The sequence below is a fragment of the Coenobita brevimanus genome, chromosome 40, assembly GCF_032717465.1.
Source record: "Coenobita brevimanus isolate Jiangsu-jjx chromosome 40, ASM3271746v2, whole genome shotgun sequence".
NCBI classification, from domain to species: domain Eukaryota; kingdom Metazoa; phylum Arthropoda; class Malacostraca; order Decapoda; family Coenobitidae; genus Coenobita; species Coenobita brevimanus.
Window position 1 is genome coordinate 67,033,289 of NC_136993.1, and position 72,089 is coordinate 67,105,377.

The window sequence follows — 72,089 nt, forward strand, 5'->3', positions numbered from 1 at the left end:
AATCGCGAATGTCAACCTTCGTATTCTGATCTAGAGATTTATATGTCAGTGTTAATAGTATTCCCCTTTTTGAAATTATGCAGTGGAGATTTGAGAGTTGTCTGAGATATGATTGATGACAGTCATTAGTGAAGCGCGAAATTCATGTTATTGAGTCATGTTTACAGTCACGTAGGCATATATAACCGACATGGGTAATAAAACTGTTCGAAGTCCTGATTTATTTGGCTTCGTTTTTATTAAAGGTCCTGCACGCTTAGCACAAAAATTTTAAACATCGTAATTCATTTATCTACGTATGTTAGGTGCAAACGTATATCTCGTATTCTTTGGAGATCTAGTAGAATCAAAATATTATAAAATAATCGGTTAAAGTTTTTGCTGATTCCTGAACACTGTGCTGATGCTTATAAAAGGCGGGGAGAGCCGGGCCAAGCAATGAGATGCCGCTTCTCTCTCCATCATTACAGATCATCCGTTCAAGCCACTGCAAAATGCATCATACTAAGTCACACCTCTCCCTCCTTTTTTCCCTAGTTCATGTAGCCTAAGCAACGAATATATCGGCGGTCCATTTTGATTACAGTCCATTTGATCACTGTTCATATAATTACTGTAACTTTACTGCACATGATTCTTGAGTTATACGAGTTTAATCTTAAGAGGATATCTTGGTGGTAAATAGTAATTCTTTGAATCTTCCCGAGAGTCCAACTGTGACCACAGGATAAATATATCTATGTGTATCAATATTCTTTCAATATTAATTTAGCTCGTAAAGTTTCATATTTCTAGTGTTGTCGACCCTCTTTATTATGTCGTTTGGGTTCATTCACAGTTTGAAGAGTACTCTATCTCAGTTCTTAATGGTTAGTAAATCATAGGTTAAGTTATTTCGAGTTCGAGTTTTGCTATCCTTTAAGGAGTGGTTCAGACGAGACTGAATGGCCCGCAAGGTGTGCCAATATCTAACTAGTCACGCCCTCTCAAATAAGATCATGCTACCATATTTCCCATAAACCCTCAAATAAGATCACGCTACCCCATTCTCCATAATCGCCAAAATTCTCAGCATTACACTGGTATCATTTATTGATGACTAAGAAATTCTGAGCATTACACTGGTGACTAATTCTTAGCATTACATTGGTGGTGGTCTAAAATATTTCTGGTATTACAGTAGTAGTTATATTATTATTATTATCATTATTAGAGGATGGAGGGTGAAAGACTGACGAAGAGAGTGTATGTGAGTGAGGTGGAGGGGGGAAGAGGGAGGGGGAGGCCGAGGATGAGATGGAGGGATGGGGTGGAGAGGTATATGAGAGAGGGGGGTGTGAGTTGGGAGCAGGGCATTGAAATGGCGGGGGACAGGGCGACTTGGAGGCGATTTGTTTGTGGCCACCCCAAACGGGATTGAGGCGTCTGGCAATAGATAGAGATAGATAGATTATTATTAGTAGTAGTAGTGGTGGTGGTGGTGGTGGTGGTGGTAGTAGTAGTAGTAGTAGTAATAGTAGTGTAGTTGTAGTAGTAGTAGTTGTTGTTGTGTTGTTGTTGTTGTTGCTGTAGCATTAGTAGTAGTAGTAGTAGTAGTAATTTTAACCCCTGACTCACCTAATTGTGAACCCGGTGGACTGCAGGCCAAAGGTACTGTTTTTCATAATCCACCATCCTCCATTCATTGTATAGGGAGGGGACTGAGGAACGCCTACGTGACTAGAAAGCTCCACTGCCCAATTATATATAAAAGAAAGAGCTATAACGAAATACCGAAGCCACTTATGATATAACTTGGAATCACTTCTGGCATCATTTACCTTATATTGCCAGAAGTTTCAATGGTTCTGCTGTTAAAGATTATTCATTTTAGAAATAAAAAATTACGTAGATGCCAGTGATTTATAAGTCCTGAAATCCACAAGGAATAAATAAAAGGGGTAGACCAAGACTGAAATGGAGGGGTGGAGTGGAGGGGTACATGAGAGACGATGGTGTGAATTGGAAGGAGAGCGGCCAAATGGCAGAGGACAGGGTGACATGAGTGAATTTTGTGGCCACGCTTGGGATTAAGGCCTCTGGCTGTTGAGAGACACAGAGAGACTGACAGAAAGAACGAGAGAGAATTTAATGAACACTTTCTTTTATTCCTGTCATCATGGGAGATATGAATACACCAAAGTACTTTCGACATACCTGTATGTTGCATGATCTTTTCTCCCTTGTGGTGATCAACATGACCATTTAACACTTCATGGTTATGGACACTCTTAAATGATATACTGCCATTATATTAAGACTGTTTTATTCAGGCTATGTGAAATTCAAGTAAACCAAGGGTCATGCCATTGTTTACAGGCTGTGGACTACTGTACTAAAAGTTTTCCTACCCTGGCAAAAAGGTTTCTTGGTAGTCGGAACCTGTTAATCCTGTCAGTCCGTGGAAGTTTTGATCGTTACGTTCTTGCCATTTTGTGACGAAATTATTCAGCTTAGGAGAGAGTTTTCAGGCAGGAGAGGTTAGGTATTGCATTGATGTTCCCCTTCAGTACGAGAGGCCTTACTGAAGCTGAGTGAAATCGTCTGGCAGCGGCAAAAATAAACTGCCAAGGACGTCACCCAGATTCAATGGCCCGAATCTCGTCGCTTGAGGAAGCTCATGAAGACCTCTTCCTAAGCGACTGATTTTGCTTATGTTTCCTTGTTACCCTCGCCTGTGCTATATAAATGAGTCTAACATCGGCATACTGTGCACAAAAAACGTACACAAGGATATTAAACACCGGTATGAAGAAATAAATAGCTAAGGAAGAGGTGTTAGAGAGCTTCTTTAATGGATAAGAATACGAGCCAAAGTGTTCAGTTGCCTTGAAGTCTTCAGTGGAGGGTCCAGCGAGAGCACTGGTGAGAGACACGATCAGAGAATGTTTCTAGGGCGAAAACAAGCAGGCTGAGTGTGTGGCCCCCAACCAACACCACGAACATGCCCTGCAGGATGATAGCTTTTAGTATGGCTGTGGTATATTATAACTGCCTGAAAAAATTTAACTACAGTATCTTAACAAGTCCTGTGCCATTACCGTCACTTCTGCTGCTACTACTACTACTGCTACTACTACTACTACTGCTACTACTACTACTACTACTACTAGTGTTGGTACCTGTTATCACCATCATCGTCATTATATTATTATATTTATTATTATTATTATTATTATTATTATTATTAATATTATTATTATTATTATTATTATTATTATTATTATTATCGTCACAGTCATTATTATTATAATCGTTTATCAATACTGTGATGGCGAAAGAGTACCCAAGAGGTGGCAAGTGAGAATGACGTGCTGACGGTGATCCTAGAAGGGGGCTGCACACACGACGTTGAGTTGGGTATGGCACCAGTGTACCAGAAGTCATACAAGCCAGCCTCATTCATGCTCATTATTCTGCAAAACCACCAATGAAAATAGAAGTATAATCTTTTTACACTAGCTTGGCCTAAAATTATCACTTTTTTATCATGAATGCTGAGCTGTGAAGTATCAAAACCATTAACAATATAGATATAGTTTTTCTGACTAAACTGGATTAAAAGTGCGTCCCCCCTCCCATCCCGAATGTTGAGCTGTGAGAATACATTACCACCAGAATATGCTGCTTTTCATGAAGAAGTGTTATGCAAAGAATGTAGATCCTTAATAATTTCTTTCTACCACTGAGCTACGTGAAACATGCTGCAAAAAGACGAAAATCTGAACCAAGCAACTAAAAAGGAGCAAACAAACACACAGCATGGTTCCGATTTGCATGTTATGTCGTTAAATTCTTCCCTTCTAACGGGGGTCACCTTGAAATGGTGGCGGGGCTTGAAGAGTGGCTGGCAGTGTCACCTACTCTGTAAGCCTGCCTAACTCTGAAGGGTACAGCATCTGTTGGCCTCATGGACCAATCACCCCCCTTCATTACTGGCAGAGGTGGTCTGCTGTTGGTTTTGCTCATCCCTGCCCTTCTGCCACCTTGGGAAGGGGTTTTGTCTCCTGATGTGTTTGCCATTCGTGGTGTCCCGTAATGCTGGGAAACGGGAGTCCTGGTGGTTGAGTGAGGCTGATGTTATGCCCTGCAGCTGGTAGCACATCTTTGGTCCCCTATTCTGGCTAGACATGTGATCTTGTTGGGCCCAACCACGTCACTTGGCTGGTCACTTGTTGGCTAGGGTCAAGTGGGAAATTGGGGACCTGGTGGCTCCTACCATCCTGCAGAGTCCCCCAGTGGTTACCTGCATATACTCCCTCAGTACCTCTGGGGTCGTTAGCGGTGTTATTCCTGGCATGTGACCTTCCCTTGTTAGGCTCTCTGGTGGGTGGGGGGGGTGAGGGAATGAAGTTTTTTTTTTTTTTTTTTTTTTTTGCTGTACATGCCCATGTTAAAAAAAAATACTGTTGATGACTCTGCATCTGTCCCTGGCCCTTTGGACTCACGATCCCTCATTGCCACTCTAGAGCATTACCAGACTCCTGGGAACTGTCCTCCATTGTCCCAGCGTCCAATTGGGACTGGGAGCCGTTAACGTCAAATTCGTGTAGCTTTGGGGTCAGCCCACATGACATGGTGCCTGATTCATAAGTGAAATATCTAATGCTGAAATCCTCTGTGGGTGGGTCAATGGTAGATAGTGACATTCTTCAAGTGCACCGTTCAGTTGTTTGTGCTTATAACAGAGATCCTAAAATCTCTTCCCAGGGGATGGAAGCATCCTTGTTGAGGTGCCCTCCCCAAAAGAGAACTCACCTCTGTTTCTGGTACCAGAGTTTCATACATTCCTCATACTACCTTTAACCGATTTAAGGGTGTAATTTTTCGAGAGATCTCCACTGATGCTTTTAGTGTGATGACTGTTCAGTGCCTGCAGAAGGAAGTAGATGGTACTCTGGCCCTGACTCCAACTTTGTTGCTAACATTTGACAAGTTAACGTAGCCTACTTCTGTAAAACTCGCTTGACTATCACTCATGTGAAGTCATACGTGCTGACCACAGAGTGATAATTTCCAGAGTCGAGGGTATGGAGATATTTGCCACTTTTGCTGCCATGAACAAGCTGATCTTCTCTGTGTCTGTATCTCCTGTGGCAGCTCAAACCATGCTGGTGACTCTCCAGAACCCCTTAAATATTCTTACTGCTATGTCTTTTTGAAACTGTCTTGCTATTTCTTGAAGAAGATTTTCTCCATTTGTATGCATCAGAAAGCTCTTTTTCCTGAAGCAAAGAGGAGTGCCCAGACTTGATCTTCCAGCCTGGGGTTACCTATGCTTCTGTCATCTCTGGAGTGTCTATGATCCAACCTGGGTCTCGGAAGCTGCCTTGACCCATTCCATTTCTCACCTTTCCATTTGGTGACTTGTCAGATGCTGTTCTCAAGGGTAGTATTGTTTGTGTCACTGGTGTCCACACACCCTCTTTTCTGACTGTTTCTGTCCCCACTTCAGTGTCTGAGGGGGTGCTCACTTCCCTAGTGGTGGCGGAAGTCTACGTTGACGTGTCTCCTTGTGTCTCCTTGTCCTGCCTTCTTCAACCTTCCCAAAGTTCCATCTGTACCTGGCAAACGTAACCATGGTTCTTCAGAGTCCTCTGTGCCTGAAGATCGTCCACCTAAAATCTTTGTTGTTGAATCTTGTGTCAACCTCAATGCTGTTCCCTTTCTCCTGGAGTCTCTGGAGCCTTGCCAGGCTGAGACTGAAGTTTGTGGTTCACCTGTGGCTCGGCCCCCACCTGGGGATGGTTATGCGAACTGTAGGTGATCTACTTCTGCCACAAAGGATATCATTTTCTCAGGGTTCTGGCCCTGTGGACTCTGCTTTTACCTCTGAGGCTTCTGATGATGGCACTGGCCGCCTTACTTCACCCAGGATGGCCGGCAAGCTACCTTCTATGCAATCTGTTCTTGCACCTCAAAGTGCTGTAAAATTTTCTTCCTCGCCCTCACATTCCCCTTCAGATGGTAAGCACAAGGGACAGGTTCTTGCCGCTCGATAGTCTCATTCTAAGGGCCTACCTAAGTGTCAGTCCAAATCTGTTCGCTGATCAGGAGCTGTGCAGTCCCACATCTTATCCTGAATATCCTGATCCTTCCTCCACCATGGGTTCTGTCATTCAGTGGGATTGTCAGAGTTTACTTGCCAGTTTGAGTAAATGCATCATCTTGTTGGACAATTTTCTCCTCTGTGTATGAGCATCCAGGAGACCATGGTTGGTTATACTGTTCATTCCGGTCTTTCTGGTTACCATACCTCTCATTCTGATCCTGCTCCAGGCCCAGATTGTCATGGAGGTGCTACTACCTTCCTTTGCTATGATTTTCCATTCACTCATCTGGACCTTTCCATTCCCCTCCAGCTTTTGCTGCCCAGGTGTTTTTGCATCATCAATATATTGTTTGTAGTCTTATCTTCCCCCTAATGCTTCGAAAGGGTGGTTCTGGAACACCTTCTTCATAACTTTCCTTTCTTCCTTTCTTTTACTAGGCGACATGAATGGTCATCAACCAATGTGGGGTGACAGTGCGGTCAACCCTCGGGGTGTTGTGCTGGCTTCCTTAGTGGAGGATAAGGAGTTGGGTGTTTTAAGTTCCAATGAGATGACGCATTTCCATTGCCAGACTGTGACTTTTATTGCTATTGATTTGTCCCTGTGCTCGGCTGATACTGTTTTAGATTTTGACTGGGATATGTCGTAGGATCTGTGTGGCAGCAACCATTTCCTAATATTTTTAACTGCTGCTCAGAGTGGACCTTAGCCTTGTCTTCCTCCCTAGCACCTGGATAAGGTTGGCTGGCCACTTTTCATTTACTTCAGTTCCATTGCTGATTCAGTCAATGATTTTTGCTGTATTACTGAGGCGATGTCCTATTTCACTGATGTGTTGCACTCAGTGGCCCTGTTATCTATTCCAAGAACTAGGAGACAATTTCCTAAACGTCTGGTTCCTTGGTGGAACCCTGAGTGCAGTTCCGCAGTGAAAGCCAAACAAGTTGCTTTCTCTCGACTTCGTCACCACCTCTGGGATCCTCAGTATTTGGTGGTGTAAAGGATCCCAGAGCTTCATCCTGAAATGATTATGTTTCCTCTATCAACTTGAGGACTCCCCTCACTCAGATGTGGAACCGGGTTAAAAAAATGTCTGGAAAATTTACTATTCCATCCACTCCTGTTTTATTTGCAGCAGATGGAACTGTGGCTGATCCTTTTGCTGCTACAGTGGTGTGGTTGATCATTTTGCCAGTGTGTCACAGAAGGATACATATTCGCCCTCAGCATGCCATCGTCGGCGCCAGAATCGCATGGTCTCAGTTTTGCCTTTTGGTGGGGAGAGTCTAACAATATCTCCTTTTCTATTTCTAAACTCCAGGCGGGTCTGTCACAGTACCATGATTCCACTCCAAACTGTGATGGTATTCCTTATGCCTTTTTAAGTCACCTGTCTGATGAGTCCCTTTCGTTTTTGCTGTCATTGTTTAATAAAATCTGGTGTAATTTTGAGTTTCCGGCTTGTTGGGGGTGTTGCTGTAGTTATCCCTATCCCCAGACTAGGTAAGGATCACCTACAGGTGATGAGTTATTAACCCATTTCTCTGACTTCTTGTATGTCTAAGGTCTTGGAAATGATGGTCAGTGGTCGCCTGTATGGTTTGTGGAGAAAGAGAGAGGTAACTTCTTATCCCCTGACCAGTATGGTTTTTGGAAAGTGCAGTCTAACTCTGGCTCCATACGACCCATAGAATTTTCTGTTTGTGAGGCTTTCTCTACTAACCAACAACAGGTAACAGTCTTCTTCGATCTGGAGAAGTGAAACGACATTGCCTGGCATCATGGCATTTTACTTTTTCTGCATGAGGTTGGTCTTCGTGGATGGCTGCCTATTTTTATTCAGCAGTTTTTATCTAACCTCTTTTTAAGGATCCAACTGGGGGGAAGGGTGCTTTCTAATACCCATGTACTTGAAGATGGGGCACTGCATGGGAATATCTTTAGTATTACTTTACTTGATGTGGCCATCAACAGTGTAATCAATGTACTTCCAGCTGGTGTATATGACTCAGTATATGTAGATGACCTTACAATTTCTGTCACTGAATCCAGGATGTCTTTGATAGAGAGGAAGTTGCAGCTGGCACTTAATAGAATTTCCCTATGGGCTGAGTATCTTAGTTTCCATTTTTCTTATACAAAGAAAGTGGCTGTAAATTTCTGTCATCTTTGGGGGGTTCACCCAGACCCTGACCTGTATCACTGTGGTCGAAGAATCTACTGCATGGAAGAGACTCGGTTTCTGGGTCTTCTGCTTGATAGATGACTAACTTAGGTTCCTCATATTTATTATGTTAAAGCAGCCTGTATTAATATCTTCAGTCTTCTGAGGGTTTTGTCTCATACCTCTTTTGATACTGACAATCATACCCTCCTGCCCCTGCAGGAGGGTATGATTGTTCTTTCTAAACATGAGTATGGATGTCAGATCTACTCCTTTGCTATAGATGCCCATCTCCTGATAGTAGATTCGTTGCATCATGCTGGTGTGCGTCTTGCAAATGGGGACCTTAGGTCATCCTCAATTTCGAGTTCGTTGGTGGATGCTGATGTCCTCCCTTTGGAAATGTGTCACCTGTCATCGATGATGAGGTGTTGGTATCATCTTCACCCCGGCTTTCAGACTCAGTGCCTTGTGCCATGCCCTCCCAGGATTTCCGATCATCTGTTTATAACAGTCGTTCTAGTTTTCCGAAGTTCTTTGGTTACAGGTTCTGGTCTTTTATGTTAGCCTTCTCTGTTCGAAGACTGGCAATGTGACCACATCAGATCCCGAGGGTGGGTTTTAGGCTGCTCTCTCATGTGATATTCCGTAAGTCTGTTGTTGGTAAAAAGAGCTCACTTCACTGCTTCTACTCCATAGGGCTCTGACTCTGTCTATACTGACGGATTAAAGACTGATACTGAAGTAGGCTTTGGTGTCATCTTCCCTTCCTTCAGTCGGGTCAATGACCTTCCCGGTACTGTTTCAGCAAATATGGCGGAATTGACTGAGATTTCTTTTTTTTTGCTTTCCAAATCATTTTGACTCTCTCCCAAACTATTTTTGTGATTTTTAGTAGCTCCTGCAGTGCCATGTCTGCACTGGAGGCTTTTATCTCACCTCATCCAGTGCTTATACCGGTATCAGTTTTAGAGTCAATTTTTCTCCTTGGATCTCGTGTCTGTCATGTGGGCTTTTGTTGGGTTACTGTCCATATGGGGGTGTCCGGGAATGAGTGGGCTGATCTACTGGCTAAGGCAGCGTCAGCTTGTCCTCCTGCTTCTCTGGGATCCCATGCTTCTCTGCATTGGCTGCCTCCATACGATTTTTACCTTTTTTATTGCTAGACGGATATGGCATTGTTGGCAAGACTGCTGGGATGCGGTGGGGTCTAGCAAGATGCGTGTTATTTTATGGTGGGTGGGCTTCTTCACTTACTGAGGCTTGTCTCGCTGCTGAGACACTTCTTTATGCTGGTTGCGAGTTAGTCACACCCGGTTCTTTCTTGGATTTTTAATGGAGAGCTCTCCCCCAGCATTCTGCAAGGATTGCTTGGTCCTTCTGACTGTTCATCACTCGCTGGTGGAGTGACCCAGTCTTGGAGGTTTATGCCGTCGGCATCTTTCTGAGCACCAGGCGGTTGATATGTTGTACTTTCTTTCATTGGTGCTTGGGAAGATGTCCTGCTGTATGGGAGGGGGCGCCCTCGACTTTGTGGTGGCAGTTGGACTGTGTTTTATTTAGTGGTTCTTTTTGGTGTTTTAGTGATTTTAGTGTTTTCATTTCTTACTGTATATTTTTATGTGTTTTATTAGATTATTGCCTGCTCTAATTACCTGTTGGCGTCTTTTACCTTGATGTCCATCAGCATTTGACCCTGGCATTGCGACGCCATTTTTTTAAATATTATTACATGTAATAAATCAATCAGTCATTAAACTTTGAGTAACGCTGTATGGTGCTTTAAACATTTGACATGACTATTAGAATAGTAGGGACCTACCAACCAGTCTTTTCTCGTTTTTTTTTTTTTTTTTAAGTATCGGAATCGTCTTACACAAAACATCAGCTATTGTATAGTGAGATACTGTATCAGAACCAAATGAACTGTTATTAAACGAAGATGTGGTTGGTTTGTATTTATCAGTGGACGAATTCTCATGTGAGACTTGCAGATATTTTGTATGGTTTGAACGTACACTTTAGATAAAATCTGCCAAATCTTAAAGAAATTTTCTGCATAATTCTTATTTTACAACTTGCTGAATACTGTATAAATTCTACAAATTGTCAATGATCCCGAATACCAGTTCTTCAGTTTCATTCCAAATTGGTTCTGACGTTATGGATTTATAACCACCGTGACAGTTTCCGCATTAAGTACAAAATCGTTTACTTTGAAAATTAAAGTTGTTCAAAAATGCAAATCATATATAGGAAAGGGCAGTGATGGTTCAGACGGTGGGATGGTCCGGACATAGACGTTTTTGGAAATTATGTGGACGATATTTTTGCAAAATTTTGTGTAAACGTGCAAAACTAAATCACTATAGAGCTGACAGAAGTGGATGGCATTGACGGTCATACTTACCGATGGACACTAGATTTTTTTATGTTTTGCAAGTCATAGGGTCTATGTAATATTTCAGCTAATTATCGTAAGCTCTGCAGCCATGAACACGTGTGGATTCGCATCTATATTGTGTGGAACTATCGTCGGCACTAGAAGATACTGTCATACCTTAATGATGTCAAACGATAGATTTAAATGTGAGGAAATTATAAACTTCCGGGATGGTTCGGCCACAGGAGGAGGAAATGATTTGTCACTGGCCGAACCATCACGATGACGATGAATGTTTCTGTTGATGCATTAAGTTGAACGAGTACATTACACATATTTCTTTAAGATATTGTGGATATACGACTAGAGAGAGAGAGAGAGAGAGAGAGAGAGAGAGAATGCCTGTAACTGAGCTTGTTAATTTAACTGTGTGTGTGTGTGTGTGTGTGTGTGTGTGTGTGTGTGTGTGTGAACTCAATTGGATGTGAATTAATCGACCACAACAACAACAAGTTATTCCCCTCAATTACAACAACCGATTATACCTACCAATATAGACTGAACTGGGTGCGACTTAATTGACTATGTAAACAACAAACTATTCCTACCAAACTGAACTCCACTGGATGTGGCATATTAGTCCAAAGTTATATATATATATATATATATATATCCTCTGTGGTACAGTGGTAAAGTGTGCGTTTTCGTACATAAAAGAAGAAGGGTTAGCACCCCGCCAGGGTAATAAACTCTGGGAGCTTTCTTCCGGCCTTGTACTGCATTAGCGGACATAAGAGATGCTGTGGTTGAACCAGTGTCGTGTACTGTACAGTATGCTTGCACCCAGTCACCTTGCGTGGGCCGATTATACTTGGTTCGCAGACTACACACACATCCAAAGCCACTCCAACACAACAATCACACTTACAAGCACTTCTCACCCTACATACAATCTCTGTCAGACAGCCTAAGCCAGGTAGTGATACAAAGGCTGTATAGTCCCCACTTCGGTCGGGATAGGCCGGTCCTGCAGTGGATACTCAAACTGCTGTTGATATATAGCCTATATATATATATATATATATATATATATATATATATATGTGTGTGTGTGTGTGTGTGTGTGTGTGTGTGTGTGTGTTTATAATTCACGTATGACATCAGTACTACTGTATTAGTGGGTACGTACAGGAATTATTATAGTTAGATAAAGCATCTGCAAACATTGTATTTATTGGAAAAAGTTGCTCATTCGTTTGATTTTCAAACACTACTTCTCTGAGCGCCACTGCGTCAGCACCGAGTCAGTAACAGCTAGGCACTACACATGGTAGAAAATTATCGTGCATGAGGGGTATGATAATATCTGAGGTACCGATATAGCTTGTGTAGTAATTGGAAAATTCGTTAATTATCATCTGCATATACATCCGGTAACAATATCAACAATAAATTGTCATATGAACCCTATCTATGACATACTCATGTACGCATGTTTGACAACAAGGGAGGAAAATCATCAAACATTTCAAGAGTCCATTATCCGTGGCGTCAACTTGTTTCAGGCCAAATGTGCACCGATACTTTTTTTATCGTGTGTACACGCGTGTGGACTCTCTGCAACTGTCGTAATAAACTTGAGTTTAAGGTCTACAAGCGCCTTTCTTTCTCCAAGACTGCATCAAGGGTTGTTGGTGAACTACATGCCAACAAACTGGTGTCTTAGCTGTGGTATGCAAATTTTTACAAGCACTCGGCCAGCCGGTTCAACCGCCCACTATCGAACTAGACTGGCGCCAATCTCAGCTAACCGCCACCACAACCTGCCTCTCCTACTGTACCTCCACCTCCTAAACGACACACAAGTTATCTCAGTCCTTTGCCGCCTCACACGAATCCCTGCCAGGCTCACCAGCCAAAGCTGCGCCCCCTTCCAGCACCTGTGGCCCTTCCGGCTCCCGGGCTTCCACGCCACGAGACGTCCACCTTCGTGCTGTCCGACGTTAAGGTCGACTGTCTATCACCCCGTCCCAGCCGCCACTTCCCACCTCCCTCCAGCCCCCACACCACTTTGTCGCCCCCTCAAGCCTTCCTTCTGCTATTACCGCCGTCCCCTGGAGCCGAGAGTGGCATTACCATAGTTGTGTCCTCGTTTCCTGTTGCCTGTGGACATTTTTTGTGACGATCACGGCATCCACCACTTCTGTAAATAACACTGCATCGGCTGCCTACTTCCCCTAACTCCACCATCACATCCGCTGGGTCAGCTGCTCTCCGTAACATTATATACGATCCCCTGGGACTTGGGCAGCCTCAGCATATTGAATATCTGTGGTATTTACACTCCTCTGCAATTATTGACTCTAGGGCTGTTCTTTAATATGTTAGGTCACTTGCTGCTTGTTTTCTACTATATATGTATCATTAGATATGTGGTGAGAGTGGAACCTGGAACATTTAACCACTGTGTATTCTGTGCAAATGTTGTGTGTGGTAACTTGAGGACAGATGTTATACAGAGGAACACTGTTTGTCAGTCTCTGTACCGACAGTTTTGATTCTGCATTAATGAGCCATTTATGTTCACGATTTAATAGTAGTTATCCGTATATTACCATTCACTGTACAGTAACAGCGAGCAGTAAGCTGACAGCTTTTGTTCCTTAGTGATGATATTGCTACACTATGTGTTGAGATTTAATTGTTTTGTGGTTTGTTATGTCAATGTAGGTTACCCTGTATTTGCTTACTCTTTTCTTGTGCTTGCTCGGTAAGTAAATTTGCTACATACTGGCGATCCACATTGACTGAAAAGTACTTTGCTACATAATGCTCCCCCCCCCCTCTGCAACCCTTCTGTGCCTATCTTGCATGTCTTTTTGCAGTATTTAACAACTTTAGGTGTAGGATTCTGTATTTTGTCACCACATAAAAGCCAGGTATTAATTTTCACCCCTTGCCAGCAGGCCCATTCCAGTCATCGATTGTCCAAGGCTTGTGGAGTTCTGCTCCCTCTTTGGACAGACAACTTCTTGCTTCGTGCCAAGGCAGGTACCCCCCCTCCCTCACTACTTTAACTGCTTGTAATATTTTGTACATCCACTTGTTCCCCTTTGCCTTAAGTGCTCGTTCGCAGTATCCCTCTCTAGGTCTCGTATGGTGTCTTCATGACCCATACCCTTTTTGCTTACAAGCATTTTGCGGCCCTTCTATACAATCCCCTTATGACTTGCACCCTAGACAGTTTTCAACTCAAGAAGAGGCACACACCACGATATCCTCTGAATGTTCCTCTGTTGACTCTACCACCACTCCCCAACCCCCCACCTCTTCTCCTCATTTGTTCATGGTTGAATGGAATGACCCTGTTCTCCATGTATTTACTGGAACCGACCTAAATGTTTCCTCCTACCACAATGAAGTTCAGAGTGATATCGCACGGTGAAAAGTAACGTCAGACACAGACAAGATCACCATCTTATGCAGTCACGTGGATTTGGGAGACTGTAAAGCAGAAAACATCTACAATTAGACATTTCTGAGGAAGCAACATCGTTTGATGAGTATGTCAAACAGTTGCGCATAGAGTTCACAGAATACAGTAAAGCTAAGGGCATTATCCCCTTTCTACAAACTTGATGAGAGTCACAACCTCTGTCCCCACAAAGAAAAGTCCAAAGCATTCAAGCTAGCCTCCACATTCAAGTGTGATCTCAGGCAATTCCTTAAGGAGTCAGACCAGTATGATACTAACAAAAACGTCTCAGTGGAGAATGCAGTATCCTCGTTTGGTTGTTTCAAGCTCCTCACCCGGCTTCACCCAAGCACCCTCGCCAAAACAAGCTCTGTGGCATTCACCCCTGGCATGGATCTCACTGAGTTTGCATGCCACTTTGATGACTCCACTCAGGTCTCACAGCAAACTGATTCACCAGGCCCTTAGCCTACATAACCTGTTGCCCCAGTCTCAGTTGACACACCCACCAGCACACCACCCCGCAACCAGTACACTTAGTGCCGGTTCTCCTGCTTACTTTGCCAGTCACATACACTAGTGTATTACAACTGCTCACACCCAGGCCACACACCAAACCATTGCTTCCAGCGACAGTGGTCAGAATCACAACAATACTGTGACTATCATGGCTGGACTGTCCACACATCCAAAGATTGCCGCATTCTTGCATCTCAATGCTCACAGTAGATGCAGACATCCTCAAAACCACACCAGCCTCCCATGTGACTAGCGTCCCCTCAGCAACAACAGGAACTCTCCGTTTGCACCCTCATGAACTCTCAAAAATGGCTTCAGGCAATATCATTTCTACCTGTCACTCAAAACCTCCCCCTGTCCTTATTCATGGACACTGGTACCACCATCAGTATTCTTGCTTTCAAGGCCTTCAGCAAATTACACTGATAGCCACTGTGTCACAGTCCTTGAACCCAAGGATTTGAATTTTTGTGCAGTTGACAGCACCAGCTTCCTTATTCACAGAAACATGTGCTTAGAAATTTACTGCACAGATAGATATTCTCCAATTTTCACTCAAGTTTTCGTAGCTGACGTTCAGTTCCCCACAGACTTCCATATGTGGGACTGCCAGACATTATTCCTAATGACATCATGCTTTTCCCAGAAAAGAATGGCTTCAGCTTGTCCGGTTGATTCATGCCAGCAATGCCTGAACCCACTCCCTTTCTTATGAATCATTAACCTCACATAGCCAAGTGGTATGTCAATCAGCAAACTGCCCCAGTTCATTCAACTGCTGTGTCTATCTCGGATGAAGTTCTTCCAAGGCTGCTACAGTTTCTGTCATGCCACAATCTCCGCATAATGCCTCCATTGGTGCCAGTCAGTCGGTTCCCTCATCGAGCAGTCACCTCTACCTGTGCCCCTCTTGCATTGCAGCGTGTCAATAGTGCAGTGCATTTACATGCTAATGAGCCCCCGACTCACCCACAACCTAGACCATTGTGACGATCTCACAAACACAGACATTCCATTCACTAAGCATATCCCCAGGTTTGTGTCATTGCTCATGTATGTAGTTCAGCCATAGACACTGCAGACGACTCTCTATCTGACATTTTCCAACAACCACAAGTGCCCTTACCTACAGCCATGTTGGAATGCCCCTCCCAATTGCACTACACTTCCCCCACGTTCATTCGCAAAAGTGACCATATGCATTGTCAGCACCCAGGACACTGTGTGCCTTCCACAAACTAAGCATGTAAAGGATCTTTCATCTCTGCCTTGTGTTTTGTCAGCAAGAATGGCTACAGTTCTCTGCTTGTCCTTAATGGGATTAACTCCTCACTTAAACTCTCAGCTGACACTAACTTATATGAATTCCTTGTCCACCCCAACTATGTCAAAGTATTTTCATCAGGACGATCTACCACAAGCACCCGTGCATGCTATGTTTGTGCAACCATCCACCACCGAGGTCCTGTTCCCTCTCACTGAACCTATTGCTTTCCCAGAGGTCTAGAAGGATTTCACCATGCTTCTCCCTGAGTTCAGGAATGTCTTGGCTCTTCCTGGTGAGCTTTTAGGAAGGACCAACATCGTGGAGCACTCCATCCCACTCTGGGCAGACTCTTGCCCGTGTTACATCCCTGCCTACAGGATGCCCCACAGCAAGCGCAAAACAGTAGAGCATCTTATTGCTGACGTGCTTGACCAAGCCATTATTGCCCCTTCTACCTCTCCTTGGAACTTTCCTCTTTTCACTGTTCCCAAATCCGATGGCAAATTCCGCCCCGTCGTGAACTTCCTCAAACTCAACAAGCTCACTGTGTAGGACCACCACCCCATCCCAGTCCTAAAGGATCTCCTCCACGCAGTTGTAGAGAATACTGTAGTCTTCTCTACCTTCACCTCATGTCAGGCTACTTTCGATTGCCCTTGACGAAGCCTCTAAGCCCTTAACTTCCTTCAGCACGCCTACTGGACATTTCCATTTTCAATGTCTTCTGTTGGGTCTTGCTGCACGTAGTGCAGTCTTCACACACATAATGAACAAGGACTTCTTTTCTCTACTGGGACAACATCACAATTGCATCTAAGTCAGCTTCAGACCACTTGCAGACTCTCTGTGAAGTCTTTTCACGACTGGAGCCAGCAGGACTTAAAGTCAAGTTTTCAAAATGTTGCTTCCTTCAGAAAGTGATAAAATTCTGGGGCCACCTCTTAAACTCACAAGGTATTCTCACTTCTGATGACAAAGTTAAAGCTGTTGCTGACTTCCCACATCCCCAGTCACTTGAAAATGCAGTTTCTTAGGCGTATCAGGATTCTACAGAAGGTATATCAAGGGTTACACTTCCATTGTTGTTCCCCCTCTCTCAGTTGCTTAACCCCTAGCCACTGAGGGACACTTGTATCTGACATGAAAATGATTGATTGGGGAAGTCGGGGGACGGCTACAACCGCAAGTGTTTTCATGGCACAATTTGAAGTGGCTGTCACTTGATCTCTTCATCAAGGGTGGGGATAATCTCCCAGCACCTGAGGCAAGTATACCTCAGTCGTCCCTGTGATTCTGTCAGGCGTAGGACGATATTTTCTTAAGTCTCACAACTGATTCCATTCCCGCCTTACTGTACATGGACCCTTGCTTCATCTACCCCTGCCAACCCTCTTTCCAAGGATATCAGGAAAGGACTAAGTGATAGTGCCATAGGGTCTCTTGGATGCAACTGTGTCTTGTTTATCTAGTCATGGAGAAGTTATCATATTGAGAGCAAAGCGAAAGTCGGTGACCCATGCACACACATGAATACAGCCTGTCCCCGTGGCCAAAAATTACGTATATTCTTCATGCCCTTACTCACCAAAGCGACCACCTACCGACCTAGGGATGGTTTATTCACAAGAAGAAGAGTTGGTGAGTAATATGATTTTAATTTGTTACTCTGCCTTTATTTATGCAAGAAAGAATGAACTAATAGCCAGGAGTCTGCAAACTATTCCTTCCAAGAAAAAATCAAAAACAATACAACAGAGAGCCAAATTCAAGATCAGTTCATTTTGAGATGCCTGGACACACTGTGTTTGAAAGACCGGAGATCATAGGAAGTGGGAAATGCAGACAGAGGGAGAGAGTTCCAGAGTTAACCTGTTGAACAATTGAAGGAGTGGGAGTAATGGTTAACTCATGTATTAGAGAGCTTAACAGAAAGGAATGAGAGTTTGTTGCTAGACAGACGCTACACACCCACTGTACAAGTGGAGGGATGCAAGCAGACAGTTCAGAGGAGCAGTGACCATTGAAGTAGTGATAGAAAAGAGATAAAGATGCAACAGCGTGGCGAAAAGACACAGGTTGAAGGGAGCCAGTGAGAGTTAATGAGACGAAGAGTCTTTGACTCTACCATGTTGAGAAGAGCTGTATGTAGGGAGTCTCCCCACAAATAAGAGGTAGTCTACACATTGGCTAATTAAACCCGTCTATAAAGTCAACAACTGTGCAGGGGTAAAGAAGGTAAAGAGTCGGCTTAGCACACCTAATCCTTTAGAAGCAGTTTTCCAAGAGATGTAATATGCACTTTCTAAGATAAATCCTGAGAGTATGAACTGCAAGTATGTTTAAGGATTATGCAGGATTGAGCTGGATATTATTAAACATTAGTGGGTACTCATGTGGAAGACTTTGTTGGGTTGATAGGTGTAAGAACTAAATTTTTCATGCATTAAAAACAACAAGACTACTTTTACCACAGTCAGAAATATGAGCCAAATCAGACAATAGGTGTGCCATAGCCTCATCCCTTGTTTGCTGAAGTAACTGCTGAGATGGACTTTGCGGGAACCAGATGGAAAAGTGAAGGGTGGAATCATCAGCGTATGAGTGAATAGGGTTAGATGTACAGCTTAGAAGGCCATTAATGAATAAAAGGAAGAGAGCTGGTGATAGTACAGAGCCATGAGGAACACCACTGTTGGTAAACCTAGGAGAAGAAGGATGGCCATCTACAACAGCAGCTATAGAACGACCAAAAAGGAAGCTAGAGATGAAGGCACAGATAGAAGGATAAAAGCCATTAGAGGGCAGTTTAAAAATTAAAGATTTATGCTGGACTCGATCGAATGCCTTTGAGATGTTAAGTGCAATGACAAAGCTTTCGCCAAAGCTTCGAAAGGAGGATGACCAGGAGTCTGAAAGGTAGATGAAAAGATCGCCAGTGGAGTGTCACTGACAGAACCCATCCTGACGATCAGAAAGAAGATTGTGATAGGAAAGATGCTTTAATTTTTTTCTCTCTTCTTTTTTTAATGCAAGAAAGAAGGAACCAAAGGCCAGGAGCCCACAATACCGTTCCTTCCAAGGAAAAACAAAAACAATACAAAAGAGAGACAAATTCAAGATCCGTTCATTTTGAGATGCCCGGACACACTGCATTTGAAAGACTGGAGATCATAGGAAGTAGGAAATCAAGATAGAGGGACAAAGTTCCTGAGTTGACATGTTGCATAAATGAAGGACTGGGAGTAATGGGTAACTCTTGCACTAGAGAGTTGGACAGAAAAGGAATGAGAGTTTGTTGCTAGACGGGTGCTATGCACCCATTGGAAAGGTGGAGGGATGCAAGCATGCCAATGCAGATGAGCAGTAACCATTGAAGTAGTGGTAGAAAGGAGATAAAGATGCAACAGTGTGGCGAAGAAACAGAGGTTGAAGGGAGCCACTAGGAGCAGGAGAGTTAATGAGATGAAAAGCCTTTGACTCCACCTTATTGAGAACAGCTGTATGTGGGGAGCCTCCCCACACATGAGAGTTGTACTCTACACATTGGCAAGCAAAACCCATGTATAAAGTCAACAACTGTGCAGGGGTAAACAAGGTATGGAGATGGCTTAGCACACTTAATGTCTTGGAAGCAGATTATACAAGAGATGTAATGTAATCTTTCCAAGATAAGTCCAGAGTGAATGAAATCCCAAGCATGTTCAAGGATGATGCAGGATTGAGCTGGATATTATTAAACATTAATGGGTATTCTTGTGGAAGATTTTGTCTGGTTGATCTCCATTCTAGGAGAATTCATTGTTCACCACCACCTTTGGCTCTCCTCTCCTTTCACTGATCCACCTGGTGAACAAGCCTACATCTTTTCTATCCTTAATGACATAGAGCAGCTTGTAAAGCACGCTACCCATATCCTCGACTGACTTGCAGAGAGCTTCAACATACTTGATCTATTCCTTACAACTAATCTTTCTCCTTACGCTGTTAATCTTCCCTCTCTGTTGGGCTCCTCCGATCACAACCTTATTTCCTTGACCTGCCCTATTGCTCCAGTATGGCCTGTGGACCCTCGAAAGAAACATCAACTGTGGCACTTTCGAGCTGTGCTTTGCGAGGCTCCAAGCAGTACTTCTTTGATTTTTCTTGGAATTATTATTGCTTCCATGGCCGGGAGCCATCTGAGTGTGCCTTGCGCATTATGGAGGTTATTCTCTTAGGCATGGAAATATACATTCCTTTCTCATATCCTTTGACTAATGCAAGAAAGCCTTGGTTTAATCGCGCTTGTTCTAATGCTGTCCGCAATAAGGAGAGGACCTACAAAAGGTACCAAAGCCAACCCACCCCTGAATCACGTCTTGTTTATGTTTCTGCCCAGAATCGTACTGCTTCACTCTGCAAAAAATATTTTCATCCGTACTAAATTCTCTCAACTTTCCAAGTCAAATTCTTCCTGCTCTTTCTGGCACCTTGCCAAAAACCTTTCTAACAACTTTACCTCATCATCCCTCCCTCCTCTTTTCTACTCTGATGGCTCTGTAGCTATTTCTTCTACAGATAAAGCAGATATCTTTGCTCAGACTTTCTCCTCCAATTCCAACTTAGATGATTCCGGTGCTGTTCCACCATCACTTCCTCCCTGTGACTTCCTCGTGGGTGACATTGAAATTTCTTCAGCTGATGTATTTTCTGCCATCACAGGCCTCAGTACTAACAAGGCATATGGGCCTGATGGAGTCCCTCCTGTTGTCCTCAAGAACTGTACTTCTCTGCTTACACCCTGCCCAGGTAAACTCCTTCGCCTTTGCCTTTAAACTTGAACATTTCTTTCTTACTGGAAGTCTGCTGCCATTCAGCCAGCCCCAAAGATGGGTGACCATTCTCAGACCTCTAACCATCGTCCAGTTGCTTTAACATCCTGTGTCTGAGAAGTTTTCTAGTCAATTCTTAACTGAAAATTTTTAAAGCACCTTTCCTATCACAATCTTCTTTCTGATCATCAGTATGGGTTCCGTCAGGGACCCTCCACTGGCGATCTTCTCACCTACCTTTCTGACTCCTGGTCATCCTCCTTTCGGAACTTTGGTGAAAGCTTTGCCATTGCACTTGACATCTCAAAGGCTTTGATCGAGTCTGGCATGAATCTTTAATATCCAAACTGCCCTCTTACCGTTTCTATCCCTCTGTCTGTGCCTTCATCTATAGCTTCCTTTCTGGTCGTTATATAGCCGATGTTGTAGATGGCCATTGCTCTTTTCCTAGATCTATCAACAGTGGTGCTCCTCAGGGCTCTATCCTATCACCAACTCTCTTCCTTTTATTCATCAATGATCTTCTAAGCTGTACATCTAACCATATTCAGTCGTACACTGATGACTCCACCCTTCACCTTTTACATTCGGTTCCTGCAACATCCATCTCAGCAGTTACTTCAACAAACATGGGATGAGGCTATGGCACACCTAATGTCTGACTTGGCTCGTATCTCTGACTGGAGTAAAAATAATATTGTTTTTAATGCATAAAAAACTCAGTTTTTACACCTATCAACCCGACACAATCTTCCATAGGAGTACCCACTAATGTTTAATAAAATGCAGCTCAATCCTGTATCATCCTTGAAAATGCTTGGAGTTTCATTCACTCGGGACTTATCTAGGAAGGATCATATTGCATCTCTTGTAAAATCTGCTTCCAAGAGATTGGGTGTGCTAATCCGACTCTGTACCTTCTTTACCCCTGCACAGATGTTGACTTTATGCACAAGTTATGTTTGCCAATGTGTAGAGTACAACTCTTATGTATGAGGAAGCTCCCCACATACAGCTCTTTTCAATAGGGTGGAATCAAAGGCTTTTCGTCTCATTAACTCTCCTTCTTTTACTGGCTCCCTTCAAATTCTGTTTCTTCGCCACACTGTTGCATCTTTATCTCTCTCTATCGCGACTTCAATGGTCACTGCCTTTCTGAACGGCCTGCATGCACCCCTCCACCTCTATGATAGATGCATAGCACCCGTCTAGCAAAAAAACTCATCCCTTTTTGTGTTCAACACTCTTATGAAAGAGTTAACCGTTATTCCCAGTCTTTTTTTTATGCAGTAGGTCAACTCTGGAACTGTTTCCATCTGTCTGTATTTCCTACTTCCTATAATCTCCAGTTTTTCAAACGCAGTGTGCTCTATCATCTCGAAATGAACGGATCTTGAATTTGGCTCCCTTTTGAATTTTGTTTTTTCTTGGAAGGAACGATTTGCGGGCTCCTGGTCTTTGGTTCCTTCTTTCTGGCATTAACCCGACCCATCCCGACGTTTTCTGGGCAGTGGTACGCCCCAGTCCCGACATTTTTGGACCTTTTTTTTTTTTTTGCTCAAACATCCGCTATTGGTGAGAAACATCGAAAATTCATAGAGAAATCACTCACCTGAGGTTTAAAATACTCGATCCAGGTACGAGTACCTCCTTACCTGACGGGGTTTTCTAACAGGCTGGCACCAAAGAAAACGAGTTCTATGGGAGGGTAACTATTTTATCCACTCATAAACAGTATTTATTTATTTACTTGGTACGAATTTATATGTAGTACAAGAGTATATTGGTTTTCAAACAGTAATATAGGCATTATAAGCATTGTTTCACTCACTAACTCATCACCATTCATGACCTTTTTTTTCCCACATTACCTGATCATCATTTCTGACTGTTTCTTCCTCTAATGCTATGTAAACTTTGTCCTCCACATTGTCATCGATTAGGGAATCACTCTGGCCCTGAATGTCTTTTTTTACCTGCGAATCTTGAAAAATGCAGTCACAGTGAATGTTTTAATTTTAAGCCATTTTAAAATGGCACTGGCACTGACTGCAGATTTTTGTCAGAATGTTTTAACACGGCACTGGCACGTGGCGGGTTACAAACCAATGTCACCCCTCCCCCCAAGTCGTTACTTTTATCCAGCCCAGTCTCAACAGTCCACCTACGGCCATGTCTATTTTTTGCAATTCTCTTTTGGATGTTCTTTTCCTTTGTGACTTGTTCTGAGTCCTGCAAGCACACAATTTCCGTTGTTTCTCAGTTGTCCTGTGTTTCTTGCCAGGAGCCTTCCAAGCTGAGGTCAGTTCATCTGTAGCGACCGAGCATTTATAAGTCACATATGATGTCGATCAGTATTATTAGTGTGTAGGTATAGGGATTATTACAGTTAGGTAAAGCATCTGCAAGCACTGTATTAATTGAAAAGAGTTGCTCATTTGTTTAATTTTCAATCACTACTTCTCTGAGCGACACCATGCCAGTACTGAGTCATTCATGGCTGGGCACCCTAGGGCAAGGACGTACTGTACATGCATGTGAACTCCGTGCTGCTGTGGTAATAATCTTGAGTTTAAGGTGTATAAATACCTTTCTTTCTCCAACACTGCATCAAGGGTTGTTGGTGACCTTCATGCCAACATGTGTGTGAGAGGAAGAAATGAATGAATTTATGTGTGTGTGTGTGTGTGTGTGTGTGTGTGTGTGTGTGTGTGTGTGAGAAAAAAACAGGTATGGAGAGAATGTTTGTTTGTGTGTGTGTGTGTGTGTGTGTGTGTGTGTGTGTGTGTGTGTGTGTGTGTGTGTGTGTGTGAACTGGAAATTCATAACTTAAATTGCCAGCTTTTTCCGTTTTTAAGTAATATAATTTCAAACAAGAAACAGTGCCAAGGCACAACAAATCCATCCCCGGCAGTCATTTTAGTGCTGATGTATAAACACATGATATCTGATCAAGATGTCACGTATAAAATTTGAAGTAAATCGGGTGATAATTGACGAATTTACGCCCATTTGAAATTTTAGGTCTGACCCACCTGACATTGACCCCCCTAGCGCTAAGAGGGGAGTGACCCTCCTGATGTAGTGAGGCATGTTATAGGATACAGATTTGAAAGATGCACCTTTAGATTTTGGTTTCAAGTCGACATGACGCATTTGAAAGGAGTTAAGGCGAAAAAACGATTTTTTATCCTTTTTTTTTTTTTTGAAGGGGGGCCTACAGCCTGGGCCTTGGCCCAATTTGGCCCAAAATTTAATCAGGTGATCAAAAGGTCATCATCCCTGCTATTCTAGTCATAATCGGACCAGTAATTTACACATAAAGGTGCTAACAGGCAGGCGGACAGACAGACAGACAAACCATGTGAAAACAATACCCAAACAAGTGGGTATATCTGGCGTAGTCTATGCAGATTTTTTTTTTTTTTTTGTTAAATACAGTGAACTAGGTTTGCATTAGTTAGTTCTTGCATATAATTAATTTCCATCATATTTTTATATGATCTGGACAAGTATTATAATGTGGCGAATCATCCCACCTGTTTTGGCCGAACAGTCCTGACAGTGAGGGGTACTTCAGACGTTTTAGATAGCTCGCTTTTCTCACATCCTCATCAGAAACGTAAAAGAAGCTAAAGCCTTAAATATTACACATTTACTAGCCGGAGGGTGGGACAACGTTTTAACACTTAGAAATTGTAGTTGCTATTAATGCCTACTTTTTGGAAAATAAAAAAATCTTAAAAGTAGCAGAACAGTCACAGCTTTCCTCTCCACTTGGTTGTGATGAGGCATTGTAATCATGTAAGTTTTCATATTTCCTTTGTTCTGCTAATAAATCGATTGTGAGAAATCGGTCTGTAAAAGTATGTGATTCAATTTACATTATCACTTATATAAAATAATTTTTCAATATTGAAGGTTCTACTCACCTGTTAAGAGACAGTACGGTACAAAATTTTAAGGCTAATGTCGCCGTTTGTTTTGCTGGCTAATACAAAGGGAATAGGCAAATTAAAAGGAAATTCTTCACACTGATTACCTCCTGCTCAGTGATGGCACGATGGGGCTGTCTCTTTGTCCAATCATACAGATGGATCTGGGTAGAATCTCCTCCCGAGAAGAGTAGTAATCGCAGCTGCCTGGATCATAAAAAGTGAGGTGCTCGAGTGCACTGCTACAAGGGGGAAAACTTCCATAATAAATTTTTAACATAAGCATAGCACCCTACTTCTGTGGACTGATCGAGATGCTGGATATATATCAGAAAATACGTATTTTTTTTGTCGACATTACATATACTACGTGAAGTAACTGCGGGGACAGATAGACAAACGAGGAAGTAAAGCAGCGTTGTGGTGTTGATGTGGATGTGAATGAAACTGTCAAGAAAAATACTTTGAAATTATTTGGCTATGTGGAGAGGATAGAGAATGAGGGACTGACTACACTCCGTTTTTTTTTTTTTTTTTTTCTTTATTGAGGCGAAGATGCACTTCAGAACTTGGTGATGATTGGCTGAATGCAATATGTCCGAACAATATTTACTAACTCAAATTTCCCCCTCAGATATATGTTGTCAATTAATAATGCTAACGAGTAAAGAGATTATGAAATAATGTTGCATTCAGCCAGTCATCACCATCCTGTCAAGCGCATCTTCGCCTTGATTAAAAAAAAAAAAAACTGAGTATAGAAAAGTGTGTGAGTGAGGTGGAGGGGAAGAGAAAGAAGGGAAGACCAAGGATCAGATAAGAGATGGAGAGGAGAGAGGGCAGCCAAAAAATAAGAGGACAGGGCGACGTGGGTGCGATTTGTTTCCGATGACTTCTCACGAGATTAAGGCGTCTGGCAATAGATAGATGGATAGATAGATAGGTAGATACGCTGATAGATACTTACGCAATCATTTTTAATTGCACCTGCTCGTAGAAACTTGTATCGCTCAAAACGATTAATGTTCCTTGAACATTTTATGAACCCACCTGTTTTTGAAAATTCCTGGCCTTTAATAAAGTAGGTGACGATATCGATACTAAAAATCACCTTGCGACCACTCTTAACCTCATTGTTGAGTACGTGTTCAGAGGCGTATTGGTTTATTGTAAGGAACTCCACTCTGTTGTGTGCCTGACTCTCCTTCACCTCTTTAATTGCTCCAGATTCAGCTGCCTGTTGCGGAGGAGAGCAAAGTAGAGCATTAAAGGATAAGTAAACTGTTGATGTAGATCAGCCTATTTTCCTTAGGAGTCTGTACACTGAATGACAAGCCTAGTGGTTTCCTGTGTCCCAGGAAACCATTTACATCGTTAGGTAGTAGCTATGTAACCAGATGACGAGGTGAAGTGGAGCCTTGTATGATGCCTTTTTTTTAATTGGGTGAAGAGACAAATGCAGGCCCATTCACTGAATGGGACAGCCCTGGTGGGGCGCTTGCTTGCATGCAGTTGATGGGTTTGATCCACTATTATATATGTGTATTACCTCTGAAGTGACAGTCCCTTTACTGACATGGATTGCCTCAAATGTGACTGGTTCTTTTGTATAGCTGGATTGCCTTATAGATGATTGAATTCTATATACTTGAATTGCCTCAGATGTTATTGCATTCTTTTACATACTTGGATTGCCTGAGAGATGAATGAGTTTTTCTGAAAGATCATGATGACGTTCTGATCATCGAGCACATCCCTGAGGGTCTGATATGGCTCTGGGATGTATCTGACGGCCAGGAGGGACATGAGGTTACCAGCGTAGCTCTTCGTTAGCACCACCGTCACCAGCATCCATATGCCCACCACCACACGCTGCCACCACCACCACTCCTTATGCACTGCCACTGCTGTTGGTATTGTTACGGAACAGAGAAAGATAACGTACACTTAAAGTGAGAATACTAAAAATCACTACTGTCCCGTAAAGTTCCAGGTTCAAAACAAAGAGTTAGGTAAAATTACAAGTTAAAGTTTAATGCTTAAATTAACAACAAAACATTCAGGACTCATAAGGATAACGTAATGGCAAATAAACAGGTTAAATATATGGTTAACTGCAATAGCCTCTATTAACACGAAGTTAGCAAGAGTAAATTTATCTAAGTCAGCCCTGATAAAATGAGATACCAGATAATACTCAGTGAATGCCAGATAAATTATTACAGATACAAACTATTATCAAAAATGACTGACATAAAGATCCATACATGAATTACAAAAACTTCACTAAGCCTACAAATTAAACTTATGCTATACAGTACAAGAAAAAATGCAACAACAGTTATACTCAAATTACACACAGCTGCTAGATGGTTGGAGATTTCTTGAGCACTCACAATAATAATAATATCTGTACAGGGGAGGACAGAGATGTGAACAAAATGAGGAGCAGATCTAAGTGGCAATGATGCAGAGACTGAGCTCATTATATAGGGGCCAGCAGAGCCTGATACAACTTGTAATGAGGACGCGCAAATGAAGCCATGGGGACAAAGAGATGACAATCCCGCAAAGTATAACAGAGATGTCGACTTACTCTACTATAACGGTAGAAGGGGGGGACTGAGGCAGAACACGCTCGTGATCAAACATGCAGCAACTGTGCGTTAAAATTACACAAAGGATGATGAAATCATAGGCTATGTAACACCTCCCCACAAAGAAAAAAGAAATTTACAAAGGAAATTTCTTATTACTCTAAAACAATCTGTACATGGCATTACAGAACATGCAAAAGTCCCTCCTAATTTCACAAAACATGAGATCTCCCTAACACGTTCAGTCATAGGTACTTGCCAGTATCCCTTTAACAAATCAAACTTACTTATGTACCTAGCCTTTCCGATCTTGTCTATGCAATCTTCCACACGAGGGAGAGGGTAAGTGTCTGTTTTAGTTATCTGATTAACACGTCTGTAGTCGATGCAAAGCCTCTGTGACCCACCTGGCTTAGGGACTAGAGTGACAGGAGAACTCCACTCGCTCTGACAGGGCTCAATCATCTTGTGGTCCAACAGGTAGCCAAGCTCCTTCTGGATGAGAGGAACTTTCACTGGGTTCACACGGTAAGGAGGCAATTTAATTGGCTTTGCGTCTCCAACATCGACATCATGCATCAACACAGTGGTTCTTCCTGGAGTGGCACGGAACACTTGCGGGTACTCCTGCAGTAATGCCGAAAACTCCTGCCTTTCCTTGGGTGGTAGATGAGAAAGCTTAGTCTGGAGGTCATTCATGATATCAGGATTCTTCCCCAAACTATCACTCAGGCTCATACTGCATGGGAGAGCTTCACTTGCAGACTCGGGTGGAACAGCTACAGTGCAGACTGGATTATTTTCGTCCCGCCTGTGATATAACTTTAGCATGTTGATGTGACATAGTTGCTTGCTCTTTCTACGATCTGGTGTGGCGATGACATAGCTGACATCACTGAGTTTCTTCTCCACGAAATAAGGACCACTAAACTTGGCTTGAAGAGGTTGCCCATGAACTGGTAGCAGAATCAAAACCTGATCTCCTGGCTGAAAGTGGCGTAACCTGGACTTCTTATCATACCAAGTCTTCATCTTCTCCTGAGCAGCTCCTAAATTCTCTCTCGCCAGCTGTAAAGCAGTGGACAGCCGTTCTTTGAAATTCATCACATACTCCAGCAGGTTGACGTCATCTTCCTCCGACAGCCAGCATTCCTTGAGTAACTTAAGGGGTCCTCTTACTTCATGGCCAAACAGTAGTTCAAAAGGTGAGAAGCCCAGTGATTCATTTGGAGATTCTCTTGCGGCAAACACAACGAATGGAAGACCTTTATCCCAGTCTTTCTGATGTTCCAAACAGTATTTCTTGAGCATCGATTTGAGTGTTTGATGATATCTCTCCAACGCTCCTTGGGTCTGGGGATGGTAAGCTGAAGACGTGATCTGGGTGATGCCCAACTCTTTCAGAGACTGCTTGAAAACATTTGACATGAAATTACTTCCTCGGTCTGACTGTACCTCCTTGGGCAGACCAAACTTTGTGAAGAACCCTAGCATTTCCTTAACCACGTTCTTTGCTGAGATGTTTCTAAGTGGAATGGCTTCAGGATAACGAGTAGCCATATCAATCAGGGTCAACACATAAGAAAATCCTGAAGAAGTCTTAGGAAGAGGGCCCACAATATCCACCAACACACGGGTGAAAGGCGCCTCAAAAGGAGGAATGGGAACTAGAGGTGCAACCTTTTCGGTCTGATTACACTTCCCCACAACTTGACAGGTGTGACAAGACTTACAATACCAGGAAACATCCCTGAAGATACCTGGCCAGTAGAAGTGTTTCAAAATGCGTGCCACAGTCTTCCTTACTCCAAGGTGTCCTGCCAAACTGGAATCATGAGCCACTCTAATGATATCCTGCCTACAAACACGAGGGATGACAACTTGATGTACAACCTCCCATTCACAGTCGGCTGATGCTGTTGGGGGTCTCCACTTCCTCATAAGTACTCCTGACTTTACATAATAACAAGTAGAAGCACCGGCTGACTCTTCTTCACTGTAAGCAGAGTTAGCTAGACCCTTCAACTCAGGGTCAGCAACCTGCAACTCAACCAACTCTTGACGAGACAAACCATCAACACTACGGGGCACTGCCTCATCTGGTGAGTGGTCCAAATTAGCAAGAAAAGTGTCAGCTAGGATAACATCATCATCATCATTATCCTCTAAATCACCAGTAACTTTAGACTTAGCCCTAGTGACAGCACATGCAGGGAACACATCAGGGACATCACAATCCCGGGACACAGCCACTGGCTCACTAGACAACTGAGGAGCTGGACACACTTGACTTCCACCAATATCATTTCCAAGTAAGAAAGTTACACCTGACATTGGGAGTGTCTCAACCAACCCAACCATAACGGAACCATTAACAAAACCAGACTCTAAATTCACTCTGCACAGAGGAACAGAGAAGTAATTATTCCCTACACCTTGTAAGATTACAGTTTCATCAGAGGAATTAAAATTAGAGCCTAGAACACTGGTCAGCATAAGGGATTGGCAAGCACCTGTATCACGATATATTTTAACTGATTTCCTGTCATTACTGTCCAGAGGACTGACAAAACCATCAGACAGGAAATTAGCACATGAACTCTTGAGAGTGTCACCCACGTTACTGCTCAAAAGAGGAGCTCCATCATGAGAATTTAAGTTACCCCTCAAAGCAGGTTCAGTTAACTCAGTTAAAGAATTCTGGGAACTCTCAAGAGTGGACACTAGACCAATTGACTGAATATTTAAAGACCTCCTTTTTGTTCACATCACGCTGTCTCCTGAAACATCTCTCCGTAGTATGACCAAGCTTACTACAATAAGTACATTTACTTTTCTGAAATCTAGAGGTGAAGCTGGTATTTACTTCCTGAGAAACATCATCCTTATTCTCTTTCCTGTTACCTGTACTCTGAGTAGAGGCAACGTACTTACTCTCAGCTTTCCCTTTTTCTCTAGAATATCTCTTGTGAGTGAGAACATACTCATCAGCTAAAACTGCAGCATCAGACAAATTATCTATTCTTTTCTCATCAAGATATAGGCTTACATCTTTATAAATACACCTTTTGAAGTCCTCCAGCAAAATCATCTGCTTAAATTTGTCAAAATCAGAATCCACATTCTTAGAATTTAACCACTGCTCTAACAGATCTTCTTTGATTTTTGCATACTCAACATGGGATTGCTTATCTTGCTTGTAAGTTGTCCTAAATTTTACTCTATAGGCTTCAGGGACAAGCTCATAGGCCTTAAGAATCAAGCTCTTAACTACATCATAATTATCAGACTGATCCTGAGGCAAAGATGCATAAGTTACTTGAGCTTTACCGGTGAGAACAGTTTGAAGGAGTACTGGCCAATACTCCTTAGGCCAATTAAAACCTGTAGCTACCCTCTCAAACAACTGAAAATACTTTGTTAAATCAGATTCATTAAAAGGAGGGACAAGTTTAACATTTTTAGCCACATCAAAATCATCAGAGCTAGATGATCCAGTTCCACCTTGTTTCATGCGATACTCATGGTCTGCCTGAATCCTGGCAAGTTCAACTTGTGCCTGAGCCTGTATCTGTGCCTCTTCAATACGAGCCTGAGATTCCGCCTGCTTAGCATTTGCCTGAAATTCAGCTTCTTTAGCACGAGCCTCCTGCAGAGCTAGCTGTAACTTAGCTAATTCAATCTGCGTTTGCTCATTTGGAGGAGTTACATTAAACAAGCTTTTATTAATCATGCCAACAATTTGATCCTTAGAATGATGAGAGTGAACTGCAATTCCCAATTGTTGAGCAACAAGCTTAAGTTCATTCTTTGTTCTGTTTTCTATATCACACACTGTTTGCACATTTGACAAAAATCTTTGGCTTCATCAAGTGTAGAAATAGTAGCCATCATGAATATATCACAGTCACAAAATATCAAACAATATCCTTATGATAATATCCTGAATATCCTGATATGAGGTCGCCAAATTTATGTTACGGAACAGAGAAAGATAACGTACACTTAAAGTGAGAATACTAAAAATCACTACTGTCCCGTAAAGTTCCAGGTTCAAAACAAAGAGTTAGGTAAAATTACAAGTTAAAGTTTAATGCTTAAATTAACAACAAAACATTCAGGACTCATAAGGATAACGTAATGGCAAATAAACAGGTTAAATATATGGTTAACTGCAATAGCCTCTATTAACACGAAGTTAGCAAGAGTAAATTTATCTAAGTCAGCCCTGATAAAATGAGATACCAGATAATACTCAGTGAATGCCAGATAAATTATTACAGATACAAACTATTATCAAAAATGACTGACATAAAGATCCATACATGAATTACAAAAACTTCACTAAGCCTACAAATTAAACTTATGCTATACAGTACAAGAAAAATGCAACAACAGTTATACTCAAATTACACACAGCTGCTAGATGGTTGGAGATTTCTTGAGCACTCACAATAATAATAATATCTGTACAGGGGAGGACAGAGATGTGAACAAAATGAGGAGCAGATCTAAGTGGCAATGATGCAGAGACTGAGCTCATTATATAGGGGCCAGCAGAGCCTGATACAACTTGTAATGAGGACGCGCAAATGAAGCCATGGGGACAAAGAGATGACAATCCCGCAAAGTATAACAGAGATGTCGACTTACTCTACTATAACGGTAGAAGGGGGGGACTGAGGCAGAACACGCTCGTGATCAAACATGCAGCAACTGTGCGTTAAAATTACACAAAGGATGATGAAATCATAGGCTATGTAACAGTATTTATGACTTGTATACAGGATGGCTTGTAAGTTGCACCCTACCATACCCACCGTCAGGTAACTTGTCTTTTAAGCCCCACCCCTTACCTGAAGTCCTGGCCTCAAGTCTTAAGCCCCACCCCATTCCTGAAGTCCTGGCCTCAAGTCTTAAGCCTCACCCCTTCATAAAGTCCTGGACTTAAGCCACACCCTCTTCGGAAAGTTTTGGCTTCAAGTCTTAATTCCTACCCCTCTCCTAAAGTCCTTGTCTCGAGTCTATAGCCTCCCACTCTAAGGGCAGTGAGTGAGGGGGCGGGGCTTAACCCATTGGAGCCCGGTGTCTGGAATATTGGACAGAACTGGGATTTTTCAAGTCTTTATAAAGTAGGGAACCCCCGGGTAGGGACCTATGAGCTTCGCGACCATGAGCCGATAGGCGGAGGGCGGTACGCTTAGCACCCAGCCAGTGCCATGCCTCGCCCAGCACCCCTGGGATCCAATGGGTTAACAGACAAGTTGCGTGGCAGTGGGTACATGAATTCACGTGACAGTATCTTATGTGTTACATGGTATGGTTCAGTCGGCTAGTGTGAGCGGCGATCGTGGCATTGCAAGCGAGAAATTATTAAATGATACAAGGTAGATACTGATTACAAAGACTGTGCCGTCCCCACAACACACAAGAAACTGTTCAGTGGGGATGACGTAGAGCGCTATGGATGGGCCACCTTGTATTACCCCCACGAAGTCACTGGCATCCATAACATAACAACACTATTTTTACATTAACTTGCCCTAAAATTGCCGTCTCTCTACCTGAATACTGAATTCCAACGTAATAATAACACTAGAATATGGTGCTAGTCACGCAAAAAGTGCCATCAAGAGAATGTAGGACCGTAACATTGTCTTCTACCACTTGCGTTACGTGAAACAAGCTAAAAAAGGACGAAAATTAAGGTGCAATGAAAGTAAAAAGAGTATAGGAGTGGTTTGTATATTACCCTCATACAGTCTAACTTGCCAGAAAAATTGCCGTCTCAGCACCATGAATGCTGAGTTTCATAAATACAAGATGTTCATCCCAGAGCTGGTATTCACCTTCCTTATATATATATATATATATATATATATATATATATATATATAGAGAGAGAGAGAGAGAGAGAGAGAGAGAGAGAGATACCGTATGTGTGTGTGTGTGTGTGTGTGTGTGTGTGTGTGTGTGTGTGTGTGTGTGTGTGTAAAACGACTACATCACATGCTCCTGTCTGTAAAATGGGTTCACAACATGCCCCTGTATGTAGAGAGATTATACTACATGCTTCTATCTGTAAAAAGAATATCGAACCAGCCATCTATCATCCACTCCTACGCCGACCCATGAGGAGCGTAGGATCCCGGGGCAAGCCAAGTTGTTCCTGACATTTAAGATGAAAATGACCAACCTCAGTCATCCCTGAGTGGCATTACATGAGCAATAAACCCCAACCACCCCTTGGATATAAACCTAAACAGGCTCAATCCGATTGGAGTGCCTTAATTAAACACTAAACCACCAGGTGGCACAATTTGGTTATATGGTTACCACCCAGCGTAGTAAATGGTTTCCTGGTGTATAGGAAACCATTTGGCTGGTCACTCAGTGTAGAGTCACCGACAGGCAGGAGGAAGAGGAAAGAATGAAGGAAAGAAAGACAAGAGGGAGTGTAAAGTCACCCGTAGGCAGAAGGGCAAGGAAATAATGAAGGAAAGAAAGGCAGTAGAGGAAGTAAGGAAGAGAGGAAAGGGCAGACATCCAAAGCAGCACTACATCGAGTAGATGGTGAGCGTCCCCACCGACCACACACAAAAAAGAATATACTGCATGCTACTATCTATAAAGAGTATACCACATCTTTCTATCTGTAAAAAGAGCATACTACATTTTTGAAAGTGTGTACTATACCACATGTAACTATCTTTTGCGTGATTATACAACATGTTCCTACAACCAGTACACAGTACAAATGCTCTCTGCCGTCGTAGAAACATTATGTATTTAATCCTGATACTGGTGGACGACTTTATTCACCAATTTTTGGAACACTGTAAGACTGCTTACGCCCATTTTTCTAGATCTGTCTATTAGAGAGTACATAAATCTTAGTTTTCCCTCTTTTACCTATCCTGTAAAAACTGCCATGCTTTTATTTTCCAGTATGCATTTTTTATCCCTTTTCCTGTCGGTTTTTGCCGGATGGTGTGGTGGTGGTGGGGGGGGGAGCCTTCCTCTTTTCTATCCCTTCCTCATACACATTGTTTAAATCTCAGTAGATTTTTTTTTCTACAAATAATTTGGTTATGAGCAACATGCATCCTGTTATCTATATTTCCTATGTACTCCTGTGTACTGGAAGGGTTGGAACAATAATCGACTAGGTTTTCCTGACTCACGAAGGTGCTTGTCTTTTTAGCGGCGTGGTAACTTAGTCGTTGTAGGGGGACAAAATGACGAGAACACCTTTTTAGAGGAAAAGATAATGGTGGGCTGTAGGAGAGGAGGAACTTAGACCTGCAGTCCGCTTAGTTTACCTTCAGATGAACCTGCCACTGCAACAACTGTTACTGCTACAAGAGGCGACGCAGCGAAGGAGCATTAGATAACCTTGCTGGACACATTAAAAAAGTGACAAATTTTGCATGGTCAGAAACATCTTGCCTCACTTTGCTGCAGCAGCACTTGCGTCAGCACAAACATATCCGTGAAGAAATAATCGGCTTTGAGTTTGTGGTGGGATAGACAGGCAGCCAAAATCAGCATAGAGGCAGCCAGCAGCAGAAGCACCGTCAGTATAGCCACCCACACCATGGGCGCCAGGGGGAACAGGAAGCCCCAGGGATCCACCTCAGGCAGCCCCCGTCCAGCCAATGCTTTGTTTGAGTCCGTATACATGGGCCACGTGAAGTCCACAGCCCCGGCACGCAGAAGATTCATACCAAAAGGGCCAAGGCCGATGTCCACCTCCTGAGGAAGTACATATAATGCAAGAAGCACTGTGCAGTTTAACCCTCAAACGTAGCCAAACATCAGGTTATTCGTGGGTTAATTTAGAGTAACAAATGCTATAAGAGTGGTGTAGGGAAAGACAATTAGCTTTAGTTTTTATGCATACATTAAACTGAGGCTGTTTATGCATAGCCTTATGGCATGTCCCTCACGTTTTTTATTGACATTCAAAGTTAGGTGACTATTTATTTGTTTTACTGTACATATATAGATGAATATATTTTGTCGCTGATTTGCTATTACTCCTGTACGGCTGCCATGATTTCTTTGTGGAATCAGTTGCTTGAATTGTCTTTGGTTCTAGTTCTACACAATCCTCATTCATATGTCCAGTTCTCAACCCACATGTGTCCTTATTGGTGAATTATTCTGAGGGAGCTGGTGACTCACCTTGCGGTACACCTGTCCCATCATGCCGGTCCAGGAACCATCACTCAATTTGGCACCCCAGGTTCCGTCAGGAGGTCGAACAAATGTGTATCTGGTGAAAATGAGTCATAAATTATCTACTGAATAAATACACTGCTACAAGAAATCGTTTAGTTGCAGGGTTGCTATATGAAAATGTTTAGTTGGTGCTAGTGTAAGAAACGTTTAGTTGCAGGGCTGCCAGTCTCTAGTGTAGTGTATCATTTGTGTTGCAGTATAACCTTCACTCTCTGTCAGCATGTGAGTAATTGAGTCCTTGGTTATACAGCTATTAAAAAAAAAAATCCTTGAATTCCATAAGTTACCAATACGATTAAAGTCTATAATTTATTTCTCTTTTCACCTTAACTTGGCCAGGATTTTCATCCTTTAGAAGCTAACTTCACGATCCTCAGTGGCAAAAAAAAAAAAAAAAAAGAAAAAAAAAAAAAATGCTGCTCTTCATTTCCATAGCAATTCTTCGTGATTAGTATCATATCCTAGTGTTCATCCACTGTTATAGCTCAGCATTCAGTATGAAGAGGTGGCAAAATTAGAACAATATTAAAAAATGGCACTGTCGCTTTGGAGATCTCGCAGAGCCTCTTGCTTGTCTATCTGTTATGCATATTAAACCTCAATTTGGTCTTGCGTGTTACTCATGCAAACAAGTAACGATATAAATAGAATACAAGAGAATGTTAAGGAGCAATATGGAAAGTAAATCGCTAGGAGCCAGGAAGCCTCAATGCCACGTACAAAACGGCCCTAATTCATGTACGGCAAGTCTTCGTTATGAGTATTTTGTCATTTTTTTCTGTTTATTCCCACATTAGTTATACAAAAGCTCCTTAATTACTGAATTTAACCTAGTGTGAAACTGTCATATCTCCATCTTGAATACGTGTTGGAAAAATAGATTGACATTAAGACATTATGTTAGTCACAAACAAGTGCTGTGGAAAGGATCCAGAGCCGTAGTATTATATTTTTCCTTCAAATGCCTACGTGAAATCAGCTGCAAATGGGATTTGATTTTCCATTTACTGCATTTTTAGAGTACCTGTCGTATGAAGAAAGATAGGATACATACATGACACACTGAGAACTGCGTCTGTTTTATTCGTGTGTGTGTGTGTGTGTGTGTGTGTGTGTGTGTGTGTGTGTGTGTGTGTGTGTGTGTGTGTGTGTGTGTTTGTAATAATAAATACTAAGTAATTTTGTATATATTTATTTATCCCTGTGGCTGAAAATGCACATGTCCTTGATCTAGTATATTAACCTAAGGGGGGTCAGTCGGCTAACCCTGGATGCTCCTTTGGAGCGCCGACACACCACCAAGCCTCACCGAGGATGGAGTGAGGCGTAGGAACAAGCGTTAAACCTAATCTTTACCCTGTTGAGTTTCGAACCCTTGCGGGTCTGCCAACACAGCTCGCTTTGACCTACACTCGACAGGTGAGCTCACCTCACCAGCGCAGCTTGAGAAGGGCTCGAACTCGGGTCACTAGGACTGGGAGTCGAGTGCTTTATCAACTGCGCCACCATGTGTGTGTGTGTGTGGGTGGGTGGGTGGGAGGGTGGGTGGGTGTGGGTGTGGGTGTGCTTGTTCTGAAGGACACAGTACCCCTTTTCAACATACGAGAAATTCAGTCCCTGAGCGAGATAATCGAGGACAGTAACCATGTATCCCTCAAACCAATCTCGCTCTCCACCAGGCATCGATGGATCCTTGAGCTTCACTACATTGTGTAGGGGAAAACCTTCAGAAGCAACAGATAGGGTTGGCCCAGTAGTCAGTCTGAAATGAAAGCAAGAACACGTGCTTTTATGTCATTGTCGTCACTACCACATAATTTTCTTAAACTTGCATCAACAAATCTTTCAGTTCCAACGTATTGTTTAGGAGGAATCCATTCGAACCCACATATAGAGTTGGTCCAGTAGTCAGTCTGTTCAAATTAAAAACGCGTTCCATTATCAAACCCCTTTACTGAGATAATTAATATTGTTACCACCAGAAAATTATTCAGCAGCCATTTGGGGCCCTTCAGCTTCACTGCCTTTAAGAGATGTCCTCAGACACCGCGGATGAGATTGGTTCAACACAGAGGGTAGACTGGCAGAGAGCACGAGGCTGTGTCACAGTAATTAGTTTCGTATCATAAAGTATAGCCATTAGTAATCCTGACATACGTTTTGACCAACGTGTAACTTGATATTTTTTTGTCTCCTGGATGGACTTAATATAAAACGAGTAACATTTTACGCAGTGTTAGGACATCCATTTCTTCAACATCACTGTTTGATCTGAACGTACATACAACCAGTTAAGAATACAGTACCTTTGCCAACAAAGAAATCCGAGTACATGAAACCAGATCAAACCCCTCTAACCTGCATAAATATTACTGGTTGGCTGACCAAGAGCTCAGTAGCTTTTGACACAGTTTCAAAGACACTTTTTCATATCCTTGTTTCTGAACAACTGGAGTACAATTTTAACCCCCTTAGTCCCATTTAGTTTACTGCCTAGATTAATAAGATCACAATTACTTTCATAACGGCTTCTAAATGGTGTAAGAGATGTACTCGTACTGTTTGCCTTACTGTTAATTAATTTTGTAAGACCTTATTTACTTCTGACACACTTTTGCCAGGGTTCTGCAAGATTCTAACAGTTCAAAACTTCCTGAAAACTCGTTAACTAACATCATGTCATATCATTCTGAAACAGCCTATGGAATGCCTGACTGCATCTCAGCAGTTACAGTATACCGTGCCAGTGTAATACCTGTTGAATTTATCAGGGAAGAGCTGAATGTGAGATGAAACGACCAAACCTCGATGTGGGTCCCAGGAAGCGACTCGCACTGGCTTTGAATTAATGGCACTGTAAGGCAGTTCCACATACACATTGTACCTGACAAAACAGAAGGACAGATACAGTTGTGGTCTATTAATAATTTTAGTGTTATCAGAAGAAGAGTGTGGCAACCTAAACGCTCAGCCATGGGAAACCTTTTGATAATCCCGTGCCAGCACTGGGTCCTTCCTTCTGTATTTTCCTTGACGTAGCGGCGGGGATTGAAGCGTGGCTGACAGTGCCATCTACTCTGGAGGGCTGCCAACTTTTGTGCGGTTCGGTATCTGTTGGTCTTATAGGAACCCCCCACCACCACCACCACTGGAAGAGGAGGCCTGCTGGTGATGTTGTTCATCTTTGCCCATCTTCCATCTTGGGTTGGGTATTTGCCTTACCACGTGTTTCCCGTGTATGGCGTCCCATAATGCTGGGAAAAAGGAGTCTTGGGAGTTGAACAATGCTGCATGATGCACCAGCAGCTAGCAACAAACTTCTTTGGTCCCCTATTCTAGCCAGAAGGGCAGCCTAGTTGGGACTGACCGGGTCAATCAGCTGGTTACTTCTTGGCTTGGGTCAAGTGGGTACTGAAGGACCTGGTGGCTCCAATAGGCCTGGAGTCAACCTTGTCCAGGTCCCCTGATGTTTACCTGCGTATATTCTTACTACCTGTGGAGTTGCTAGTGATGTTATCCCTGGCATATGGGCCCCCTTTGTTGGGTTGCATGGTGGGTGGAGGAGTGGGAAAGCAAAGTTGTTTTTTGATGAACACGTGGCATGTTCAATCATAAAAGTTGTTGAAGATGCTGCATATACCCCCCAACATTCTTCTGATTCTTCTTCTCTTACTGCTACTCTGGAGAATTTCCAGGCCCCTGGGGACTATCCTCCTTTGCCCCAACCTCCAGATGGGACTGAGAGGCGTTCATGTTGGGTTGGTGCAGCTCTGGGGTTAGGCCCACACAAAGTGGTGCTTGAGTCACAAGCAAAATGTCTGCTGCTGAAATACTCTGAGGGTAGGTCAGTGTTACATATTGACATTTTTTATATGCACTGTGCCATTCTTTCTGCTTGTGACAGAGAACCTCAAATTACTTCTCAGGGGAATGGAAGCATCCTTGTTGAAGTGTCCTCCCCAAAAAAGAGCTCCAATTTACTAGCTATGACCTCTGCTTGAGGTAATGACATTGCTTACATTCAACATGCTACCTTTAACCGGTGTAAGGGTGTCATTTTTTCCCATGACCCCCGATACTCGGAGGCACGGCTGTTGGAGGAAGTGTGATCCTCTGGTGTGGTGAGTGTTGAGCACCTCCAGAAGAAAATAGATGGTATTCTGACCACAACTCTAATCATGTTCCTGAAATTTGACAAATTAACCTTGCCTACTTCTGTGACTGTGAAAGTTGCTTGTCTGTCACTTCCTGTGAGCCCATATGTGCCAAAACGATTAATCTACTGTCAAGGGTATGGACATGTCAGCTATTTTTGTCGCCATGCACAGGCTGGCCTTCCTGGTGTCTGTCTTATGTGGCTAACCAACCCATACCAGTGACTGCCTAGGACACCTTAAAGCTGGAACTTCTCAAATCTGTCCTCATTACTGCCTGGAGAAAGAGAATTTATTGATTCGTACAAATGAGAAGGTTTCGTTTCCTGAAGGAAAAAGGAGGGCCCAGATTCGTTTTTTTAAGCACGAGGTTGCTCATTATTTCGTCCTTTCTGGAGCAACTGTGTGCTGTTCTGTGTCTCGGAAGTTCCCTTAACCCACTCCAGTGCCCACTTTTCCATTTGTTGATTTACTGAATGCTGTCCCCGAGGCTAGTACTGCATGTGAGACTGGTGTTCCCCCATCATCTTCCCAGACTGTTTCTGTTCCCACATGGATGTCTGAGGGTTTGCTCACTTTAGTGGTGAAGGCGGAAGTCCATATTGACTTGTTTCTTTGTCCAGCATGCCTGAATTTCCTTCTGTACTTGGCAAGCATTACCATGGTTCTTCAGGGTACTCTGAGTCTGAAGACCGTCTGCCAAGAGTCTCTGTTGTGTAATCTTGTCAGGACCTCTCTATTGTTCCTCTTGCCATGGAGTGCCAGGCATCTAGCCAGGTGTAGGGTGAAGCTAGTGTTTCGCCAGTGGTCCAGTTTCCACTTGGGGATGGAGTTGTACGAATCGTTGGTGCACCAGTTCCACCACTCAGAATATCATCCTAACAGGATTCTGGTCCTGTGGACTCTACCCCTACTTATGAACCTTCTGGTGGTGGTGCTGGCCACCCTAATTCACCTAGGCCGGCCTATAAACTGCTTTCCAAGCAACCTGTTCTTCTTGCTCAGAAAAGGAGTGTTGTAAAATTTCATCTTCCTTGTACTCATTTTACTTTCAGATGTCCAGCACAATGTGCCAGCTCCAGGTATTGGGCTGTCCTTTTCCAGGAGCTTTCCTAAGCATCAGTCCCAACCTGCTTGCATGTCAGGGGTTGTGCAGTCCTGCATTTCTAAGAGGTTAAAGGAGTCAGCAATTCCTGGGCCAGTAAACGTTGCACTGTACTGGAACCCCACAGGTTTTAGAGCCAGTTAGAAGGACCTTCAACTGCTCCTGTATGAGTTTCACTGCTTTTGTGTCTGCCTTCAGGAAACTATGGCGGGAGACAGACTTCTTCCTGTTCTCGGAGAATATACAGCTTTCTACTCAGCACCTCTTGTGGACTGTGGTTCTCGAGGTGGCTGTGCTATTCTGTACTGTACAGATATTCCATTCACTTCGTTTTCTGTTCAATTCCCCCTGCAGGTTGTGGCATTTAGTTACACCTGGAAAGGACTTACATGTTTTGTAGCCTTTACTATACCTGTTTCACGTGCCAATCTTGATCACCTTATTCGTCAACTTCCTAGGCCTTTTGTTCTTCTGAGTGATCCAAAGGGCATCATGCTTTGTATGGTGATACTCTAACTCCCGTGGCGATCATGTGGCATCTTTGATTGAGGATCTAGACTGGTTCTTTTCACTACTGATGACCCAATGTATTTTCATGTACAAAATGGTCCGTTATCTGTTATCGATCTTAAATTGGTCTTCCCTGATTGTTCATTGGACTTTTTTGTCACACTTTGCCTGACTTGCATGGTAGTGATCATTACTCTGTTGTAATAAAGGCATGTAACACCATCACTGGTGTTTGGGTAGACTTCTTGGAATACAGTAGTTTTGACCATAGTGTTCCTGACTTTCAGAGTGTTGGTGATGCAGAACAATATTTTACATCTACTGTATATCATGCTGTTTGTTCCTCTATTTCTCGAACGTCTGGAAAGTTTTGCAGGAGACCGGTGCCTTCGGGGAATGAGAAGTGTGCTTCGGTCAGGAGATTCTAAAAAGCAGATGAAGGAGATGTAGGTAACAAAAGATGTTGTCTTTTTAAAAGTTCAGTTTAAGAAAGTTCGTGACTGTTATCGATGGGTTCTGAAAAACTCACGTCACACCTTGTGGAGACCTTAAGTCACGTCTCTCACCTCTTCCACGTCTTTACCTTGGGTCTGGAAGATGTGGAAAATAACAGGCAAATATTGTGCACTGCATGCTGCCCTCCAGCAGTGTAGTGGGTCTGCTCCTGGACCTGATGACATTCGTTGTGCTATGACCTGCCATTTGCCGTACGATTCTCCATTGTTTTTATTAGATCTTTATATTAGGATATAGGACGAAGGTATATTCTCCACTAACTGGAAGATCAGTACGTTCCTCCTATTTCCTTAGCCAGGTAAGAATCAATATAATGTCACTAATTATCGTCCAGTTTGTTTGAGGTCCTGTGTGTGCACACTCTTTCAGAAGATGGTTAGTGTGAGGCTCATTTGGCATCTACTGTAGAGAAAATTGGTTTCTGCTCTCCACCACAGAGTGTATTTCGTAGAATGGGATTTATTGTACATTAGATAACATCATCAGATTTGAGTCAGCAATCTTTGAGGCTTTTGCATCTCGGCAACATCTTGTGGCCGTGTTCCTTGATCTGGAAAAAGCATATGATACGACATGGTGCCTTGGCATTCTGAGTCAGCTTTACAATTTTGGGATGTGTGGCCGCCTGCCATTGTTCCTTAGCGAGTTCTTGTCAAATTCCAAGCTTCAAGCCCATGTGGGCTCCTCACTCTCTGTCCCTCGAGTTCATTAGGAGGCTGTTCTACAGGAGAGTGTGCACGTGTTCCTTTATTTGAAGTTGCCATCAGTGGCATAATAGGTTTCCTGCCTGAGGGAGTGTCTTCATCCTTTTATGAAGATGACCTATCAATATGGTTTGCTGGATCCTGGATTTGTGGAGTTGACTGGAGAATGTAGCTAGAACTGGACAGGGTCTCCAACTGGGCGAACTGGAGAGGTTTTCGTTTTTCTTCAAAGAAAACTAGCTATGCATCTTTGCATATGCATTATGGGGGATTCAGGTTTGTCTGCGGAGCCTGTCTGCCCTGTCTGGGTCCCAAGGGTCGCTCTATGGTTCCTTGCAGAGTGTAAGTGTGCAAAGGTACTGAAGGTACCAAGTCTTCTATCTCTTCCCCAGCTCTCAATAGCTATTTTTAGGAACATCCATCCATTCCCAGAGGCACCGTTCCTCTGCATACAAATGTTTTAAAGTCAGACACTGGTTTTGGGCTTGGGGTTGTTTTCCAAAATTATGTGAGGGGAGATTCCTCTATTTTTCCTGTGGAGCTGACTGCTGTCATTTTAGCTTTTCAACTGATTTTAATACCTGAGGGGTCTTCTTTACCGATTTTTAGTGATTCTCAATGGGCCCTTTTGGTTCTTGAGTCCTCCAGTTCAACTCATCCCCTGGTTCTTGCTGATCTTCAGTGGCTTATCCTGAAAGAGGCGTGGTAAGCTTGCCCAGTTTTGTTGGGTTCCCGGGCATGTTGGTGTGGAGGGCGATGGGAAGGCAGATACATTAGCTAAAGTCACATCTTCTCGACAGCCCCCTACCAACTACCCTCTTCCCATTTCCCATATGACACCTTCCTTGAAGTCTACCTTTCGTAAATGATGGAAGAGACAGTGGGATGCTGTTACTCATGATAAAGAAAATTTTTCAGAGGGCTGGTGTGCTGAGGGTTCTCCCCTCCATACCTCGGCAATTGGAAGTGGCTGTTGCCCGGCTTTGCACTGGGTACTCACGGTTCATGGATGCCTAACGTGCGGTGAAACTCAGCTGTATTGTGATGACCGCCTTGTTCACCTTACTGTCCGTCACTTCATTGTCGGGTGTCCAAGTCTGATGGACCTATGTCAGAGATTCCTCCATAGGAATAGGGGGGTTGGTGGAGCCTACTTTCTGTCCTCGATGCTTGGAGGAGCGTACGGCTATCTCACTAATGTTTTTAATCTCCTTCAGGAGGCAGGCCTTCTACTACTTTTATAGGTAATTGATATTTACTAATCTATTTTGTTGTCATTTTAAGAATTTTATTTCTAAATGGGGATATCAACTTTGTTTTAGTGTGCAAAATTTAAGTTTTTTTGGCATCTGTTACCCTCTTGTACGGCGGCATATGACTCTGGCAGCTGCACCTTCATTTTTTATAATACTTAATATTTACTGTAATCAATTAGTCCTTCCATATTTTTCATTTTCCCCATAAGAGATCGAGTATCCTTCTATCTCATAGATTTTTGGTACTTGCTTCATGCTGGTGCCTCATTAAATTGTTGATGTAACTACTTACATTGCCACCAGCACCAGCATCAGCAAATTTTAGTTAATGGCTGCACACATTGCATCTGCCACCATTAGAGCACGGATGTAGTGAACGAGAGAATGGAAAGGAGAGGAATAATGGTGGAGATTTTTTGCATGGTGCCATGGGAAAGCTTGAACTGGAAACCCACTGTAAATTGAGTTACTATAGTTGTTTTTGAAAATATAAAGGACAATTTAGAATAATGCCGGCCATTAACAAAGAAGTACATTCGAATAAGAGGTTGAGTTAGGGCCAGTACACTACAGTTTCCAGGTGGGACCTGCTGAATGTGGACAGAATTTATGTAAATGTGGTTAAAAGAAAATTTTTAGGCAATAATTAGGAAGTAAATAAATGGCATGAATGCTGCCATACCTTCGAGAATTACCTCTCTGATATGATTAACACACACAGAAAAGGCTGTTGACAATGTAAGCAAGAGTTATCACATGGGAGGTCAAAGCACTTGCGCTTCCTAATCTGCAGGACCATAATTGCCAAAAATGTTGCTTCCTGGGGGAATCAGAATCCTTCCCGCCGTGAGTGGACAAGTCACTGTGTAAAGACTGTTCAGAGATGCATAATGTAGGATGTTTCCTGACAGTTTAAGCACATATGTAAGATGTAAGTAATGGATGAGGTATGGTGCAACTTTCTCCAAGATGGACAGGGTTCAGTCTGTGTTCTATGGAAGCTGCTCTAGATCATAAATTACAGAATATATGCATGTTTGATTACTATTTGGATGAACATATGTAGAAAACAGCAAAATTACTAGTGTACTTTATGGTATCCTAGAGTGTCGACATTATAAATGGGTCATTATATAAGAGACATGTCAGATAACTCTGGATGATAGACAATAAACAAAATGTATTCAAAAACCAATTAGCCATGACCAGAGTCTAAAGAATTAAGAATATTCAACTTTGGAAATACGAAATAAGTAATTTTCATCTAACAGCCACCTTGGATTTGGAAATACGGGCGTTAAAATAGGAGGATACAAGAAACACGCTGCCATCAGTAGCCCAAGACAGATGAGTTTAAGTTAGGAAAAGATGTCACCTGAAGGAGAAGTGTTTTCCCATTAAAAGGATGTTTGAGGAAAGACAAGAAATATTCAGATGCGAAAAGTGAGGCAAACAAAAGTCCAGGACATTTCATAAGGTTAATACTGGGAAAAGAGCCAATGAATGGGAATAATGTCCCGCCCTGAGGATTCAAAGGTTTATTTTAAAAGAGCTTCAGTGATTCCGAAAGGTTCAAAAACTTTTTCCAAAAGTGAGAAAAATGATATATCTTAAGAAAATTATCTTAACATGTCGCGTTTGTACGTATGAGAGAAATAAAAGAATCTCATCAACCAAACTTTACTATTTATTCAAAAGTTCAAAATATTTTTAACTTCTTGAATAACAGTATCATCAGCTAACCAATGCTATTTATTAAAAATTAGAAAATATTTAAAATTATTGAATTAAAACAAAAACATTCAGAGATTACAGAGTACCTTACCGTATTGTTTCGGCGTGAGAGAATAAGACAAGCATAGAGTTTGTCATGGATAGTGTTGTGTGGAGGTGATGGAAGTGGTAGAGTGTGAGGCGCGTGAGGACGAGAAGCCTTGTTGACCACACCAGGAGGCGACCCTTGAAGGACAACTGGGTGAAGGAGGTGAAGAAAGCTGGGTTGTCACTCACCACCACCACTGTCACAGATCCCAAATTCTGCTGCAGCTGATGACATCAATGGGTTAAAGGCATACTAACTTCGGTTAATGTAGTAAAGTTTAGGATACTCTGGCTAGATTAAGTTAAATCATTGGCCGAAAAGTTTGTCAGAAGGCTACTAACAGAAAACTTTAACTTGTATGTGACAGTGACCTACCTGGCGAGCCTGGCCAACCACCTGGGAGAGGTGTGCATGTGTCATGTTAGCGTCTTGGCCGTCCACACCCACCTCGAACACAGCCACACCCAGCACTGCTCTCACATCACCAGCACTAACAAGCTGTATTTAGAGACTTCATTTGTAACATGAAGATCTGACTTTGGTGCTTAAATTCTTTCCCCATCTTATATTGCCAGTGTCATCGGTGTCTACTGATCAATAGAGAAGCATTCACCATATTTGGCAGATCATCAAAAAGCACGTCAAAACTAAAGAGATACAGTACATTTATTTCATATACTTGTACGTCATTCATTATGAGGGACTAGTCACTAGGGGAAGGAGAGAGGCAGGCCAAAGAGCAATTAATGTCTCCCCACCCACGCTAAAACCCACAATGAGAAAGAGAGAGAGAGAACAGATGGGTGCAGCACCAGGCCAACAGGCAACATGTTGGCTGTTGTACAATATACAGAAAGCCATTAAAAGGTTCCCCAAAAGAACATTTGTCAGCTTTTAGCTGCCATGACCAGGTAACATCGTCTAGCATCCATTTAAACACAGAGAGCGACTCTGGGGGCTCTAATCTGGACCACTTCTTTCCTGGGTACAAGTGACTCAGAGGTTAATGTGCTCATAGACAGGCCTCAGCCATTAGTGTGGCTGCACTTTTCGATGCTAAGACGGCAACATTTGCAAGAAGCTGAAAGTGAACAGACTGTTCACATTAAAAATTATAATATTAGCTATATATATCAAGTATATGCTCATAACGTTACCTGTATGTCAGTTCCTGGTAGCAAATTCACAGTTAACAGCTGATAATGGCACTTTATTTACACGAGGGTTCACGCTATGCTAGGCTAAGTTGTTGGTGTTCAGCTAGCTTAGCTTCGATTTTTTATTTTGACATGATCTGATTAAGTTTGGTCAGGATAAGATGAGTCAAGTTAGGTCGTCAGGTTTAAGTTAGGAAAGGCTGTACACATTATACTCTAACATAGCAAAAAAAAACTGTCATGATTACTGAACTGCAGCATGAGATTAACACAAGAAAACTTATGCTGGTTATAAAGCAGCGCTATGGAACGGGTGCAAATATTTTGTATTGTTGAATTCTGCCAATGAACTGCTTGAGATATGATGCAAAACGACAGATACCTGGGCCACGTTAAAATAATCGACAATAGAATAGTTCTGGGTTCAGCAGAGTGATAATCATGGACGAGCGAGCAGTACCAAAATGAATGACAGTATTGATACCAAAATGAAGGACAGTACGGAAATGTGCCTCCGGGTAGCAGATTTCCCTTTTGTATACCACTTTTACACCATCTCTAAGTTGGATTTTACCAGGATGATCAATCTTCCATTTTTTTTCTCTAATCTAACCATACCTATCCTGACCTAACCTAACAGATTAACCCGAAGAACAAGGTAACCTAACCTGACAGCAGGCAGACAAACCTAGCCTAGCCTAGCCTACACCATGCATAAGAAAAAGTGAAGAAATGACACAGAACAGAAATGTGGGTCAGGATAATGTTGGGTCAACAATTTACCTTCGAACATCTGTCGCTAATGATGATAACAGATGTCTCCTGGGCTGTAGCTCTCAGTAAGGCGTTTAGCGCTTCTTTCCTGGATGCTTTAGAGAAGTTAGTTATTAGATTGGAGAAGCAGTTATTAATTCAAGCATTAAACCGCCATACTTGCTCCAAACATGAGGCTCAGGGGTTCGTCCAACATTCAGACTCTGATACTGCACCGGGTCATACCTGGAACTTCATTTCATCTTGTGTATCACATGTTTCAGGAAAGCGTGGCTGCACCTTTGCAGGATTTTTATGCACTGAGAACACCTGTAATCTACTGTATGGATCTTTTTTTCTGTACTTGTTTCCTCTGTTTTTTTGTTGTTTTTTTTCTGAAAAAGGTGCTGTAGGTAGATATGCAGTACTCATAAAAACACAGACTTTTTTTTTTTTTTTTTTTTTGAGGGGGGGAGAAACAGGTTTGCTTTTGACAATATTGCTTTTGATAGACAGGCAGTATTAGACAAATTCTCCTGCATCCTCACTAGGGCAGATGCAGTAACTTGAGATCATGCATAAATTAACAAGGCTTAATCAAACCTGTTGCAATTAATAATCATGCTTTAAGTTATGCTATTATTTTGGCATGATCCTAACATTTGCCACAGAACTGCTGGTGATGTCACGGAATAATACTTTGAGCCTGATGGGTTATATTTTATCCCTCTAGTAAAGAGAATATATTATTGATATTTTTTTTCAGTACATGGCCTACTACTTGAATTGAAAGGCATGGTTTGTTAGTTCCGGTCTGGCACCATATCCATTCTACTGTTTTCTAAGTTGGTCTAATGTCATTTTTCCATCTTGAATACGGATCTATACCAATAGACTCACACGCGAGAATGTGGTGCTAGGCACGAAAGGATGTTGAGCTACATCATTGTTTATTTTTGCCCCTGAGCCTCATGGAAGAAGCTACACAGGAACGAAAATCTGGGTCAGATTAGGGTTAAATGAGTGTTTGCTGAATCATGTACTGTATATTGCTTCAGACAGTGTCAGATTCAACACCTGTGAAAATGGAAGGCTTGACTCCTGGCTGAATTACCACAAACTAAATTCATGGCAACTCATAATCGAATTCTTCATTATTATATCTCTCTTTTTACTTAAGTAAATTCCATTGTAATATTAATATGAGATATGTATTAAATATATTTTGACAAAATAATGTTACCCCCTTTCATTATAAGTAACCAATGGTCTGTGTAAATAAGGGGACGTTCGCCCTTATGCACACTCACCCTTAATCCATGCCTGTTAGATTTAAATATTTCGCTCTTCAAAAACCCTCGAATGAGTATTTGAAGCAAACTCTGAATTATCTTAGCTTTTTTTGAGTTATGATTGGAGCTGAGATTAAAGCTATCATATGTTTGTATTTTCACTGACAATCCAATCTTTTTTGCTTCTTTTATCTCCATCTGGGAGGAGTTTCCAATTATTTAAAGCTCCAGAATATACCGTGTTTTTAAATTTCGCCGGAATTGCACACCCAAACCTGCCAATATTGCAAATACTAGAATTAAAAATAAAGTATTCAGATTTTGAGAGTAAGATTTATATTTCCATGGCAGTTCAGCCTGGGGGCGGATGCGCTAACGCATCCCCATAAGGTCGAGCATCGCCGCTATGGTCCCCAGACGACAGTTGGCATTTTGCCATCTACTAACATTTCTCCCACCATCGTATGGTGACCGTAAGGCTAAGGACGAGAAAGAACTCACTGTTTTGGGGAATGTTTTCCCATTCAGATGATGATCTCTTTGGTCAATCACAATGCAGGATGCTTCTCTGCCTAAAGGTTTCAGGCAATCATCATGTTTGGAGACAGTCTCAGCTGACAAGAACTCAGAAAATTAACAGGGGACAGGCCGACAGGGAAATCACATTTGAATGAAATATATGAAGTGTTTGTCAGTTTGGGAAGTGCAGTAAGCAGAAAACATTACTCACATCATTACTAGCACAGCTACTGCTGCATGCCGTGCTGCAGTACTGTACATTGCTGTTACTGTACAATAGGTACATTACTTTCAGTATATTGTTCAGACCGAATTGGTGATCTATTTAACATTACAGCTGTACAACACTACTACGACATTAATCCATCCCGTCCAGGTGTCATGTATACATGTCCTCCCAGGGCCACCCTGGTGACATGTATACATAATGGAGCAATTTGCACCCCTGTCTGAATATTCAGTTGGTTATTACCACCACACACAGCCACTAGCATCCCTCTGGTATGCACCCCAGTCACGTTCCAGTTGCCTGCAAACCTCCATCATGGATAGACCTACACAAAAAAAATTTCCTGTGTCCGGACCCTCGGATGAGCGCCCGTGGCCACGGACTTCAACACCAGTGAAGTCCAAAGGCCAGAAAAGAAAAGGCCTTAGTGATAGTGCGATAGGGAGAGAACTCGAGGTGACATGATCACCAATTGTGGATGGAGAAAGTGACTTCCTCTGAGGAAAGTGACCGCCATAATGAGTGTCGATATTTATGCATCATGTGAGGAGGGTGGAGGACGTGACTCCTCCACTGTGCACCCATCGTTTCTCCCCGTATATTCATCTGCTATTTTCGATGATGGGAATGGTTCAGAGGGTATTGATGAGAGGGAGATATTGGCATGGATGAGGAGATGGAGGAGGTAGGGAGTGAAGTAAAGGAGGAGGCTGAGGAGGGAGGGAGGAGGAAGGAGGAAACGAGGTGTGTCAAGCCTTGCTCCACCCCTCTGTCTATTTATGTGAATAATGGAAGCTGAAAGTTTGTTTCATGATGAAAGCAGTGCCTTATTTTTATTGAAAGTTTTCATGTGTGTATGTTTGTTATGATGAAAAGTACAAATCACAGGAAAAAATTGTTATAAAGGAAAATATAGTGGAGTGGAGAAAGGTAGGAGGGAGGGAGGAGGGAGGAGGAAAGGCGGTGCTTTTCGACATGGCTCTGCTTATTTACCTGATAATGGAAGTAGAAACTTTGTTTCATGATGAAATCAGTGCCTTATATTTTATTGATAATTTCGTGCGTGTATATTGTGATGAAGAAGTCTAAATCACAGCAAAAAGAAATCTGTCATAATGGAAAATACTGTATTTTTGATGATGGATACGTGTATAACTATTTTGTTCACAATATTTTTTTTTAGGTTTTATGTAGTAGTAGTAGTAACTGTAGTAGTAGTGGTAGCATTTGTAGTAGTATAGTGGTAGTAGTAGTACCTGTTGTAGTTGTGGTAGTTGTAGTAGTAATTGTTGTTGTAGTGGTAGTTGTAGTAGTAGTAGTAGTTGTTGTAGTAGTAGTTGTAGTAGCGGTAGTTATAGTGGTAGTAGTAGTAGTAGTACTAGTAGTAGTAGTAGTAGTAATAATAATAGTAGTAGTATTTGTCGTAGTTGTAATACCCAGACTTCTAGTCACACAGCTGTGTCAGAATCGAGCTACAATGCAAGCCAAACATACACCTCCGTCTGTATGTGTGTGTGTGTGTGTGTGTGTGTGTGTGTGTAAGGCGGTGTAGTGGTGAGGCAAACAGGCAGCCTGCCTCAAGGTTATTTCTATGGTTACAGTCCTCCCAGCAGCAAGTACGCCCAATTATGAAAAAATTTTCACACAAATAGTGTTTGCGGTGGACTGTGGGTTCTGGAAGTGTTGTTGAAGTGTTATTATTGTGGAGGACTAGTCTAAGCCTTGGTTGTGTCACCAAACCTCTGCCATGCATACGGACACCGGCAAAAAAAAAAAAAAAAAGACCCCTTTCCCCACTCACTCACTCTTCCTACACACACTTCACGGACCATCTGATTCAATCAGCTTGAAGTCGAAGGGTTGGTGAGTATTATGACACTTTTTTTTTTTTTATTAAGTATTAAACGAGATACGAAGGTTTAAAAATAGACGGTTTTCACGATTGTCTCAGGAATGCCTGGCTGTGGGAACGGTTCACAGGAAGATATGCTGGACGGGATGGGTTGATGTGTATTGTACATAACTAAACTGACACTGCTGTACACTGTACACTACTGTATATGACAGTATATGTCGAACAAAGTACCCTAGAACAGAAGTAACTGGGACAAAAGCTTCAGCAAGGAAAATAAAGTTGTATATTATTTCCTTTATTTGTTTAACAGTAACCTATCCTGACCTAACAGCCTAAAATAACCTGACCTAAGGCTACTGAACAACCTGAGCTAAGCTACTCAAACCTAACTTAACCTAACCTTAACCAAACAACCGTACCTAACACCCTAACTTTACCTAACGACCTAACGTAACAAAACTTAGCAGAACAAACATAACAACCACATCGAACAAGTTAACCTAAGCCAACAGAAAAAACTAACCTTAGCCTGACCTAATAAACTAAATTTATCTAACCTTAACCTTAGTCGAGATTCACAGATTGTTCTTGATCATTCCTCGCTTTTGCCAGAAAATACCGGATGATTCCTCTCTAACTTGCAAGGGGGGATTCCATCTCTAATCCCTCCTTGGGAGTTATTATGAATAAATGAATATTCTAGAGTTTATTTTAAATTTTTATGGCACGGAATTTATTTTTTTTTTTTTTTGTATGTTCTGGGAATATTTTGAAGAATTTGTAATTTGATGTGGTCAGAACAGTTATGTGAGAATCCAAATGTTGTCCTTACTCTTAAAAAGCACAAATAAAAAGGCAAAAGCCAGTAAATCTAACTAGCACGTAACAGGCTTTCATGAATGTTTTGGCCTTTTTTTATTATTGTCCTTCTTGAAATGTCAAAATTCCCCTGTCCCCTTCCCGCAGCTTAAACTAACATATTCTAACTCAACATTACCCTAAACTTAAGTTTGCCTAACCTAATAAATTGATTTACCTTTAACTTACCTGATTCCAAAAATAAACTAACCTAACTTAAATAGCTTGAGTTTAAAATAATTCAGTCAAATTTAGAAGTAACCAAAGCATAACTTAATTCATCCACTAAACTAAGCTAACCCAGCACTAACCTAACCTTAACTTGGCCTAACCTAAGTTTAACAAAGCTAACCTTACCATAACAATCCATAAAGAGGCAAACCTTACCTAACGAAAATTAACCTAATTTAACAAATTTAAACTAACCTAGCCGACCCCAACTAGCCTAATTCTTCAACTAACTTAACGTGACCCAACACTAACCTAACCTTAAATTAGCCTAAGTTAAACTAAGCTAAGCTTACCATAACCCAATCTACAAATAAACAAATCTCCTCCTCCTCCTCATCATCATCCGGACCTCCTTTCCCACCCTAGGGCAGGGTGAGGAGTAGCAACGTCCAGACAGCCCAAATTTGCCCAATCCAATGGGCCACGCTTCCATTCACTCACCATTCAAGCCCCCGGAATCCTGGCTTTATCTGATATGCCAAAACCATTCACCACGTTCTGCACCTTCACATAAACGTATCCGATTGAGTCAATCCTGACGCTGCCACCTTAAAAAGGGGTGCCAAATCCCTGATCATGCGTTTCTCACAGTATTCATCCAGCCAGCTCAATCTCTTGTCAGTCCTCTAGCAAAGCTAAACAAACCTACTCTAACTAAAATTAACCTAATTGAACCTAACCTACCCTTAATTTTAAATTAACCTAACCTACCCTAACCACATGTTAGAAAGGCGATTTTGTTCTAGGGGCTTGACCTATTTCCTAGGGGATCTTGTCCTGACTGTGTACACTACTGTACAGCACAATACATTAGACTACTGTACAGCACTACACCTTACACTATTACACACTGACATTACTGTATACTACTCTAGGCTACAGTAATAAAGCGCACTATAATTTTGTACAAACCTAAAGCATACTTTAATACTGTAAAACACTAATGTACCCTATAGTACTACACAAGACTAATGTACATTAAAATACTGTACAACATTAATGTACACTTAATACAGTAGAACACTAATGAACACTAATACTGAACAATACACTGCACAGTTTATTGTTGTACAGTATAACACCTCTATAAGCTACCAAGTATAGTGAAATAATTTGCTTACACAAGAGATTTTTTTTTATGTGTCCGACTCTGGGCATAGGTTCACAGCCTGCTCCCAAGGCCCAGTAGTCCTCCTACATACCATACACCTCTACATGTCACCAGTTCGGCGCTAACACCCACCGTCCATATTGAATACATGCTAGGGCTGTCTCATACAGGACTGGTGTATTGGTATTAGCGGGGGTATTTTTACGACATGTCGGCGGGTCTTCTGGTAGATCAGTAAAGTCTGATTTAATAAAATTCAAATCCTTAAACTGTTCCCTGCCCCAGCGGGGATTTGAACCTGGGTCCGGCAGGACTGCAGGCCACCTCTCTATCAACTGAGCACCGCCTCCCCCAATGCTGAGTTCTGTTTATTTCCGGGTAGCTGAAGGATACAGGTGACGTCGAGGGTGGTCGGGCCCACCCTTAGCGGCGATCTTACCTCCGGCTCCCGTAAGGTCTCCAGAAGTGTTTAGTGCATGCCAACATCCGACGCCGCTCCCTTTTCCCCCGCCAATAGCGAGTTACGGGACTGCAACTGCGTTAGTGCATCCAGCCCCTGGACTGTTTAACCGCTACCACAGCCACCTCCCCTCGCTCCACTTGAGTCAATTTTGAACAATTAAATTGTGCAACATACTCTAGTTTGACCCAGATTTTTGTCCTTTTGCAACTTATCTCACGTGGCTCAGTGACGGATTTAGGTTATACCACGACTCTACAACCGTCCCATACCACTTCATCGTGACTAACATCATATTCTAGTTTGTCTCGTATAACAACTTGGCATTCAAGATAGAGAAATGGTAAATTTAGGCCAAAAAATCGAGTAAGAGTAGTGTAGTGGTTCATTCCACAACACATCCAGATGAATTAAGAAAATATGACGCACAGAACATAACACATTCAGACAATCGAAATAAATTAGTATATACATTGCGTCAACTCTCCTTCCTCCCACTCTTTTGTTGAGTATGCTATTTTAAAAGAAATGTAGACTCAGAAATCATTCAGTTATATGTTATACTGATCATACTCATCCACATACTTACATTTTGGCAAAGGCACATGTCTGGCAGCCATTATTATATCATTTGCCAGGGTCAAGACGAGCAGCCCCACACTGCCTTTCATTTCTGGAATACAAGCTGTAGTTAGATGTGCAAAACTAAATAAGTGAATAGTGTAGGCTATTACTAGTAGTAGTAGTAGTAGTAGCAGTAGTAGTAGTAGTAGTAGTAGTAGCAGTAGTAGTAGTAGTAGTAGTAGTAGTAGTAGTTGTTGTTGTTGTTGTTGTACTAGTTTTTAAATAAGCCAAGAAAACCATCATTATTTTATCATGTACATTTTCCCACCTATCCAGAAATGCCATAATCTTCATCATTATCATGACCTTTTCCCCACGGATCCAGAACCATCCTCATCCTCATCGCCACCCGTATAGATGAGGCGTTCCCATAGTGAAAGTCTTATACCCGCTGATAGTTGCCTATCTACACTATCAGTTTTAACCCTTTGAATTCTGGTGACCTATTTTCCATTTTCTTTACCTATACAGAATGCACTGTATGACCCGGAATGTATGAACTCTTATCAGCAAAGTGAATCTGGGCAGTGAGATTGGAAAGATGGGCAGTGTGATTGGAATGCTGAGCAATGTGATCGGAAAGCTGGGCAGTGTGACTGAAAACCTGGACAGTGTGACTGGAAAGCTGGACAGTTCAACTGGAAAGTTGGGCAATGTGACTGGAAAAGTGGAGAGTGTGACTGAAAACCTGAGCAATGTGACTGGAAAGCTTGGCAGTGTCATTGGAAAGCTGGACAATGACCGGAAAGCTGGACAGTGTGATGGTAAAGCTGGATAGAGTGATTGGAAAGCTGGACAGTGTGATGGTAAAGCTGGACAGAGTGATTGGAAAGCTGGACAGTGTGATGGGAAAACTGGACAGAATAGTGTTAAGGATGAGCAGTGCGATGGGAGTGTTATCTGCAGTAACACTTTTGTAACAAGCCTTCTTCCTCCTTTTCACCAACAGTTAAGCCTAATGGAATAATCCGTGTAAATTATGAACTGATTAATAACCAAGAAGGGCTTAGATTCAGAGGTAATGTAAGGTAACACCGCAGTTCGTCGCAATGTTTCAAATCTAATGAGCTCCGAAAATGATGCTGTGGTGGAAGAGCCATATGAGAGCTAATCCTAGGCCTCCCTCCGTCCAGAAGGCACCCGGCCTTCACCTCAGGAAAGACCTGGTGGGGGATTCGATAGCCTCTTGAGTGTATTATACATACCTGCATTTGTCGCAACTACTGACCCTGACTACGCCTCTGTCTGACACAGCATTTTCCGCAAACTGCACCTCCTTCTGATGCAACATTTTTCCTAGTCTGTACCTCCACCTGACACAACATTTTTCCCAGACTGTACCTCCATCTGACATTTTTCCTAGTCTGCACCTCATCTGAAACATTTTTCCCAGTCTGCACCTCCATCTGATATAATATTATCCTCAGACTCTAGCTCCATCTGACACAACATTTTTCCCAGTCTGCATCTCTATCTAACACAGCATAACAGTATTTACAAGACTGCACCCCCATCTGACGCAACATAAGTTTCCCAAATTGCACTTCCATCGGACTCAACATTTTTCACAGACTGTTCCTCCATCTGACACAACTTTTGACTGCACTTCCATCTGGCCCAGCAGTTTTCCGAGACTGTGCCTGTACCTGACACAACTTTTAACCCCGACTGTACCTCCATCTGATGCAGTTACTGACCTAGATTGCACATCCATCTGACAACTTTTGATCTCTACTGCACCTTTAACCCTTCACTCCCATGTCTTATTACTATTACCAGACATTTTATATATCTTTGGACAGACCTCTAATGCTGAAGCGGTTTAGGAAACCTATATCAATCTCTTCCAGTTTGGCAAGCCTTTCTAAAGCGGAACACATCCTTTGTGATGGTCTGAGAAAAATGATAAGCAAAGTCAAAGAAACCACCATCTTTCCAATTTCGTTTGAAGAAAATAAAATAGTCAAATACAGTAAACATCTTTTCTCTACTAGTGTGTGTTTCAGATGTTTATATTTTTCCGCTATGTACCCGTATTCATTAAACTTTGGGAGGATACTTGTTTCTTTCTAGACGTTATTGGATTCAAGGCAGTGAGGGTACAGAGACAACCGCTATTTAATTACATTTTATGAACACTGGTCTTTCAGTGATTTACAAACTTAGCTTCAAAGAGACAGATTATTACATGCAGATGGGGTATTGCTTCTTACAAAAGAATTAAATTCTGTAAGCACTGTACTATCAAGAAAGCAGGATATTGTTCCTAGCAAAAGCATCAAAATTTTTTAGCACTGTATTGTCCAGAAAACATATACTGTATTAATTATCAGAAATAATAAAGCATACAGTATATTATGATACACTTGGAAAGTGGACGATGCTCATGTGTGTAGATTTGTACAGTCGTTTTCGTTCATGTTTTCACTCTACATTGTTTTATCCATCAAGCTTTATTATCCAGTACACTGTTTCTCTTGGGCAAAACCACTTAATATTCTTTTCCAGAAGTACATGTAGTTTTGTTTCCAAATTAATTTTTGTACTATATTTACTCTTCCTTGTGTAATTTATCTAAGGTTTTTAGTCCGATCCTTTCGAAGGCAGAGTTTGTGAATGAGTGAGAGAATCCTTGAGGTGACAGGTGAGTCTTGTGTGTTGTCTCGTTAGCCGTGTCCTCTGCCTGTCCACTGTCCCGCGAGTAGGCCAACTTGGAATCTGGTGGACAAGTGTTTACGAAGGTTATAAGTCGATTTTTGCACTATAGTTGTTCATCGAAATTAGCTTTCACAGTAAACTTCCTGATATCCGCATATGCATTATCTTTATCACGTTGGTATCCGTACCAATAGAAAAACTGACTTTTAAATGTGGCATTGCTCCAATATCCAAGCCAGCAGAGAAAAAGTAAATTTTTCTGGCATTTCAAATTGCCCACCAGCTAGCTGGCTGCCACTGCAACAGAAATGTTTGGCTGATAGATAGCATGGGATGTCTGACTAGATATGGGTAGTGTCCAAATAATGTGCAGTATTATATGTTTTTTCATATTTTATATTTATGTCTTGTGTAAACTTATTGTCATATTGTAGGCTAGGATCTTTTTCAGGACTGATGTGCCCTTTATAGCGGTTTTCAGGGGGTTAATATTGCACTATTCGTAAACTCAGCTTATTTGTACCGACTTTTGTTCCATTAGTTTGGATGTGAGGAACCTTCTGTAAGAAATCGTGATGCTTGTCTTTTTTTTCAAATTAATAATCTCTCTGGTGTGGCTGCCTACTGTTTAATGAATGTAACAGTGAATATTAATTCAGGGTAGTTCATATATTGCACAACCATCTATTCTTGTGTTGTGGGGACAGATCAGTCAGTGTTATCGGTGTTTACAGTGTATCATACAGTATTTCTACTTATAACGGTGCTGCAGAGGGATGCCTTCATGAGGTGGCACTAATGTAACCTGGTGGCTCAACTACCTGGTAGTAAAAACATTTCTCAGATAATTCTTTTTTCAAAAGAATGAGGATGGTAGGCTGCAGACGAGGAACTAAGGCCTACTGTCCACCGGAGTCACATTCAGCTGAACCTGGGGTTGTAACTACTATTACTACTACTACTACTACTACTACTGCTACTACTACTACTACTCATAACAATTTTCATGCTTTATAATGTCTACTTTTTTATGCTCATTGATTGATTAGTAATGTGATGATTCTGTCAAACTGTCTTCCCTCCTTTTAAAAGCAAACTGGGCCATTCCCATTACACACAAAATTAGAGAGCACAATACTTGGACCATCCTGTGTATAAAGAAAACAATCTTACACAGAAATTAGGCTCAAAGCTTAAGAATATAGGCAGGGAAGGTAGCCATTAAGAATCATAAGCAATTTTACAGTAAACAAATAACAGTTAGTGGCAGGTGGCGGCACCCCATCATCCATTCACTTGATGTGGTGGTGCCTTCAGGTGACTGTAAACTGTGTGACACGCCACATGGTTTTTTTCTTTCTTAATTATGAAACTATTTCCTATGTTTTGCGGTAACCATATAACCAGACGGCGCCTGGTGGTTAAGTGGGTTGAGGCGCTCCAACTGGGTTCTCCCCATAAGAGTTTATATCCGAGGTATGGTTGGGTTTATTGCTCACATAATGCTACTCAGGGTTTAATGACGTTGGTCACCTTTCCACCCCCCTCACCTTAAATGTCTGGACTCGGTGGTCTAGCCCCAGACCCCGATGCTTCCAATGGGTCAGAAAAGAATTGGATGACAGAATTATTTTAAAATTATCAGAAATCACTTGGTTTCCTTATAATTTTTGCTCTAACACTTCTCTGGTGTGCATCCATATCCAGGCGACTTAATCTCGTAAGGGTTGGCCACAGACGAATTCCCTTCATGTCATTCTTTCCTCCGTCATCAGGCTGCTTTCTCTCCAGTTCACACCCTCTTTTATACTTCTCTACCCTATCCCTCCATATCATCCACGGTTCCTCTTCCCCTTCACCCCCTCCATCTCACTCACATAGACCCTCCCAGTCACTTTCTTATTCTCCATTTTCTAATGGTCATCTTATCTCGCCGCCTTATTAATCCATCACATTCTCGGTCTCCTATTCCCTCCTTCTCCCTTTAAACGGTCCTCACATAGACACTCCTAGTCAGTCTTTCATTCACCCTTTCTTCATGGCCAATCTTTCCATCTCATTCTTCCATCTCATCCTCAGTCTTCTCCTTCTCCTCTCCCTCTCTGCGTCATTCGTATAGACTCCCCTAGATAGTCCCTCATTCTCCATTCTATCCACATGGTCAAACTAGCCTACCTCAAGGCACCTTTCCTAATGTTTTGGTTGTGGTGTTTGGTGGTTATGTGAGTGATGAGACACTATAACCCAGCAACCTTGTGACGGCTTGGTTCCCCTTACAGTCCGTTACTTGCTGATCAAGGGTCCTAGTTTGGGGGACCTGCGGCAGAGGTCTCTCCATAGCCAAAGGAGGTGGATGGTGCCTCCTGTTTGTCTTCCATGCTTGGAGGAACACCTGGCTATCCGGCTGACGTTTTTTCTGTGTGATTTGAACCTCCTTTACCTCTCATAGCTGATTTTTTTGTTTCAGTTTTTGTCGTTCTTTATTGGTATTCTTGCAGTCACCTTTACTTTATTCTGCATTTTTTTTCCTGCTCCATATGACCCCGTTGTTGTGGTGCAAAGTTATCATTTAATAATTCAGTTCAGTTATACACACCATAATCCTTAGCAGCAAATTACCTATAGTTCATTCACTTTAACTTAGTGGAGGTGTTCATCCTTTCAGAAGTCTATTTCCTGTTGACCACTGTTAAAAACAGGGTTTTGCACTGTTCCATAAAGTCTATCGTGACTGGTACCGTATTCTAGTGTCAGGATCAGCATTCATGACAGAGATGGCAATTTTTTGTCTATTTAAAGTTGTTGTCCTTGTTGCTGATAATGCTGTTGTTGTTTTTGTTTTTGTTTTTTTTGTTTTCGTTGTTCAACCCTCTAATGGTCGTGAGGTAAAACATTTGCATGCACCCCAGGTCGACGCCAGGACCATTTTTCAGATTTCTAAAATCTGTTTTAATTTTCTTACAGATGTGTAGAGAAACATGTGGCGCACCTGACAGTGAGTTTTTAGCTTCTAAACCCATCCTGCGATTTGCTATGAATCGCGGAAAAAATTCATAAAATTGCTGCTCATGTACCATTAACATGTAAACACATGGACGAAAACATACGAGATAAACCGAATCTCTGAGCGCTTGGAATGGTAGAGCAGGGTCGTTTAAACATACCAGTGACCTTCGTTCCCTTCCCATAATTGTTTACATTTTTTTATAGCTCACACTAATTCCGCTAATTCGACGCCACCAGCACTGACACTGGAAGGTGTTGTTCGACGCCTGTGGCCATTGGAGGGCCTACCCAGGCATGCCTGGGGGATATGCCTGGCCAATCAAACCAGCTGACTGAAGGTATGCAACTACCCTTGAAGTAGTTCCATAGGTGCCTCATTCGTCGATGTTGTCATCATGTTAGATGTGCTTTGTGCTGTGTAGTGTTCCATTATGTGTGTTATATTGTGCGGGCTTATTAAACAAGCGGGTGCTGTGTAGTACTCCATTATGCATCTTGGACTATATATAAGGCTTAGGGAAGACTAAGTGCAATTTATAGATCATCCTGTATTTTTCATACTTTCGAACTATCTTATTCAACTTCGGGAAAATTTAGGTACCCACACCCACACTAGTAGATTGAGCTGTCTCTGTAACACGTAAAATACTACCAGCTGAGTTTTCAATGATGCGCTGTTTAAGGACCACCTTGTATTTTTGCTGATGCTTTTATTCAAGTTAGGAAAAAAAGAACTTAGGTATCCATGCCCACCCCAGTAGACTGAGCAGTCCAAAAAACACAATGTACCTCCAGGTGAGTTTCTAGTGGTGTGTTATTTACCAATTACCCTGTATTTTTGCGACTTACGGACCATCATTCAACTTCGGGGAAAAAATTTGGTTGTAAAACAGTCCCCCCTTCCAGAATTAAGGCGTCTGGCTATATATGCATAGATAAGTAAAGATTTAATCACAAGCAAAAAAAATTAATGAAGTTCCTTAACACTTTTTTTGAAGTCATTTATTTTGCATATTACACCTTACTGCCCTATCCCGTGCTGTATAAATCTTTCTAGCACTGCCATACTCTGCATAAATATTAACCAGCCATGTTCAAAAATAAATCACTAGAAAGAGGTGTTACAGAGCTACTTTACCCAATGATAATTCTGGTGTTAGAGATAAGCAAACATTCTGTTTCTGAGGCTCGACCTTGTTAGACTGTGAGGTGAAGTATTTAGTAACTAGTACTGAAGGTACTAGCATGAACAGGTAATCGTACAAGTAACTGATTACCAAGGGAATCCACTGATATACTACCTGGCATTAGCTTCACGAGTCCTTGGTGCAGAAGAGAAACTGTCTTGGAAGGAATCACGTTCCTACACAGGTGACAGTATCGTATATGACAAACGCCACAATAGGGGAAGTGTTCGCCTTGATTGACAGTAGCTTTTTGTGTGGCCTGAGTAACAAGTATCTGATCAGTAGCTTCAGACATCGCCGAAAGTACCCTGGGATGTGCAGACGAAGACGAACACTCACTGGGTCGGGAACACACACTGGCAGATGGAAACTCTCCAGGATGGGCATAGGTAGCCAAAAGCTCTCTGGTACGGGGACACAGCCTGGACGAAAACTCTCTGGGATAGGAAGACACAGACAAAAGCGTTCTGGAATGGTTAGACACACTGATCGAAAGATCTCTCGGATAGGGAGACACACATGCAGACGAAAGCTCACTTGGACTGTAGGCGAACTGTGACTCTTGTGGACAAAACAGCAAACTGATAAGAAAGGAGTAGAGTCTATCACTTGACTTTCTGGAGAGCAGGCAGCCTTCCCTCCTCCACCGCTGCACCCATCTGCGCACTGTAGATGTGCTAGTGCCTGTTTGCTCGGCTATGTCGCGTAGGGAGAGGCCTGCGGTGCTCAGTCTTATGAATTTCACACGCTGCTGTAAGACAGTCTTCTTGAATGATCGTCGAGGGTTCATTATTTCTCCCTGCATGAGAGACTGAATGGAATAAGAAATGGAATGATAGGGAACAAACTCATATTCTTTAACCCCTTAACTGCGAGAGGCCTTGTATAAGCTGGAAAAAATGAATCAGCAAAGTACGGATGGAAAAACAACTGGCCATAGCAATAATGAAAAAAAAAAAAGTTGGGTGAGCCTAAAAAAGAAAAAAAAAATCGTAGAGCAAAAATACTAAATACAACTTCAACCAAACAGAATTTTTTCCCTCTTCATTTTCCGTGTCATTTCTTCCTTTTATTCTAGAAGACATAGGAGGCTTTTTAACACCTGTTCCTTAGCGATTAAATTTCAGTTCTGTACTAAAAGAATGTACATGCAGAATGACAGTTTGCAGTATACCGTCAGCAAGATTAAACGTCGCTGAGAGTGAGGCCTCGTAGCCACCTCGCCGCTGTGGGTCTAAAGTTGTGAGAGCACCACACTTGGTGATGTTTCCTTTCAGATTCCCACACGTCGACCCATTGCAGAGGGGATGACAGTGAATACCCGCAGCGGCGAGGTGTCTAAGAGGCCTTGCCCTTTGAGGTGTTCAGTCGACCTGATGGTATATTTCAAATTGTCATAATGCATATATTTACCAACCATTGTGGCCGCATTAACCTAAATCACTCTTTTCCCCAGTGCAGTAGGTCAGGGTGTGGGAATCCGTAGGGAAACCTCACCATGAGGCTGCTGTCATACCATTTAGTCCCGTAGCAGCGACATGAATGTAATACCCTACTCTTAGAGGTGTTCAGCCGACATGATGATATATTGCAAAAGAATGTACGATAGAGAGTTTTTAATCCCATTTGTATTAAAAATAAATGGATTCATAAGTAAAGTATTCCGATTCAAATCATAATAGAGTAACCGGACCTTTTAATTTTTCAGGTTTGTCTACATTTTCGTGTGAATATTCCGGACACCCTCGTATGAAAAAGAGAAGATGCTGGAGAAAGTAAGGCAATGTGCTAAAAAATGGATTATAATGATATTACTCTACCATAGCCCAGATTTTCGTCCTATGACAGCTTATTACACACAGATTTGTAGCAGGAAAAGGAAATACCACGGCACTACATGCCATCCTCCCTAGCACTTCTTCGTGAGTGGCATCGTGTTCCAGAGTTAATCTGTTGTCACAACACTGAAGATGGCGATGAGGAAATTTAAGGCAGGGTTTGTGTAAAAATTGACGCCCGGGTAATAAAGGGATCTAAAACGAGTATATGCAGTTTTAGAAGGCCTTGAAAATATTACTATCTCACAAGGGAACGACTGGCTTAGACGGAAATAATTACATTTTTCTTTTTACTGGGAAACTTTAAAAATGAGATAAACGAAGCTTCTGATTTTAGTCGACTTACGTCGCGCAGGTGTCCTTGTGGCGAGATAAGGAGTTCAGTACTAAGAGAGACAGACAGACAGACAGACAGAGACAGAGAGAGACAGAGACAGACACAGACAGACAGACAGACAGACAGACAGACACAGACAGACAGACAGACAGATAGAAAAATTTAGAATGAAGGCTACTGCAATACAGCAGCTGATGCTATTGTAGAAGGCACCAAATTACTGTTTGTATCCTTATTACCAACGCCGAAAATGAAGCTACAGTGAAAACAGTGAGTCACAGTCATTCTCTCAGGATGAACTTAATGATTTAGGGAGAGATCTTTGTCTCCCCAAAGATGCTGCAGAGCCCTTTGGGTCCCTGTTATAAGAAAAAATCTTATTACATTCAGACACAACTTTCTCTTGGTACCGAAATAGAGAAAAAGAGTTTACACCATATTTCAAGAAAGAGAGATCCTTGGTTTATTGCACTGACGTAAGTGGCCTAGTGCGGAAACTTAGCAGATATTTTAATGCAGAAGAATGGAGACTATTTATTGATTAATTTAAAAGAAGCCTGAAAGGGTACTTCTTCATACTGATAATAAATATGCATCAACAACTGTTTTTTTTTTTCTTTTTGTAATGCTAGAAAGAAGGAACCAAAGGCCACAAGCCCGCAAAAACTATTCCTTCCAAGAGAAAAACAAAATACAAGAGAGAGCCAAATTCAAGATCCGATCATTTCGAAATTTCTGGACACACTGAGTTTGAAAGACTGGAGATCATAGCTAGCAGGAAATACAGACAGAGGGAGACAGTTCCAGAGTTCACCATTGCATAAATGAAGGACTGGGAGTAACGGTTAACTCTTGCATTAGAGAATTGGACAGAAAAAGGATGAGAGTTTGCTGCTAGACGGGTGCTACGCCCCCATCATAGAGGTGGAGGAATGAAAGCAGACAGTTCAGAGGAGCAGTGACCATTGACGTAGTGACAAAAGTGATAAAGAGGCAACAGTGAGGCGAAGAGACAGAGGTCGAAGGGAGCCAGTAACAGGCGGAGAGTTAATGAGACGAAAAGCCTTTGACTCCACCCTATTGAGAAGAGCTATATGTGCGGATCCTCCCCACACATGAGAGTTGTACTCTACACAGGGGCGGATAACACCCGTGTATAGAGTCAACAATTGTGCAGGGGTAAAGAAGGAATGAAGTCGGGTTACCACACCTAACCTCTTGGAAGCAGATTTTACAAGAGATGCAATATGATCTTTCCAAGATAAGTCACGAGTGAATGAAACCCCAAGCATGTTCAAGGATGATGCAGGATTAAGCTGAACATTGTTAAACATTAGTGGGTACACCTGTGGAAGATTTTGTCAGGTTGATAGGTGTAAGAACTGAGTCTTTGATGCATTAAAAACAATAAGATTATTTTTACCCCAGTCAGAGATACGAGCCAAGTCAGACATTAGGTGTGTCATAGCCTCATCCCTTGTTTGCTGAAGTAACTGCTGAGATGGACGTTGCGGGAACCGAATGGAAAGGTGAAGGGTGGAGTCATCAGCATACGAGTTGATAGGGTTAGATGTACAGCTTAGAAGGTCATTGATGAAAAAAAGGAAGAGAGTTGGTGATAAGACAGAGCCCTGAGGAACACCACTGTTGATAGATCTAGGAGAAGAACGATGGCCGTCTACAACAGCGGCTATAGAACGACCAGAAAGGAAGCTAGAGATGAAGGCACAGATAGAAGGATAGAAACTGTAAGAGGGCAGTTTGGAAATTAAAGATTTATCCCAGACTCGATCGAAAGCCTTTGAGATGTTAAGTGCAATGCCAAAGCTTTTGCCAAAGTCCCGAAAGGAGGATGACCAGGAGTCTGAAAGGTAGGTGAGAAGATCGCCAGTGGAGCGCCCCTGACGGAACCCATACTGACGATCAAAAAGAAGGTTGTGATAGGAAAGATGCTTTAAAATTTTTCTATTAACAATTGACTCTAAAACTTTTGTGATACAGGACGTTAAAGCATTTGGACGATAGTTAGAGGGTTGGGAATGGTCACCCTTCTTTGGGACTGGCTGAATGAGAGCAAACTTCCAGCAAGAAGGAAAGGTACAAGTTGACAGACAAAGGCGAAAGAGTTTACCTAGGCAGGGTGTAAGCACAGAAGCACAGTTCTTGAGAACAACAGGAGGGACTCCATCAGGCCCATATGCCTTGCTAGTATTGAGGCCTGTGATGACAGTGTAGTGCCCGGAAGTGATAATGAGTTGTACCTAGTTTATTTTATATGACCAAAAGTTCGGTTAAGTGAGAGAGTGTGGCCGAGGCATAGCTGTTACCATGCGGACGTGTCCTGAACATAGAATAATTACATAGTTGCTAAGTCACTTTTTTTTTCCTACTGTAATTCACTAGTATTAAGTCTCTTTATAATTTAAAATCTCGAGTCGATGGGAACATGTGCCTTTGTTCACATAATCCAGCATAATGTACGCATGCGCAAAGTGATGTAAAGCACGATAATTTTCATTATTTTTCGATGTAAGGGTATAAAGTGAGAGGTGATGCTGAGTAATTATTGTAACTAGAGAATGTTATTTTTTTTGGGTGGTCGATTGGAAGGGGAAGGACATCACACTGAGTCTATCTCGAGTCTGTAATAATTAAAATCTTAAATTGCGTACGCCGTCATCCCCCCCTCCCTTTTGCATCACTCACGCTGTTTGGCGTGTCTCACTCGCTCACCGGCCATGATAGATGGCAGCTGGTTGGTACTGTCGTCATCCTCCCCCCCCCCTCCAAGGAATTCTGTAAGTAATTTGATATTAATATTATGTCTGATATGTTGAGGCGCAAATAGTGATATCTCACGAGTGATAATAGTGACGAAATAAAGAAACAGACTCAGGTAGAATCGTGTTATCCTTCCTCAGGAAGTGTGTAGCGGTGACACCATTAGCCTTTGGAGAAGCGAGTCCAGTGTTCCCGCTCACCTCCCGTACATTTTTGAGCTGGATAGTGAGGTATTTCCCATATATTTGTACTGTATAGTATTATTATTTAGTAACTGGAGTACGAGAATGCTAGCTAGTTCTGTCTGAGCCTCAGATAAATGTGTGATTTTTGTAGGCCAAGTATCAGGTGCCCAGAGACTTTGAATTATATATTATTGTGTTGAAATGACTTGGTAATTCAGTACTTATTAGGGCTATGTTGTGAGTAAATGTTCACATAGTTACTTTGTAAGGCACAATGATATTGATACAGTGATGATTTTCATGGTTGGAGTTACAGTTATTTATGCTTACTCTGTATGTTACAGTATTTTTTTTTCTTCCATGTTATCCCTACAATAAGTATTATTTTGAGCAGACCTATGTGTCTGTAGTGCCATGTGTTATTCTGTTATTACTTGAGATGCCGAGTGTTGTAACTCATGTTTCTTTATTATGAGACCTTCCTGATCATGTGAAAGGATTACTTGCATTGGGGAGAATAGTTATTCATTATTCATATTAACTTCTAGCGGGTTCCAGTGTGGAGGTCGAAGTACCTGAGTGAGTCAAAATCCAAGTGTGGAGGTCTAAGCACCAGTGGGTGAGTCAAGGTCCCAGTGTGGAAGTTAAGGTCGGGAGTGGCAGAGGACTGGACCAGTGAAATTTGTGCTCAGAGGGACGACTGTGAAGAAACACATTGGACTGGGACAGAGGAGCCAAGTTGTTTGCATTTGATATTAGGACCACATAGAGATATGTTTTTCGAACAATGTACCAACTGATTCAGGTTTAATCTGTAAAGCAAGTAGCTGGGGAAGATTTCTACTTTTTGGTCTTGTTGATACACATTACCTCCCACTCGAACTTTATTGTTTGTATAACCCTTGAGAACTGGTGGTGTAGAGCTTGCCTAGTAGTTTGTTAATTTTGCAACTTAGAAGCATTCTGGGAAACTGTGAAGGTTGGGCTTGGGTTGGCCTAGTTGGAGACTGGCCCCGTCATTTTGGCATGCTACCACTCTTAACTTGGCCACTTGAAATGTAATAAATGCAACTGAAGAGGCCACTAGTGGGAGAGAGTCTCCATCAATCTGAGTTCCCGACCGTTCCAGCACACAGTGGTCATCAATAGTGACTTGTTTTCTGCCCATTTTGACCATGTAAAAGTCTGGATCGCAGAGGTGACAGTACAACAGAAAATACATCAACTGAAGAAATTTTAATGTCAGCCATGAGGAAGTCAGAGGGGGGAAATGATGGAGGAACAGCACCGGAATCGTCTAAGGTGGAATTGAGGGAGAAAGTCTGTGCGAAGAGATCTGCTTTATCAGTAGAAGAAATAGCTACAGAACCATCAGAGTAGAAAAGAGGAGGGAAGGATGATGAGGTAAAGTTGTTAGAAAGGTTTTTGGCAAGGTGCCAGAAGGAGCGGGAAGAATTCGAGTTGGAGAGTTGAGACCATTTATTATGGATGAAATTATTTTTAGCAGAGCGAAGAACAGACTTAGCACAATTCCGGGCAGAAATGTAAAAAGGAAGTGATTTAGGGGTGGGTTGGCTCCGGTACCTTTTATTGGCCCTCTCCTTGTTGCGGACAGCATTAGAACAAGCGTGATTAAACCAGGGTTTCTTGCATTAGTCAAAGGATATGAGAAAGGATTGTATGCTTCCATGCCCGAGAGAATGACCTCCGTAATGCGAAAGGCACACTCAGATGGCTCCCAGCCATGGAAGCAATAATCATTCCAGAGAAAATCAAAGAAGTACTGCCTGACGGCCCCCTAGTCCGCAGCTCCAGAGTGCCACAGATGACGTTTCTTTGGAGGGCCAACAGGCCGTACCGGAGCGATAGGACAGGTTAAGGTAGTAAGGTTGTGATCAGCGGAGCCCAACGGAGAGAAAAGATTAACAGTGTAAGCAGAAGGATTAGTTCTAAGGAAGAGGTCAAGTATGTTGGAACTCTCTCCAACACGGTCAGGGATACGGGTAGGGTGCTGTACAAGCTGCTCTAGGTCATTAAGGATAGAAAAGATGTAGGCTTGTTCACCAGGTGGATCAGTGAAAGGAAAGGAGAGCCAAAGGTGGCAGTGAACATTGAAATTTCCTAGAATGGAGATTTCATAGAAAGAAGAAATGGATAGAATGTGTTCCATCATATAAGCAAGATAGTCGAGGAATTTTTGATAGTCAGTAGAATTAGGGGATAAGTAAACAGCACAGATATATTTAGTCAGAGAATGACAGAAAGCCGAAGCCAGAGTGTAGAGAATTCAGAAGAATCGAGTTCAGGAACACGAAAGCAAGATAAGTCGTTGCATATATATACACCACAGCCACATTTGGCTATGAAATGAGTATAGAGAAAGTAGGAGGATATAGAAAAGGGTTTGCTGTCAGTTGCCTAAGACAGCTGAGTCTCAGTTAGGAAAAGAAGGTGGGGTTTAGAGGAGGAGAGGCGGTGCTCAACAGAGCAAAAGTTAAAGGAAAGGCCGCGCATGTTGCAGAAATGAAGAAGAGAGTCAGTCAGTGGTTCCAGGCAGCTCGAGTCATCACAGGGAGAGGGGCGGAAGGTGGGGGCACTTATGGTCCCCCTCCTCCCCTGGGGACTCCGAGGCTGTGTTGTGAAGCCATTTTTTTTTTTTTTTTTTTGGGAAAAGGAAGTGTGATGTGTACTGTGCATGTACAGTAGTTTGGTGTAGATAGGTAGAGAAACTTGTATTGGAGAGCATGCTGGCCTTCTCTGTATTACTGAGACACTCAAAAGGTTCAGCAAAGGGGGATGGTGGGGAACTAGTCCTGAGGGCTGATGAAACGGGAGCTCCAGCTCTCCCCGATATCAGCTTTCCATTCACCTTGGGAGTACTGCCCTGCTCGACTGGTGCTACAGTTGCTCATTATGTGCATTTAAATAAAACGTACTAGAATTCAATCTTCTCGAGAAAATCAAATACAGTGAACCCCGTTTGTTCATATGTGGGGACCTGAAAGTTCCGTGTATCATACAGGGTCAACGGTCATGGTATACCAAATTCCCATATTTTCTCTGTGAGTGGGACAGCAGAGCCAAGGATTTACACAGGGTTCAATAGGAATGGCCAAATAGAAAAAAATCTACAGCTTGGTGCCAACAGTATCATCAGATCTAGCTTGAAGAATCCACAGAAAGTCCTGCTACCACCGCTCCATATTTAGCATAGATTAATGAAGCAGTTTTTCAAAGCCCTATCAAAAGACGAAGCCTGTTTTATGTATTTGTGCCAAAAGTTTCCTGGTTTGTCTGATTCTAAATTGAAAGAAGGTGTGGTTACTGTACCTGGTATAAGAAAACTGAATTTGATCCAGAATTTGATGGTGTGATGAACGACCTGCAATAAAAGGCTTGGGTATCATTCAAGGAAGTAATTTCTAAGTTTTTACATAACAATAAGGATCCAAATCATAAGGAAGTCGTGCGAATTTTTTTGGTCAAGTTTAAGGAGTTGGGTTGCAAAGTGAGTCTCAAAGTTCGCTTTTTGGATTCACATTTGAAAAATTTCCCCCCAAATCAAGGAGTGGTGAGGGAAGAACAGGGTGAAACATTCCATCAGGAGTTCAAGAGTATGGAAACAAGGTACCAGGGACGTTGGGATGCCAGTATGACGGCGGACTACTGCTGGATGATTCATAGGGACGCACCAGAAAAAGTGTACAAAAGACTGGCCACCAAATGAAGTTTGGGGGCAAAAAAAAAACTGAGAAGTGACAAAGGCGAGAGAAGTTATATATGAGTCATAGAATATATATTATTGTTTACGTAGGGAAGATTAAAGTTGTGGTCTTCCAGAGAAATAAAGTCAGTGAATGTACAGTGAGGTTGAATGAGGAGGAAGTGGAAAACGTGAGTGCATTTAAGTACTTGGGTAGTGTGAAGAATAAGGATGGAAGTTTAGAGGGTGATGTGCTTGAAAGGGTACAACAAGGAAGAAAGGTTGCTGGTTCCTTGAAAGCAGTGATAAGGAATAGGGAAGTGAGCATGGAAGTGAAAAAGTTCTGCATGACAGTATTGTGATACCAACTCTAACGTATGGAAGTGAAGCTTGGACCTTGTTGGAGGGACACAAGTGAAGGGTGAGAGCAGTGGAAATGAGTTATTTGAGAGGAGCGTGTGGAGCCACATGGAGAGACAGACTGACAAATGAGGAAGTGAAGGAGCGTTGTGGTGTGGATGTGGATGTGATAGAAAGCGTTAGGAGAAACTCACTGAGATGGTTTGGCCATGTGGAGAGGATGGAGAGCGAGAGACTGACGAAGATAGTGTATGCGAGTGATGTGGAGGGGGGAGAGGGAGGGGGAGGCCAAGGTTGAAATGGAGGGATGGAGTGGAGAGGTATATAAGTGAGGGGGGTGTAACCTGGAAGTAGAGGAGTGAAATGGCAAGGGACAGGGAGAGATGGAGGCGATTTGTTTGTGGCCACCCCTTACGGAATTAAGGCGACTGGCAATTGATAGATAGATAGATAGTTTGCTTTATGTATATTTTTTAAAAATTACAGTGGCTAAATATTTTCATTTTCAAATAATTTTGAACAACATTGTATAGATCGATTGAAATTTGTTTTGCTATATTTTAATTAAATTTCTTTTTTAATTTTGTACAAAATGTGATGTGATGGAGACATTCTAAATGTATGTTTTCACTGGGTTCATAAGCGCAATAAAAAAATAACTACTCAGCATTGTAACAGTTCTTAATGACTTTCATTTTTCAGAATTATAATTATAATTCTGCCTTTCTTTTGATTACCCTTCAATGAAAAGAATCGCTTTATCCTCCCCTCAGACTTTGTTTTTATCTACCTACATCTATTTCATAGTTATCTGTCTACAGCCAGACACCTCAATTCTGCAGGGGATGGCTACAAACAAATCACTTTCACGTGGGCCCGTCCTCGGCCATCAGGCTGCCGTTCCTCCATCTCACACCACTGTTTCATATACCTCTCCACCCCGTCCCCCCACTCCACACTCCCTCTTCTTCACTGCTATACCCATAGTTTTTTTACTCTAAGTGACCTAAATTTCCCCCTCTCTCCATCTAAAATGCTGATTTGCAACATTAGATAACACTAGTGTATAATGCTATTCTCGAAGTAGTGCTATGGAAGGTGTGTAGACCCGTATCACTTCTTCTGCCACCCTGCTACGCGAGAAAAGCTGCAAAAGGACGAAAATCTGGCCCAAGTTAAAGTAAAACAAGTATAGCCAGCCTCTTAATCTCAGATCTATCCAAATAACCAAACCCTCTCACCACATGCAAATCCACATCAACTTCTCAGCGCAGGCAAATCCACATCAAAACTACAACACTCCCTGATGTCCTCACTTCTCTGTATCTTTCTCCACGAAGCTCCACATGCTCCTCCCAGATAACTCATTTCCGCTATTCGAACTGCTGACT

The 72,089-nt window shown here is 42.2% G+C and overlaps 1 protein-coding gene across 1 annotated transcript; it reads right to left on the minus strand.

Annotated features, from left to right (window-relative positions):
* Nucleotides 1-2,877: 2,877 nt before the first annotated feature.
* Nucleotides 2,878-46,016, minus strand: LOC145397181 (putative glutamate receptor). Its single transcript, XM_080270380.1, has 13 exons — nt 45,930-46,016; nt 45,558-45,778; nt 39,521-39,623; nt 39,167-39,321; nt 38,243-38,371; nt 37,091-37,249; nt 35,431-35,521; nt 34,698-34,998; nt 26,333-26,553; nt 25,697-25,883; nt 24,754-24,853; nt 3,326-3,455; nt 2,878-2,988 (listed from the first exon to the last, which is right to left on the minus strand). Exons 1-13 carry the CDS (start codon nt 45,972-45,974, stop codon nt 2,878-2,880), a joined length of 1,953 nt encoding a protein of 650 aa, XP_080126506.1. The 5' UTR covers nt 45,975-46,016.
* Between the last annotated feature and the right edge of the window lie 26,073 nt (nt 46,017-72,089).

Bases quoted from the DNA above. Each gene is read 5' to 3' on its own strand.
- LOC145397181 (XM_080270380.1), bottom strand. From the start codon at position 45,974: ATGACACATGCACACCTCTCCCAGGTGGTTGGCCAGGCTCGCCAG. The intron at 39,624-45,557 runs GTAAGGTACTCT...TTTCTTCTGGAG, and splicing joins TCTCACGCCGAAACAATACG to GTGCTCAACACTCACCACAC. The intron at 39,322-39,520 runs GTAGCATGTTGA...ACCTACCCTCAG, and splicing joins CACCCTTACACCGGTTAAAG to AGTATTTCAGCAGCAGACAT.